This window comes from Eschrichtius robustus, chromosome 13, assembly GCF_028021215.1.
Source record: "Eschrichtius robustus isolate mEscRob2 chromosome 13, mEscRob2.pri, whole genome shotgun sequence".
NCBI lineage: Eukaryota > Metazoa > Chordata > Mammalia > Artiodactyla > Eschrichtiidae > Eschrichtius > Eschrichtius robustus.
In genome coordinates this window covers 85,485,091-85,557,179 of record NC_090836.1, presented here as the reverse complement: position 1 = coordinate 85,557,179, position 72,089 = coordinate 85,485,091, and the positions used below count along the sequence as shown (strand labels likewise).

Sequence of the window (72,089 nt, the reverse complement as noted above, 5' to 3'; positions counted from 1 at the left end):
TGGTGCATCCGTACAACAGAATACTATGCAGCCGTCAAAAAGAATGAGGAAGCAGGTTTATTTCATTATTATAAAAATAGAAAAAACACATAAAAAAAAGAATGAGGAAGATCTCTGTGAACTAATATGGAATAATTTGCAAACTATATTGTCAAGTGATAAAAAGCAAAGTGCAAAAGAATGCTCATGGTATGCTCTTTTGTATAAGAAAGAAGAGGAAATAAAAACATATATGTATATATTCCCTTATTTTTGCAAAAAGAAAGTCAAGAACAATAAATCTAAAACTAATGAATATAGCTGCCCGTAGGGGTGTAAGAGTGGGGTATAGGGAGTAAGGGTGCAAGCCCAATTTCCCTGATTAGAACTTTTTTACTAGTTTTTACTTTTAAGCTATGCATTTTTTACATATTCAAACATAAAATTAAATAAAAAGAAAGATAAGATAAAACCCTAACATTAAATACAGGAAGAAGTGAATGTTACTGTATACTACATAGATAACATAGCCACACAGAAAAATGAATTAATTCAAATAACTTTTAAATATAATACTAAGATTGTATACCATTAACAGAATATATCTTAAGGTCAAAAGAATTATAAAGACATCTTTATAATTTTAAAGAATTATAATGTATGAATTTTACTTAAGGTTCATAATTGATAGTGTTATTGATTGTGTTTCTGAAACTAAATTGTGTTTAATGTATAATAGTATAAACAAGTAAAAATATTGATGTCAGAAACCAAGGTTTTCACTGCGGGATAAGGAAAAGACATACGGAATGGGAGAATTAAGGTTTGGGGCCGTTTTTTGTTCGAATTAAGGAAGCATTATGAATTCATCATTTAATTTTTTTTTCTAGCTCTGTCTATAAAAAGGGCCAGAAGCAATGATACTCCAGTAGTAATGAGCATGCCTCACACTCAGTTCTTTGTTTCCAAATAACATTTCCCACTCAAAGAAACCAGGGCTTCTTATGAACACGGCTGGCTCCTGGTCTGGGGCAGGGAAAGTAAAGGTGATATGGAAACATCTTGTGCCAGACAGCAAGGAAGTGCTCAGAGATGGATGCGGCTATGTCAAAAGGACAAAGAAGCATTGAATTAAAAGAAATAATGAGTCCATATTTGTTGGGCTGTATCCTACAGGTCTGCAAAGCCTGTACTTGCCTAGCCTCAAGACCAAAGAAAGAGCCGGAGTCAGCAACAGAGACATCAGTGGTTTAAAGGATGGGGGACCTTACATGTCTGAAGCAAGGTCCTGGAGTGACATCCCGCTGTGTGCAGCAGAGGTGGGGCAGGACATGGCAGCAGGCTTTGCTCCCAGGGGCAGGGGGAGATTACCAGTTATAGGGGGAACTGACCTCAGGTCAGCTCATCGGTTACCAGGGAAACCAGCAGAGGGGCACGCCCCTCACTGCCCCTTTGATAAGCTATCATAGTGGAGATGCTCTAACCTAAAGTTAGAACAACCACTAGCTGGGGCCAGGAGCAAGTATGTAGGAAGGTCAGTCAGGTAAGTAGGGTATAGGTGAGGCAGGCACTGGTGGGGCAGGAGATGTACAGAGAACAAGAGAATAGCCACCTTGGGTGGTCTGACCATACAATAGTGATACTCAAGGAGGGGGAAGGACCCTCACTCTCCAGTACCTCCATGTGAAATGTCTACAGTTCTGTCCCTGGAGAAGCACAATGCTACCACCAGAAAAAGAGAATCCACACAGAGAGCTCAGGAGTAATAAAACAGATTCAAAACAAGTGAGCTGGATCACAAACATTAGGGCCTTGGAACAGATTCTCTCAGAGAGCAGAGAGATGCAAAGGAGAACAGAGCTAGGTCAAAATGTCCCCCTTACGTAATGATAGGGTTAGGGCTCGGTTGAGCAAGAACTCTGGGAGGGGGCTGATGGCCTAATTTTGCTCACGTGGAGAACTTTGACTCTCATTCTCACACAGGGCCCTCCAGGACGGGCGTCCTTATTCCATAAAGCCAAAGAGCTTCTTTAGCTCAGGAATTTGTGTAGTTAACAAAATGATTTATTGAGTGTAACTGAACCCACTCTGTCAGGAGAACTATTAATAGTTGTGGCATAAACTCACCGTCCACACACTACAAAGGATGTACAGTGGGTTCCAGTAAGTTTCCAGCCTTCCTCCTAAGGATGTGGTAAGAGAACTTTCTCGGGGCAGGTTTTGTCCAAATCCTCATCTGTGTGTCCTGCATTGCCCTTGTCACCACAGACACCCCATTAAAGCCTCTTAGTCTTCCCTCCAGCACTTGCTCAAATTATAGCCCTCACTGTATCCACTGATTGCAGGAGGAAACATCAGTGTCCCTCCAACTTGCCTTGCAAGATGCTGCTTGCAGATTTGTGACAATGGAGCTTTCTCTCTCTCAAACCCATGTGCTCTGGTCCTGCTTCTCTCTGCAGAACTACACTCCCTCTACTCCAGTGATGGTATTGTAAGCGTTCTGCCAGCTGGAGGAGAATTTGAAAATCTTTTGGGCCAGAAGATCCCTCTGAAAATGGATCGCCCACCAAAAAGAAACAGGGCAGCCACGACACTTCTGAGGAAGCTTCACTAACATCCCTCAGAGGCCATAGGTCAAGCGGTTACCCTTCAATCACTTCTTGCCCAAGGTCATCTTCTGGGCTCCCCAGGTGTTCTGCTTGCTCTGGAATGCTGTTATCCTAATTAGACCCAAAGCCCTACAACCTGGAAGTTAGGAAAGACAGTTGAAGACATCTTGCAGTTTGCCTGGAGTGTCTTCTCTCAGGCTCAGCTAAGTATGTTTCAGAAGCGTGCTGGAGCTGGCTCATATGGGCTCACAAGGACAGCCTGTTAAATTTTCAGGAATTTCGCAGGTCAATTGTTGAACAGTTGGTAGCTTGAGATTGGCCTGGTGGGAATATTTACACCAAGGAAATTGGAAAACACTAAAAATCAGTGTCCTTCCTCTCAGCCCCAGCTGGTTAAATCTTTACCAGCACACTACTATTAGTAATAGTAACCTATGCAGTCTATATAGTAGATAAGCACACCGGTTTTAGAATCAGGCTGATTTGAACTAGAGTCCTAGCCTCACACATATATTACTTAACTCTAGTTTCCCAAAGTAAAATTGAGATTAAAAAAAAAATACTACGTCATGTAACACAGATTTCCCATTCTTCATGTTTCCACTTGGAAAACTTCCATTAGAGTCACACTCCTGGTTCTTCTCTGATCCCCAAGGGAGGAGGAGTGACTTACACAATGGGTGAATTTAGTAGAAGAAGCTCAGCATGTGTGACTGCCATTCTAGCAAATGGCACCAAACGTCAAGGGCCAAGATAGTTGCTTGAGCATCTAAAGGTTCTGCACCAAATTCCAATGGCGGGGGGTGGGGAGGTGTCCCCACACCACAGAGCAGTTCTTGGGCACCAGCTGGGTGGCCTACGATTCAGCTCACTTCTGACACTATCTACCAGAGAGAGCATCAGATTCCACAGGTTAACGGCTCCACCCCACAGGACCGCCCTCCACATCCGATGCCAACAGCCAAGTCCAGATCCACACCAGTGCCTCTGACTGACTGGCTGTAAACCAGAAGTTCCCACAAACCTCCTCCTTGGGCTCAATTAATCTGTTCACAGAACTCAGAGAAACATTTTACTTACTAGATAACCAGTTCATTATAAAAGGATATAGGGGACTTCCCTGGTAGTCCAGTGGTTAAGACTTTACCTTCCAATGCAGGGGGTATGGGTTCGATACCTGGTCGGGGAGTTAAGATCCCACATGCCTCACGGCCAAAAAACCAAAACATAAAAAAAAAAAAAACCCAGAAGCAATATTGTAACAAATTCAATAAAGACTTTAAACATGGTCCACATGAAAAAATCTTAAAAAATAAAATAATATAAAATAAAAGGATATAACTTAGGAACAGCCTAATATAAGATATCAGGGCAAGGTATGGGGAAGGGGGATCGGAGTTTCCACGCTCTCTCCAAGCACGCTACTCTCCCAGCACCTCCACATATTCACCAACCTGGAAGCTCTCCGAGCCCTGTCCTTTTGGGTTTTTATGGAGCCTTCATTACATAGGCACGACTGATTAAATCATTGGACATTGGTGATTGATTCCAACCTCCAGCCCCTCTCCCCTCTCCTGAGGTCAGAGAAGTGGGACTGGAAGTTCCAACCCTTGCCCCCCATCCATAGGTGCCTCTAAAAGTCACCTCATTAATGTAACAAAGGACGTTTTTTATTGCTCTCCTCACTTTGGAAATTCCAAGGGCTTTAGGAGCTCTTTGCCAGAAGCAAGAACAAAGACCAAGTATATATTTCTTATTAAAAATCACAATATCACAGCATCCCTATCATGTACACAGTACAGCCAATGAGAGGGAGGCAGGCAGCGAGATGGGCATGCCTCCTTCCTTTCAGGATGCTTCCTAAACATTACACATGACACATGTTTACATCCCATTGGCCAGAACTTAACCATATGGCCATCCCAACTGCAAAGGAAGCTGGGAATTTTTTTTATTCCAGCCAGCCACAGGCACAGCTAAAAACCAGGATTTCTTGTAATATGTTAGAAATGAATAACAGATATTGGGAAGAAATTAATCATCTCTGCCACACGATATAAACATTAGACACGGAGCTCTGCTCACAGCAAGCAGTCACCATAAGGGCTCGACGTTGAAAGGGGAGGTGCTCATTACAAACTTTTTCTAATTCCTTATTTTGCAAAAAGCTGGCACTGAATTTTTAAGAATCTGGACCTTTGCATCGTTCTTCCTATAAAATGAAGCCTTCCCTCGTATTCCTCTCCTTCTTTTCCACTAAGACATTTTCTAGGTGCCTTTCTTGACTCACCCCCTACGAGCTTCTACTGGATCCTTTACTGCAGGGAGGGTCGGCCATGTGCTATTTGTGAGAACTGGGGTTGTAAACCTCTTTATACCTCTGTTTCCAAGATGTAAATGGAGGTAATAATTTTATCTAACTTATAAAGTTGTTGTGAGGATTAAATGAGTTAAAACATACAAAACACTTGAAACAGAGCCTGGTACATAGCAAGTACCATATACATTTTTTCATTATTATACTTAACTCTGGCCCATTATCACACAGTACTGTAATTTTCTAAAGCGGGATTTTTGTCTTTTATCGAAAGAATGGTAACAAAATGATAGGTGTGGCCATCTTAATACTTTCTCCCAGGAGATTTTGAGGGTTATTCTTGTATAAGTCATCACCAATATGACATAAATGCGCTAAGCATGACTCAGAAAGTTCCTGGGATTGCCTATGTCCATTTAAAATTCTGTAGCATTCTACTATGTCATTATATAAAGAAAATTCATTCCTTTGTTCATTCAACAAACACTATGCTAGTATTAAAGATATGCTGAGGAACAAGACATTCTCCTTCCTTAAGAACCTCACAGTTTACATTATCTATCTATCCATCTATCTATCGTTGTCTCTCTCTCTCTCTATCGTCTCTCTAACTAGCAATCATGTAACAGTGAGAAAGGGTCCATTTTATAGAATCCTTCCTGTTGCAAATGACTGCAACCCAACTCAGACTAGTTTAAAGGACAGGGAGAATTGATTGGCTCATTCATTCATTTATTCAACAATAAATTGCTGAACTATCTAGAGGTAAATTTTTCAGACATTTCAAAGCTGGGTCTGCATGTTTAGAACTCTCTCTCTCTCTCTCTCTCTCTCTCCCACCCTTAGCTCCACTTTCCTCTGACAGGCTCTTTTCACATGGGCCAAAGACAGCCCCCAGCTTTGTCTGCTAGCTTAGCAACCTCAGCTGAAATAGGGAGCCTCTTTCTCAACAGCTCTGGCAAAAGTGCTGAGGCTGGTCCTCAGCGGTCCGGGTGAGTCATGTGTCCATCCCTGAGCCACTCGTGTGCTTCCAAACTGGGACTTCAAGCTCAAGCACCCACTCCCTAGTGGAGTTGGAGGTGGGATCAGTCCCACCCAAGCCTTATGGATGAAGAGTGGAAGGAGTGAATTCCTTAATGAAAAGTGGGGTGCTAATACCAAAAGAAGGGAGGCTGGACACTGGGAAGGCAAAAGCAAAAGATACACACAACTATAGGTCAGCTCTTGAACCTAGAGATGAGGTAGGGGAGGTGGTTCAGAGAGAACCTCATGGAAGAGTTGATGTGTGAAATAGGTTTCAAAGGGCCTTTGGAATTCAGCTGACAGATCAGAGATTTCAAAGCAAAGGGAAGACTATGTATACAGACCTAAGCACGTGAGACCGTGTGGCTTATTTAGAGGCAATGAGTAGGGTTAGGATATGATTTGAGGAGAAAACAATGTGGCAGGGAAGATGGGCAAGCGTGAAGCCAGCGTGAAGGTCTTTGTGTGCCCAAACGAAGATAATTCCGGCACGTGTGTCTTCACACTTAAGGAGATTTTCCATGCTATTTCATTGACATTAAAGAAATGAATCTAGCACAAAAGAAAACTGAAGACCGAAATGATAATTTCTCTTTGTATATCCATTGCCTGGCACATATGGGCCCAATAAATGTTTATAGATCTGAAATGAAATGTCTTCTGAGCTAAATAAGATCATTTCTCTCCACCATACCCACATAGAATAGTGCTGGTACATTTTAAGTGCTCAATAAGCATTAGCTATTATGTCTTCATGGTCATTAAGTCAATTTTTGATGATATATACTTATCTTTCATCATTCCTCAGACTTTAGCTAATTTACTGTTACTTAATTCTCATAAGTCTGTCCTTTCATAGCTAAAATAATTTGTCATTATAACACTAAATTTTCAATCTGAAGAAAATGTTAGCATTTTCCAACTGATTTATCAGGATAGTTGTTTTTTTTAAGCAAAACCATTGTTTGCTATGATTTGACACATTAGGAAGAAAAAGTTACAACCACTACAAGGGATAGAATAAAAATAAATAAATTCTTAAAGAGAAGGAAGGGATTAGAACATCACAATGAAACACACAAACTCTGGAATCACACAGCTTGAGTCTGCAGCTCAGCTCTGCCATCTGGCAGCTATTCAATCTTAGGCAAAGATTTATCTTTGGTTCCCCTAGAAGCAAACCCTGAGATAAGGACTCTAGTGCAAATATATGTCTCGGAAGTGATCCCAGGAAACACCAGTAGGGGAAGAGAGAGGGAAGGGGAGGCAGCCAATAGAAGGTTCTTTATCAATACAGGTAACTATGGGCCACTGGGTACAATCCTACGAGGAGTCTCTGCGAGCCAGCATAGAAAAATGCCCCTCAGTTCTCTCCCACCCAAGGAGCAGGGGAGCTGGGGTATTTAGACACCAACTCCATCAGTCACTGGTTAAAGGGTGCTGGGGGGGCGGGGGTTTGTTGGGATCGGAATGGACGTATTCCCCAGCACTTCTGGCCTCCTCCAGCGGCCCGGGAAACAGATGCAGATCCTGGCAGTGGAAAGCCAGCCAGTGCCCACTGAAACGGTGACACGGGAGGGAGTACTGACCGCTCCCACTACACTACTTAGCTCTGTAAGCATCAGGTTCCCCATGTGTAAAATAGAATAATAATAATAGCACCTCACAGGGTGGGTATGAAGATGAAATGAGATTATGTGTGTGTAACTGTGTAGCACATGAGTACACTGAGAGTTTGTACATGTTGAACATCGTGAAGGAGACAAAGAGGGAAGCACATGGAAAGCCCAAGAGGAATGAGTAGGGAGAAATGGGAGGTGGTGAACGGGAAAACAAAAAAAAAAACTTTTATGAATTAAAACATACAAAACAGACTTTGTGAAGGAAGCAATATTCTCAGCACATTCCAGCAGCAAACAGGCTTTCTGCAAAGAATTTTCAAGAGATTTGCTTCTTGAGAGTCAGGAAGAAAGTTTGAACAGCAAAACCCGCCATTCCCTGAAGGTTGGTAAATACAGCGGCTGGAAAGAGGAAAAAAGGGAAAGGATCTGTTTTTCTGAAACTATGCTTCTACCTTACTCTCTTTATCCGTGAGGAGGGTAATTAGTTCTTTCAATATGACAAGCACACAAGTTTCTGCCTTTTCTAAGAAGGAAAGAAAATTAGTTCCTAAAGGCATTTCTTTCTTTCCAACAAGTCCTGTAGCTCCATGTCCATAGGTGGGGGGAGGGTTGGGTAGGGGGAGGAGAAGAGAAACAGTAAACAATTCACCATTTGTGCCTCGGGAGGTACGAAGTGCTGGAGAGAAAACAAAGGGCCTTCAGCTGTGTGGAGGTGGGTTTGTTATTTTCTTTGGGTGTGGGAGAGAAGGCTAAGGAGACTTTTGAGCTGAGACCTGAAGGAAATCAATCAGCCATGCAAATGCCTGGAGAAGAGTATTAAATGGCAAGTACAAAGGCCCTGAGGCAGGAAAGTGCCTAGTGTGTTTGAAGCACACAAAGGAAGCCTCTGTGGCTGGAACGGATAGAACCTGGACAGCCTTCCCAGAGGCTGAGGTGGGCCTGAGGGAAGGAAAGGGCAGGGAGGGAAGTGGAGGGGAGGGGAAGGGAGGGGAGTGGGGGAGGGGAGGGGAGTGGGGGAGGGGAGGGGAGGACAGTAAGCAGACGAGTGACATGATCACACTCACATTTTAGCAGGATTCCCCTGGCTGCTGATTTGATAACAGGCCGTCCAGAAGCAAGGGTGGACACAGGAAACCCAGGGAGGGAGGTGTCGTGGTCTGGAAGCAGGTTGGAAAAGAATTTCCAGACACAAGGCAGAATGTAAAGAAGATAGAATTTATTAGAGGGAAGTGTCGCTGCCAGAACAGCGGTCCGACTTCCTAGTAGTCTGGGAGAGTCCAGCCTGAACATGTGCTATTGATCAGTTTTTATAGCCAGAAAACAAAGGAATGGTCCGAGGTGAAAATTTTGTTTACTGATTGGTCGAGGCACAAACACCTTCCTTCTATAGGATGGGAGTGGGACTGGCCAGATGCCTTTCCCTATTTTGGGACAGGTCCCGTTGCCCAAGTGGGCATCGCCCAGGTGGGCTCAGGAATTTCGTAACCATTGCAACATGGTTGGGAGGGCGATTTAAGAGTCCGGTAGGTGGTTTTAATGCTGAAACTTTTTCAGGCAGGGTCATCCTTTGTCCTTGGAGCCCCACAGGAGGCTCTTGTAATAATCCAGGTGAGTGATGATGTGGCTTGGACCAGGGTGGTCATGGTGGTGGTAAGAGCTATTCATATTCTGGATCTACTGTGAACAGAGGGTCAACAGAATTTGCAGATGAATTGGATGTGGGGTATGAGAGAGTAGAGAGGAATCACGGAAGCCTCAACTTATTCAGTAAAGCAACCCGTACTACGTGCCAGACACTGTCCTGGACACTGCAAATACAACAAAAAAAATTTCTGCCTTCATGAAGGGTTTTCTCTAGTGGGGGAAACTGACCATAAAAAATACAAATATTCAGTATGTTAGGTATGCTGGATGGTGGTGAAGTGCTAACAAAACCAAAACAAGGATAGGGAATGTCAGGGGTAGGGATTGCAATTACAAAAGAGGGTTTCAGGAAGTCCTTGGTTGAGAAGATAAGATCGGAATAAAGACCTGAAGGAGTGAACCGTGTGGTTATCCTGGGGAACAGCAGAGGGAACAACAAGTGCAAAGGCCCTGAGGGTTTAAGCACACTGATTTTGTGATGCCAATTAAACATCAAAGTGGAGCTGTCAAGTAGGTAGCTGGATGCATATTATGGAGAAGACTTTCTCAGTGGTTCTCTTGGCTTTGGGCTCACCCTCTTCCAGGTAAGGTGACCAACTCTCCTGGTTTCCCTGGGACTGAAGGGTTTTCCAGGACACAGAACTTTCAGTGCTAAAAGCAGGACAGTCCTGGGTACAAATAGTTGTTCACCCTAATTCCAGGTCATTCTGCATCTTTCTGTCAGAGGGATGCTTCTAAAATATAATCCTAAAAAATAGATCCTAAAAATCCTTCAGTTTTTCCTTCTAGCATGAAGGATCAAAGTTAAAGTTCTGTAGAACTCAGCACAAAAGTCCCTCCCACACTGGCCCCAGCGTCTCTCCTGCCCCTCCTGCACCAGCAACCCATTATCTACCAGCTGCCCTCACAGCCAACACATCTTTCTCAACAACCATCCAGCACTATGGCATCATTGCTTCCTGAATAAGTTGAGATATTTTAAATTGCCCACCACTGGCTTTCATACATCTGTTCTCTTTGCCCATCCCATCCCCCCCCTCTACTTCTCTGTGTCACTAAAATACTTCTCTTGCTTAAGTCTCATTTCAAGGGCTACCTCCTGAAAGCCTTCCGGGTTGATATAGATATTGTATCTGCACGTCCATGGGGCTCGCTGTATCCTGCTAAGGGCTGAATCCAGGTGTGGTGGGTCCCAAATCTTATATAATTTGAGGATACTCTTTAAGAAAAATAATACAAAATTTCAAATACAGATTTAGGTATAAGAGTGAATATTTACTTAGAAGGGACACATACAAATGAGGAGTCCTGAGGCATTGCAGTAAATTGCCCTCTGATTCCACTCTTTCCACCCAGTGTGGAAATTGGAGGTTCCCTTGTCTATCTCCCTCCCTAGACTGTGAGACACCTGGGGGCAGATAACTTACCTGCTATGTCTTTGCATCTCAAGTGCCTGGTACGTGGAAGCAGCTCAATGGATGTTTGTTGACTGCCAAAATGAATGGTCAGGCTGGTGGTGACAAAGAACACTGGTCTGTGAGTCAGATCCTGGTTTTAGTGACACCTGCCAATGACCAGTTGTATCACCTGAAGATAAGGAACAAGGAACTTAACCTCCCAGATATTAAAAGCCATTAGGTGACCTACCTGTGTGAAATGGCTAGGTAGACTGTCTGGCCAGAAGAGGCGCTTAATAAATACTTGTTTCTCCTCTTTTCCTACCCTTGGGTTCTGTTTCCCTTCCATCAGTCACAGGCCCCAGGGCTGGGATACAAGCCAGGAAATGGGACCCCCTCTCTGTGAATACACGAACTTGTTTAGCTCCGCTGTCTTACATTTCAGAACGACAATCAGTGTTGCAGCTGAAATATTTTCCCTGCCGCTCATGAGTTAAGATTATTTAATTGATCTTTTAACCCTCCTATTTGTCTGCAGGTCAGCAGGAACATCCATAATGTGCCACTGTGCACTTGAACTCAGTCCAGGGTCTGTAAATAAGGATGGGAGAGTGCTGTTTCTGCTATTTAAGCCAATCAATGTTATTGTTTTAAAGGAACCAATTTCCTTCCTTGTAAACCCAAGTATATAATAAATAAATAATTCAGCATCCCTGAAATATTTATTATAGGCAGGTAGCATTCGTTCTCTGAGAAAAGCAACTTGTCTAAGAATTGGATGCCGTTGGGTACCAGTGGCTCCGGTAATCATAGACACTGTCTGTTGCTTTCCATCATTTGTCTACTGCTCAAAGCAACCTTGGGAGTTAGGAAGAGTGTCTCCATTTTAAAGATGAATAAACACAATAGTTATTACATAAGTGTACAGAGCCAGTAAGTCCAGGAGACAGTATTGTAACTGGTTTCTTTCGGGCACACCTCTACTCTCTGTGCTGGGGAAGAATCACAGTCCACTTTATAAGTGTCAGCTCTTATAAAGGACAACAATCCCTAGGATTTCTTTCCAGATGAGCCATTCTGCTTCTCTGTACCGCCTGGATAGAACCAAGAATTTATTATACCGTGCATCACATCTCATTCCCTGTCCCCGGGTCAACAGCCGGCATCCCAAACCAGTCTGTGGTCTCTAAGGCTGAGTCGTGTGTTTGGACTAATGAAGATCTTCAGATGACAGCCCTGTGCATTTCTTTTCAAAATCTCTGCTTTTGAGATGACCTAGCTCACCTGGGTGTTTGCTAAATGTTATTCAGGTGGCTGTTACAGTCAGTCAGTGCTTTTTCTTGGATGGAAATCACCTGTTGCTGATGATGATGATGGTGAGGATGGTTAAAGCTATGATTAACCCAGTACTTACTACATGCCAAGGACTGTGCTGACAAGTTTGCAAAATGTCATTTAATTCTTAGAAAAATCCTTTGAGGTGGATGTTAATGTCTTCATTTTTTAACTGAGATGCTTGAGGCCTAAGAAGTTGCAGAAAATAACTAGTTCTAAACCACACAGGTAATAAGTAACCAGCACAACCAGGATTCCAACTGGGGTCTCACCAATCATACAATGGATGCCCTGAGCCACTGTGACACCTCCAGTGGGAGAAGAGTCGGTATTCGCCATTAACTAACGTAAGCTCTAGTCATATGTAGGAGATATCTTTATTTCTAGGCAAAGGGTATCCATTCACCTATCCACCCATCCACTCATCCATCCATCCATCCATCCCTCCATACATTTCCTCACACAGACCATTCCCTTTGACTGGAATGTTGCTCTGATCTCCCCATAACTGTGGAGCTAACCCCCTTCTCCACCCTTAAGTCTCATTTTTAAGTTTCACCTCCTCCTGGAAGTTTTCCTAGCCTGACATTGTGTCCCATCTCTGTGCCCTCATGGTGCTCTATTTATCCTACTCAGGGGTGGATCCAGATTTTGCGGGGCCTGAACTACAAGGTACAGTCAAGGAGAATGACTTCCAGGGTAGAAACTCAAATGAAACAGGGCAACTAGACCTTGACTTCATTTCCTCTTTGAGTTTTGGGGTTTCCTGGATACTCAGTGTAGCATCATCATAGCCCTTTATAACTTAATGTTTAATCCAAGTGTTGGTGTTTTATTTTTCTAAAGTATCGAACCATTTCCGCTCTAGATACACCAAACTTCAAAGGATTGAACGCTATAATCGCTGTGATTCAGGTTTAAGTTGCTGAGCCTTAGATTCGGCATCCCCACAGTTGTAGCCAATAGAAAAGTGAGAGCAAACAGCGTTGACCTAACCTGAGGCCCTAAACGCCAACACCTGTCATGATCATTTCAGTGGTCAGCTTAATTTGCAACGTGTGTTTATCAGATCTATTTCCGCTTATACAGGCTTTGTTAAAATCAGATCACAATAAATATTATATTGTGTTAATAACCCATGCTGAAACTTAGAGATGTTTGTTTCTTACATACAATCAACAGGAACTCAGCGAATGTTATTATCCGTATTTTACCTGTATGGAAACTGAATCTGAGAGGTGTGATCTCCTTAAGGTCACACAAGCTAGTAAAAAGTAGAGCAAACCGAATTATGATTACAATGTAAATGTCCTTTGTCCATACTGAATCGCCCAAGAACCAAATCATAAAACTAGACTTCATGGCTTCAGCGATCCTATTATAGATTTACACTTCTGCATGCAAATTAGTCTCACTAGAGAATGATAGATTGACATGGGCGATCCAAAGTAGTCAATATTTCTGCAAGTGGTAATTCCAAAGAGCCTGTATTGGAGCTCTCTAAGTATTACTCCCTCTCATTTACTTTGCTTTATTGTAATTATGGAATTCCCCCTCTGCTGCGACTGGTGAGTAGACGATGCCCTGAAATCTTATGTTGATTTAGATGGGATCATCTCTTTTGTTAATACTTCAGCTCAAACCTTCTCCCGAGAATGTTTGCTTATAAATCCCTAGACGTTTCTAGAGCTAACGTGAGACTCTTGGTCCTCAGAGGAAGTTAAAGGAAAGCTATAAGTTGGTCATCAGAAGTCCCTTTGTGAGTTCCTGATGCTGTCTGGGGCACCAGGGCACCGGATCAGGCTTCCTCCTAGTTCTGCTTCTCTGCCAATCAAGTGAAACAACCCCATGTCATACTCGTTTCTACTCTTCTGTGGCACAAGCTGTTTATCATCAGAATAAGCAGACTTGAAATTATAGGGGGAGCCCATGGTCCCCTCTCTCCCTTCCACCCCAGGCCACACTTCTTGGGAGTAAAAGGGTAATAATGGGATTACCTTTACAGTAACAAATCATATTTCTCTACATCTCTCCCACTCCACTGTCCCACCTTGTTTCCCCCAATTAGTTCTGGAAAGCCTGGGGCGGGGCCTCATGGACTCACCAGTACAGGATCCTGGGCATCTTCCTACGAGCCACCATTTCAGCCCCATTGCTGAAGTCTCTGCCCAGGTCAAACCACAGGGAGCAGGCCCAGTGTGGTACTCCCTCTGGTGCCCAGTAGAGGGCACTGTTTCCCATCACACCACTGCCTGCCTTTGCGCCTGAGGCACTGGGGTCCAGGAGAGCTGTCCGCAGGCCCCTCCTTGTGGCGACCACAGCTGCTGCCATCCTTCACACTCTCTGCACTGGCCCTTCAAGTCTCACCATGACGCCACAGCTGCTTTGCTAGAAGGAGGAAGCGCTCTTTCCGTGCCTTTTGGACCCTCCCCAGGGCATGGCCCAAAGCAGGGCCAACTTGTGTTCCAGACACTCAGAGACGTGTGAGAGCAGCTCTTAGGTTTCTACGGTGGCTTCTCCTCTAGGACTCTGGGGGGAGCACTGGGAGGTGGGCTGCCCTGTACTCAGGCCGCTGGGACACTGTTCTTGGGCTGAATTTGTGTGCCTGCACCTCTGTCCTTAGCACCAGTTCTTCCCCAGGAGGATCCAATGGTCCTTCAAGCAAAGAGGATCCTGCTGGGCCCACCCACCAGTCTTTTCCCAGTACAGGTGAATCCAAGTAGCAAAAAGAGGTGTGCTCAAAACACCTGCTTCCAGCCCTGGGGTTACCAGCACTCAACTCCAAAACATACAAGAACTTGTTGGGGTACTGGGTTGGTTGAATTCCACAAAGCAAGTCCAGCAGATTCTTCCCACTTGACACTGAAATTTTCAGGCATGAGAGGTCACTGCTGCACCCGTATCCCCACCCTAAACACACCACCACGGACGGGGTGGAAAGTCCACGCCGGCCACAAACTCATGCCAGGGACAGCCGTTCTGTGTCACCTCCACTGATCTTTCAGGCCTGAAATCAGCCAGGACATCTGTTAGCTCCTGCTTGAGGTGCCCCCTTCTTAGCAGTTGTTAAGGTACTTTAGAGCAGGAGTCCAGAAAAATGCAGCAATTGTGAGAATCTTTGCAATTCTGGAATCCCTGCAATATGCCTGCGTTGTGATGGTACTTACATAAACCTCATGATTTCTTCTCTGGGAATTTTGCTTTTCTGAAAGACTGTTTGCAACTGGCCCCTTTGACAGCAACAAATACTGTGGGCTCTGATAGGACAAATTTCCTCCTGGAAACAGTTGCAGAAAGAGGATAAATGACGCCAAAACCAATACACATGGTAGCCCCCCAAAACATACCAACTCCAACGTTCGTATTTCCCTGACCCTCGAGTATCAACTCCGGCTCATGTGGGGATTGCCTGCTGACAAAAATGTCAGTGCAATTGCTATCTGTTAGCCTCACCCTTGGCTTCTCTCTCACCTGGAAAAATAATAACCTGACAAACACGGAATACCCTCAACACATATTCAATGCTCTGTTCATGTTGTTGCACTTATAGGACAAATGGGGAGAATATAAGCAAGATGTTGACAGTGAGCAATGATCACTACCTGAGCAAGCACTGTTCTCAGCGCAGTCTGGTTTAGTCTGGGTAGAGTGAGGGAAAATTCAAGGGCACAGAGCAAACGGCAGAAGCCTTGAGAGATGCCCTAGACTTTTGTACACAGTTCTAGCAACCATCGATTCCCTAACATGAGCCAGGTGCTGTGAAGTGCTTACCCAGGTCCCCTCTTAATGTGCACAGCAGGTACCCTGAAGTGTGAATTATCATCCCTATTTATAGCCCAGGAAACTGGGGCTCTTTGGTGACTTGCCATGGCTTTGCCAATGGCAAAGAAAAAGATCCTTGAGATTCTGACCAAGTCCTTAAATCATGACTGCATTACTCAAAACTCAGTTACAAGAGACAGAAACTCAACTCAAACTAGCTTACGGGGGTGGTGGGGGGAGGAATTTATAGATGATCCAACTTCAGGCATGGCTAGATCCAGGGACTAACATATGTCACATGGACTAACTCTGTCTCTTTTTATTGACCTTTTCTATCTCCACTTGCCACTGTTTCATTTTGTGTATGTGAACTTTCTTCTCCTGCAGAGTTTCCTCCATAAAATCAGGAAGATGACCATAAATGGTTCCAGCCAACATTACCATTTATCTCACAATTCCAGAGGAAGAGAGGGCCTTCTCTTTCAGAATCCATGTGTAATCTCTCAAAGAAGAGGCTGGCTCTGTTCAGGTCACGTCCTGCTTATCCTTAAACCAATCACCATGGTGGAGAGGTTAAGTCCCATGATTGACAGCCAACCAAGGCCACATGGAGAGGGAAGTTTGGTGGCCCATTGAAAGGAAGGTTACTGTACAAACAACCCATGTGTTAATAGAACTACTAGGGACTTTAGTTAGATGTAATCCCTTATGAACTTGGATCTGCTGGTTTTCATGGTGTAATTTCCTTTTGTTTTACATGCTCTTCATTATCTGTGGAATATTCATGGAAATGGGATCAGAATGACAAAGGAGGAAGCCCCAAGGTTTGCATATGTGTTTTAAAATTAAAGAGCCAGTGATTACTGGTTTTCTTTCTAGAACAAAAAGTATGTTGTTAAAATAGAGTTGCTGGAATCTTCTAAAAACTGTTTTAAGAGAATGCAGCATCACCTTGTGGTGTTCTTGCCAAAAATGTTTAACCCAAATTTAATCACGAAGGAAGAATCAGACAAGTGCAAAAAACTGGCTTGGACTCTCCAAAAAAGTCAATTTCATAAAAGACCACACACACACACACACACACACACACAAACACACACACTCTAAAAGGCTGAGGAACCACACCAGGTTAAGGTGACTCAAGAGTCATGAAAATTAAATAATTAAATACAGTGTGAGATCTTTGATTAGATTTACAAAAAAAATTATAAGTGGCATTATTAAGACAATTTAGAAAGTTCAGTACTAAGATCTATATATTAGGTAATGATATCGTTTTCAGTGTTGCATTTTCTGAGTGTGACTGTGGTTATGTAGAAGAATGTCCTTGGTTTTGGGAGAACATGCTGAAGTATTTAGGGATAAAGAGTCAGGATGATGCAGCTAATTTTCAAATGGTTCAGGGGGAAAAAATGTACACATAGATAGGGAGAGATAGAGGTGAGAGAGATGATAGAGTGCGAGAGGGTGAGCATGTGGCCAAATGTTACGAATTGGTGAATCTAGGTGAAAGGTATATGGGTGTCATTAAATATATTCTATTCTTATACTTTTTCTCTAGGTTTCAAATTTTTCCAAATCAAATATTGTTGAGAAGGGGAAAAAAAATTTAGGTACAGCCTCATAACAATCTAAAATCTAACTCCCTCATCCATAATACAGTAAGTGAAGCCCGAAAAACTCACCGTGTAAATGCGGGGTCATTATTGCCAGGTTAGTTAAATGACACGCCAGTCTTAACAGCCAGAGCTGCAAGATCCGTATCTGTTCACGTCCGGGCCGCTGAGGTTGGCGCCACCTGGTGGCAGTTGTCTGCTTCAGCTTAAATAAGGATGGGGACTGCTCTGGGTCCTGTATCAGTAGTGATTCCAGGAATCGCTAGGAAGTAGCACCCATTTCCTTGACCCGATTCGGGAGAGTGGCCAGGAGTATTCTGGAAACAAGGAGACCATTTCGTGGGCAGGGGTCGAGGTGAAGGCAGTCTGGGTCCAGTCTATGTGGGAAGCGCTGGCGTCCAGAGGCTGCCTGGCAGTGACAGTGAACGGCAGGCTTAGCTGCTCTCTGCCTGCAACAAAGTCCCTGGTTATGGGAACCTAATGTCCATCCGTGCAGTAGGGAAGTAGCTGGAAGAGTTTGACACAGCTCCGGGCTCAGAAGGGGGCATCATTTAGCCAGTGACAGCTAGGTTATATAGAATGTCACACCAGCAATTTCTAAAAATCAACAATTTAGAAATTATTTGATGCATCGTTTTCACTGCAACTTACATTGTTTAAAGCAGTTTTATTAGAGAACAAAAGGGAATGTATTTAAAATTTTTTATTTATATGCGAATTTAGTTGACTGTTGTTTTAAACTATTTTTAATATCACCTGTGTGCACATGTATGTTTTGAATAACCTATATATGTACATACACATGGGTATATATAAAAAATATATACACACATATAGACACACATAGACACCCAGGAAGTATTCTAGCTTGTTTTCTGAATGGAAAATTGGTTACATAGTAATACATGTGCCCTTTCCCCACTGCTTCATTCTTTTTTTTTTAAATGCTGTTAATCTGAATAGCATACATGGTGTAGGTTATTTAATAAATCATAAAATCTTAACCATAAAACCATAAATCTTAGCAAAATTTGCTAAGATTTATATCTTGCCTATTTTTAGAAAAGACTTGATGTGGTTTATTATGCTAAATCACATATAAAACAAGACAATGAAAAATATTTAGAAGATTGAAAAACCATCAAAAGAAGAGAAGAGCATGGGGTAAGCTAAATCATACAAGTTTAGCTTTGGATTTCTTGGGGAACAAAAAGGAAACAAGATGGGCTGTTGCTTCTGGCTCTGCACCAGGGTCTAGTCTGGCTGGAAGGACTCCCAAGTGAGCAGGACAAATGGAGACAAGGAGTCGCTCAGTGGTAGCAGCTGGTGACACCAAAACTAGAGGAGTAGCATTGTGAGGGCATGGTGAGAGGCCATACTCTAAAAGCCACCAGAGCGCTCTGAATGGGCTGCCCAAGCCAAGAGGCCCAGAGCAGGGATTGGAACACCAACGAGACTAGGAAAGAGCATTCCTGAAGAACAGCTGGGTTTTTTCCCATGGTTTGGGAGGGAAAGCAGTATTTTTAAGACCAGGGATGCAGAGGGCATAGATATATCTCTTCACCCCATGAAAGAAACCTATGTTCATCTTTCATATAAAGGGCGTTTGAGTCACATGGCGACTCTGGATTTTCTATAAATGGCACAGAAATGTTCTTCCATGAATGCTTCTCCTAATACTCCTCTACAAAAGATAGGACCCATGGTTTTGAAAAGGCTGGATAAGAGCTAAATGCATTTTGTGAAAATTAATAGCATTTCGGCAAACCACTGAGAAGTTATTAAGAAATATAATGAGAAAGAGATTCCAGTTGCAGTCGCAAGAAAAAAACATACTTGGGAGTAATTTCTATGAGAAATGTGTATGACCTCTTAAAGAAAATACAAAATTTTGCTTAAAGAGTTAAAATACTTGATTAATGGAAAGGTATACCATATTGGAAAACTAAATAGCATGTCAATTCTTTGCAGATTCATTCATAGATGAATTCCAACAGAATCATTTTCATGGGAAAAAAAGGAAAATATTTTAAAGTTTATGTGAAGCAGTAAACAAAGGTAAATATAGAATAACTTTCAAAAAGCAGTAGTAATGTCATTGGTGGTAAAAAGTCTTACATGGTAGAAGATTCTAAAGCAAAATTTGAAATAGTGTGGTAATCTTTCAACAATAGATCATTGGACTAGAATAAACATAGAAGATGGAGATCCTATTACATATAAGAATTTAAATGATTTTTCACAAAGCCATCACTAAATAACGTAGAGGAGAGAATAATTCAACAAATGGTACTAAGATACGTGACTATCAATTTGGCAGAAAAATAATTACTTAGATTTTTATCTTACACATGTACCCCAGTAAGTTTCAAAAGGATTAAGTCTTTATATACAAAACTCAGACCATTTTTTTTTAAAGTAAAATTAAATTAAATTAAAATTTATCAAACTTCTGGGGGTAGTGCAACTTTCCAAGCTTGGGGGTGATGGAAGAAATCATGAGTGGGAGAGATTTTACTGCACACAATTTTGAAACTTCTTCACATAAAAAATATAACCAAGGAAAAGACAGGTCGACTGGAAAAACTATCTATACAACAAGGACATAGGCAGCAGTTAATATTTTTTACCTTTATGTAATAACATTTATGCACATTAGCAAGAAGACCACTATGATTGCTGGGGATAAAAATGAGCAAAGGACATTAATAGGAGAAATTGTTCAGCCTCAGTAGTGTAGTCAAAGAAATAAGAAGGAAAAGAACCGCAAATTAGCATTTTTCATTAAGTGAGTAAAACTTTACGGAAAAAAGATTACTACCCAGAGTTGGGGAAGGGAGAGAAGTGATGTGGAAGGTGTGCTCTGATCCCTCTGGCGGCGTAGGAAACCGAGAAAAGTTGTTTGAAAAGCAGTTGGTGATATTTATCAATAAATATAAAAACATGTTAACACTGATTAGTAATCCTAATAAAATTAATTTTATTTCTGACAAATCAACATATTTTTAGATTAGTTGCACTAAAGGGTTTTTCTTTTGTTTGAAGCTACTAGCCCATAATTAAAGTTGATGCACAAACTTTTTAGATATCAAGAAAAAATTCCCGCTGCCAGAACCACTCTTCCCTACAGCCCGACATCTTTGTTCTCCATTATGAATGCATTTGCGGAGTATCCTGAGCCTGATGTTAAGTTAGAGTAACTAGTAAATCTCAAGGTGGCTTAGAATTCTTTCTTCCCTCAGTAATGTGACCAGTCTTTCATCTAACAAGTATTTATTGAGCACGATCTGTATGCACACACTGGGGAGGGGTACATAGATTAGTAAGACTCAATTCGTGCCCGCAGGAAGTTTGGAGCCTGGCAGAGGAGTGTATATGTCATTTCAGGAGCATCCAGGCAAAAATCCAAAGTAGAAAAGAAAAAAATCACTATGAAAAGTACCAAATGCTTTACAACACTTCTGTTTTGAGATATCTACTGTATGCACATCTCACCATCCTCAATGCAGGTTTCAAGAATGATATACAGTGCTGATCTCATATTACTTCATTAGTAAGTGAAAAAGCAACAGAAACTCAGTAGAGAAAAGCATCCTGAGGTGACCCGTCCTCGTCAGAGGCTCAGAGGTGGTGAGCAAAAGGTGACCACACATACATGGACCACACACACTGACACTTCCAGGAGAGAAGCAGGAGAGGTGGGAAGATGCAGAGAGATTCTGAACCTCTCCTTTCCCTCTGGGATTCGCTGTGTGATATCTATTCTGACCTGAGCAGGGATGTGTTTGGTGTTTTAACACATGAATCCACTATCCACAAGAACCAGGATCTGCAAATACACACTCACAGGCTTGCCAGCCCTGGTCCAAAGTGGAAGGGCTTCTCGTGGTAAATTCCTCTTCATTCCCCACTCAGAAGTTTGCTAAACTTCTTTCTGCAGTAAGGAGCCACATTCTGCTTTTACCCATGTATTTGTGTACGTTTTATGTATAAAAAGGTGTCTAGTATATAGTAAGCACTTAAACAAAAGGTTGTTTGGGTAAGGTTAATCCGGGCAGGCTGCACTGAAGAAGTGACTACCAAGGTGCTTCTTATGGAAAGAAGCTCATGTATAAGGCTATTTTATAAAGTTGATTTTTGCCATAAGCTCAATGCTTCACCTTAGCGTTCATTTCTGACGCTGTTTCTTTGAACCACTGCATACTTGGTATGCATTGATTTTATCTGCTCCTAGAGACTTTAAGCAGTGAATAGAGGTTAATTTGTTATCTGGTCCACTGATTTTTCTCCTAAGAGAATGGATTTCATTTTCAGCATTTCCATCTATCAATTGCTACTCATACTTAAATGGATTCTCCTAGCTAACTTCTGTTGATGTCTAATATATTTTCCTTTTTTTTATAATTTTTTTTTGGCCGTGCCACATGGCATGCGGGGTGATCTTAGTTCCCCGACCAGGGATCAAACCTATGGCCCCTGCAGTGGAAGTGCGGAGTCTTAACCAGTGGACTGCCAAGGAAGTCCCTAATATATTTTCTGAGTTGCGCACATTCTTATTTCCAGACTCCCCAGAGTGTTGCAGATCATATGGGAGGTCTCCAATAAATAGTAACCCTATTCTTTGTCCAGGCTCTGGGCAAGATGAGCACTAAAATAATGAGTAAGGATAGAAGCCAAAATACCAATGTGATTCAAAATAGAAGCTAGATGGGAGGGTAGAGTTTAGGGTATTAACCAAATGGGCCTGTTGACTGGATTAGGCAAATTTAAGTACCAAATTCTGGGCAGAAATGAACTAGAAAATCTTCCTGACTCCCACCCCCCCACCCATCTCCCCCATACTTCTTAGAATTGCAGAGTAGAGTAGATATTCTCTCTGGGCAGGCAAACTCCTTCACAAAAGGAATAAGGGGAGAATTCTTCCTATACTTACCTGTCAGGTAAATTACTACCTCCCCAGGGTGGAGTGAGGAAAGGGAGAGAGGTCAGGAGTTAAACTGACTGAGTGTCCTTCATGGGAAGGAAACATCAGGAGAAAAAGGGTTCCCCACTAACAAGATGCATATTGAGAGGCAATAACAAGAAATGGGAAGAGCAAGGAAATAAAAATCAAAATATTTGGCATTAATCCTGATTTTCATATTTTCTAGCCAGGAAAACTTAAACAAATAAGAGCATCTCCCTGAGCCTCAGCTTTCTCACCTGTAAAATGGAGATAATATCTGTTCTTCTTACCCTCCAAAGTTTTTACAAGATGACATAAAATAATGCAACATTAAAACTGTTAAGCATGATGATATGGTATTAGCAGATAAAAACTTACACAAAATCCTAACCAAAAATCGTAGGTCAAGAGTTTGACCTCTTTGTGGATGGTTTCTTTCCCTCAGCTCTCAAGCAGCGTGTGGCTACTGTTATACTTGTTTCTTAAAAGGCTTCTAAGTTCCTTCACCTTCGTTCTGTGCAGTTCTTACTGTCACTCTAAGGTGACAAGAAATCCCCCAGGGACCTCCTGGACATTTCTGCCTCAGGCCCCCATCCCACTCCCCGTACTGTGTGGGCCCTCTGCTTTCCCCCGGAGCCCCTGCAGATGAGAGCTCGGAACTGGTTCGTCTAATGAAGCACACGACTAGTTCCTAAGAGGCTTGTTATACCTGGTCCCTCACAATAGCTTGATTCTCCCTAATATACGGGCAGGAAATCTGAGGCGAACTTGTTCCTCCTCCAAGGCCCTTATCTTCATGAGTAGCAGCAGCAACTTCTTGGTTGCTAAGCTTAAAATCTGATCTGGGCTTCATTGCTGGTTCCTCCAGTGTCCTATTTAACCCTATAAACACGTTTGATATATTTTTCTGCTTTATCTTTTCTTTCAATATTTGATTTTTTTTTTTTTAAAGAATATTTAGCTCCTTTTTTTTTTTTTTTTCAAACTTTGGGTTTGTTTGTTTGTTTGTTTATTTATTTATTTATTTATGGCTGTTTTGGGTCTTCGTGTCTGTGCGAGGGCTTTTTCTAGTTGCGGCAAGCGGGGGCCACTCTTCATCGCGGTGCGCGGGCCTCTCATTATCGCGGCCTCTCTTGTTGCGGAGCACAGGCTCCAGACGCGCAGGCTCAGTAATTGTCAGTAATTGTGGCTCACGGGCTTAGTCGCTCCGCGGCATGTGGGATCTTCCCAGACCAGGGCTCGAACCCGTGTCCCCTGCATTGGCAGGCAGATTCTCAACCACTGCGCCTCCAGGGAAGCCCTCAATATTTGATTTTTAAAAGTCAAATAAATTGGTTTCCAGTCACAATAGAGAAGTAAGAGTACATGGAATCTTTTCATTCCAGCCCAGATACATTAAAATGATAGTTTATATAGTCTCAAATTTAAAAATCTATAGTCACAATTTTAAAAAAAAGTTATTGTGGAACAGGAAGAGTCATCCAGAGTAATGAGTGAGGGATGAGGCCACAAGCTTACAAACTCATGCAGTAATCCAAACCCAAGAAAGATACTAACAAACCAAACAAATAGAAAAGTTTATTAGCCAAAGAAATAGAAATATAGCAATCCCCAAATGATTTTTACTTACGTTAAAATCTTAAGAGATAAAGGATGGAGGCTGAAATCAAGAGCAAAGAATTATGAAAAACTACTAATAAAATAAAATAGCAGAGAGTAAAATAGCAGATAGTCCAAATTACATCAGTAATCACAATAAATGTAGCTAGATTAAATTCACATAATAGACTTCTAGATTGAATGAAACAAGCAAAATATTTGCATGTGACACACCAAAGTGGAATCATTCCATTTCTTTTGAGCTGAGTGTGTATATATGCGTGTGTATATTATATGTGTGTTTCACAAGGGAGAGGGGGTAGGTTAATTCAATCTATATGCTCTTTGCAGAAGATTCTGGTGGCACATAAAAGTTTTTGTTGGTCCCAGTAGCACAATTTTAACTTTTGCATACATTCTTTTACAAGGTGTAATTCAATTAATTGAAATTTGTTTCATTGAAAGTTCATCTGAAATGTGCAAAATACTAATATAAAGCAGATCATAGTGGATATTCAAAAGGGTGGTGTCTATAAGAATGATTAAGAGACACTGCAAAATATCAGCTGGTTTATTCACTGTATGAGAAATAGGTCAACATTACCATTTTATTCTAAATGCAGCCATTAAAATCTTAGAGAGAGAAAATTTCACATATCACTGATTATTCATTTGACAATTTTAGCTAGAAGCTCTTCATTCTTTCCTGGGGCCTGTATAAATCAATTGTAACAAACTGTGCAATTATCATTCTTGCAACTGACTGCTTGGGGCAGATTTAAATTCCATTTTGCAAGTGAGCCAAAAACTCTCCTTTGCTTCCTAAGCTCAAAAGCCAGAAAGCAGCTGAAAGATGGTCACTGCTTTGTTCTTGAAGGGGGCTAATTACAGAGTTGTCTGTCTGCCTAGGATGGGCTCTTGCAGCCAGTGTGTAAATAGGGACAATTAGAGCTCTTTTTTCAAGCAGACATTATTTCTAAATAAAGAAACAGAACTAAAGATTTTAATTACTCTCATAGGAATTGTAACATTGAACAGAACCTGACCATTTTTTTCCCCTGACAATTCAGTTCAATGAACATGACAATTCTGTCACAAGAATGTTCTAATTTTAACATTTCTACAGATGGTTTGGTAGGAACGTGAAGTTGAGTCCTCCCTTCTTTCCTCACTAGATTTATTTTAATCCTACATCACAGTCAGTTTAAAATAATTTGCATAGTATTGGAATATGTATGTGTTTTGTTCCTACACCTTCTTAGAATCATTATTTTTACATTTAAAAATATTTAACTAATCAATCATTTATTAAACCCTACACAGATTTTCCAAGCATTGCCCTTAACGCTTAGGAAACATTTTCTTGCTTAGTCCTCCTACCTACATTAGAGGGTTATTCTCAATTCATAGTTGAGGAAATTGAGGTGTGGTTACTTGACCAAGGTCACATAGCTAGTGAGTGGTGGAGCTGTGATTTAAATCTAGCCGACTTCCAGAGCCCTTTCCTGCCAGCAGAATTTAGAAAGCAGTACCAAACCGTGCCTGTTCCCATTAGGGAACTTGGCGAGGGAGACACGAGACATTATCAGGGGCCTTAGGAACCAAGGTAGGAATTTTGGCTCTGTCTGTGTGTGTGTGTGTGTGTGTGTGTGTGTGTGTGTGTGTGTGTGTGTGTGTGTGTGTGTGTGTGTGTGTGTTTTTCTAGGGGAGGGAGCCCTGCAGTCTTGGAGTTTGGAAGGTTATGGGGATCAGGACTGGGTGAGAGTGGTCTTGGCAGATTTTAGGTTGTGTCCAAGATCAAATGACTGACCTTTCTCCTAGATCTGTTAGGCTTGTGGAAAGATGACTGCTTTGAGATGCTCCTTCTTTTTCTCATTTATTTTTATTCTGTATCTGTGTTCTGAACCTGATCCCATTGCTTTATCTCACTGACTTTCCCCTCCTCTCTGTTCTGAGAGGATTTATTATCCACATGACACAAGTCAGTGGTTCGTTAGGTATTGTTTTAGACTCTGTTTATTTTTTTTCAGAGTCATACGCCTCTGCTCAGATGGAATCACCCGATCCCTCTGAATGACTCATTTGGTGGGAACAACAAAACCAGGTTGCTGGAATGTTCTCTAACCCACAAAACCCCTCTGTGGGTAAGAAAAATTATATCATTTTGTTATTGTTCATTAAAAAGTAATCAGTGTTTCTCTGTTTCTTTTTTACATCCAGACCTAGAATTCTGTGTAGTATATAGGCTTGAGATTTAAAAATTAACTGGGATGCAAGGCGGGGTAGGCAGGTGCTAAAGAAAAAAAAGAGGCAGGGGAGTCATTTTACAATTTAATTGTGATCTCAGTGTCTCTCCCTCTCTCTTTTGCTTTTTCTTGGAAGGACAGTGTCACAGGTCAAGTGCTCCTGGAAAAAAGACTCTGAGATGGAGATCTTGCATGCATCCTGTCTACCGGAGAGTGCTCTCAGGTCAACACCTGGAAGGGAAGGGAAGGAGGCAGGACTGGGCAGAAGAAGGTGGGCTGTGATGCTATCACAAGAGACACTTCAGCTGACCCTGCAGGGAGCTCTGAAGCCTGGGTGGCCCTTCAGAAGGGTCCCGAATTAAGGAACGAGGAATGAGCCTTTACACCCATGTATCAAGCAGTCATTGACTGCAGACTGCCCCCAGAAATGAAGTGTATCCATCCAAACAAAGCCAGTTAGGAATCGGGGAAGTTCAAAACTCAGGTGAGAGTAAGATGATGAACCTGCCAGCACTCCAGGCAGCTGGAGGAGTGAGTGCTTCAGTCCTGAAAGCTGGGGCTGCATCCATTAGAGGAGGTTCGGGAGGGGGGTTTGTTTCTTAATTATGAAATATTTAAGATGTACAAATGGAGAATAATATAACAAATACCCACATACCCATAATCCAGTTTATGAAACAGAACATTACAAATTCAGCTGAATTATACTTAGTGTAGCTTTACGCAATCCCATTTCCTTCCCTCCCTGAAGAAGTAACCCCCATTCTAAGCCTGATGTTTCTCTTCTTCAGGTGAGGCAACCAATTGTCTTGGTGTGCCTGAAAATGGAGGGTTTCCAGGATATGGAACTTCCAGTGGTAAAACAAATTTCTAGGCAAACTGAGATGGTTGGTCACCTTAATAACAGGCATATTTTATACTTTTACTACATTTATATCAATTCACAAATAATATATTGTATTATATTCTATGTTTAAACTTTATGTAAAGAGGATACTTATGCATTATTATTCTACACCTTGCTTTTTTTAAAAATTCAATATAACATTTGTGAGATTGAGTCATGTGGATAATTATAGCTCAAGTCACAGCTCATGTCACAGCTCCAGAAGATTCCACCACTGGGATACAACCACAATTTATTTATCCATTCTGCTGCTGGTGAGACATTTTGGTTGTTTCTAGCTGTTTGTTTCAAACTGTGCTACCATTTAGCACTATTGTTTCTGTCTCCAAGCACACGTCTGAGAATTTTCCTGTGTAGGAGTAGAATTACTGGACTGTCTTGTACACCCATCTTCACTTTTACTAGATAACTGGAAAACTGCCCTCCAACATGATTGGACTAATTTTCCTCCCCATTAGCTGTGTTTGAGGGTGGCTATTTCTCCACATCTTTACCAAAGTTTGGTATTACCAGACTTTGAAAATAAGTCTTTGAAAATAAGACTTTGAAATCTAAGGGATATGAAATTCTGTGGTTTTTTTAAACAAAAATATGTTTATACTGTTCCCTACTGATGTTTATGTGTGCTAAAATGTAAATATTCATCAGATTCTGATTCTGTAGGATAACGACTTTGTTCTCACTGTGGACTCCAGGTGTAATTACTTTTTGAATACACAGAAACCATCACAATGCTTGTCACAGAGCAATCACTCAGTATATGCTTGTTGACTTAATGATCAGATTCATCAAATGTTCTATTTCTTGAGAATGTTTTCTTTCTTAAATATTTATGGAGGACAGAATAATCATTCATTCATTCAGCAAATGTTTATCAAATACCTACCATGTTCCAGGCACTGTTCCAAGTGTGGGAATGTAGCAGTGAAATAAACAAAATCCCTGCCCTTGTGAGGCTCATATTCTAGTCTTACGTACTTAGCTCCAAACTGCAGTAGATGAAGATACAGCAGATCAGTGAGGCATGAAGTGGTCAGAGAAGGCCATATGAGGGAGATGAAGCTAGGCTAGCCTTGGAGGATGGTGCGCTTAAGGTATCCAGAGGGAAGATACAGGGGCACTGAGATGGAAGAGAAAGGAATGTCTTTGTAGCAATGAAAAGGGGAGTGTTCAGGTGAGTAGAAGGATTTAAAGTTGGAACCAGAGAGTAGACCCAACAAAGGGCCTTGGAAGGAAGCTCAGAAATTCGAATTTGTGGAGTGAGAAACCCTGACTAAATGTTTTGTAACGAGGAAGCAACATGACAAAAGATCTGTTCCAGGAAGATAGGTCTGGTTGTCACCTGCAGAATGTGTTTAGTGTGAAAAGTCTGGAGTCTGGGGGTCAAACAGAGACTGCTGCAAAAAGCCAGAAGCCTGGGAGTCTCCTAGACTCCCCCCCATACCCTGTCACCTCCACACAGACACCTGCATCCAGGGAGTGGCCAAGTTGCATTGATCCAGTCTCTCTAGTAGCTCCTGGAGTCACAATGTTGGTAGATGGTTTTCCTAAAAGGCAAACCTGATCATGTCACTTCTCTGTTTCACATCCATCAACTGCCTCCATACGCCTCACAATAAAATCTGAGTTCCAAGACATGGTTCACAAGGCCTCACATGGCCTAGCTTTGCCCACCTGTTCCCACGCCCTCAGAGCTCTGCATTCCAAACCGTGCATGATGTTTCACATTTCCGTACCTCAGGACCCTGCCACTCCCTCCATTCAAAACATGTTTCCCCAAATGTCTGAAATCTCTTGTTTTTCTTTCAAGGTGCAGCTGCTGCATTAGCTTCTTAGAGAAGCCTTCCTGTGACACATGGAGCGCTTACCACTCATTCCCAATGAACACCTCCATACACTCATCACATTGTGTCTGCAGGTTTGCTTACCAGTTTGTCTTCCTGCTAAAGAGTGAGTTTTTTGACAGCACGATCTCCGTCAAACCGTGGGCGTAAACAGTACTTCTATTAGGGTTGACTCATATCTATTTTATTCACCATTACCCAAAGTCGAGCACATATGTGCCAGTAATAAATCTTTGTTGAAATCATGGAAGATAGAAAGTACTTAATAAATGTTGAATGAATGCATGAGTGACGGGTTGCTAGTGTAAGGTCATGGCAGGGGAGCTGAACTAAATTTTACAACCATCTAGGGGTTCATATTTTTTGACCCATTGCCTATTGATTAAAATTTGTAAAGCTAGCCACCTGCAGGAACCCAGTTTATATAACATTTAGTGTCCCCTTTGTGACATGCCTAATGTTGTATGGCTCACAGCCAGACCTTTAGTTGGCGTATCTGTGCTGTTGAAGAAGATGATGATATACTTATTATTAAATAACAAGTATCCTCAGTTTGTGATTAAACAAATGGCAGTATCAAGGGGCTTAATCACTAACTCAGTCTCACCCCATAACTAAAGATTCTGCGTGCCACAACAAAGATCTCGCACGCGGCAAGGAAGATCCCACGTGCCACAACTAAGACCCGGCACAGCCAAATAAATAAATAAATATTAAAAAAAGAAAAAAAGATGTAAAATCTCCCAGTTTACTGCCCTCACCCAGAGACACTTTCCTTCTTAGCTGACATTTCTTTTTTGTGCACATTCCATTCATTTGCAAGCGAGGTTAAGCCATTTAACTTCAAATCAAGCCAGCCAGAGCATATGACCTTGAGATTTAAAACCACAAAATGAGAACAAAGTGAACAATCATTTTGTGTACTTTCTGGATACCACAGATCTCTTTTCAGATGAAAGGTCATTACATGGGGTGTTCTCCTGCAACTTCAAAAGGAAAGGGAAACATTAGAAGAGCCCAACAAATTATTCGTGTTGACATGCTCTAAAGCCTCGACTCAGTGCCCAGCTCACAGTAGGTCCTCACTTGACTGAATGAATGTTCATTCCTGTTTGTTGTTATTAAGCTCTCGTATATGGCTACTTTTGACAATCATTGTATCTGTAAGATTCATTATGTTGTTGTGTGTAGCAGTAGTTATTGCTGTTGTACTACTCAATTTTAAGAATATACCACAATTAATCCACTTGTTAAAAAGCTATCTCTCCTCCATTGGATTTCTTTTGCACTTTTGTCAAAAATTAATTGGGTGTATTTGTGTGGATCTATTTCTAAATTCTCTGCACTTGATCTACCATTACCACACTTTTTTAAATTCATATTTTCCACAAATATTTATTGAGCATCTGTTAGGTGCTAAGTACTTTGTTAGGCACTGCAAAGAGAGTGGAGACTTGTTTTCTTGTTGTTTTTGTTTGTTTTTTGCTTTGTTTTTTTAGCTTCCATATATAAGAGAGATCAGATGGTACTTGTCTTTCTGTCTGACTTATTTCACTTATCATAATGCCCTCAAGATCCATCCATGTTGTTGCAAATGGCAAAATTTCCATCTATTTTATGGCTGAATAATATTCCATAATATAAATCATATATTTATATGGCACTTCTTTATCCATTCGTCCATTGATGGGCACTTAGGTTGCTTCCATATATGGGCTATTATAAACAATGCTGCTATGAAAGTTGGGGTGCATATATCTTTTCAAGTTAGCACTTTCGTTTTTTTCAGTTATATACCCAGAAATAGAATCGCTGGATCATATGGTAACTCTATTTTTAATTTTTTGAGGAACCTCCATACTGTTTTCCATAGTGGCTACACAAATTTACATTCCTACCAACCATGTACAAGGGTTCCCTTTTCTCCACATCATGGCCAACACTTATTTCTTGTCTTTTTGATAAAAGCCATTCTAACAGGTGTGAGGTGATATCTCATCTTGATCTTGATTTGCATTTCCCTGATGATTAGTGATGTTGAGCATCTTTTCATGTGTCTGTTGGCCATCTACATGTCTTCTTTCGAGAAACATCTATTCAGGTCTTCTGCCCATTTTTTAATTGGATTGTTTTTTTGCTATTGAGTTGTATGAGCGCTTCATGTATTTTGGCTGTTAACCCCTTATCAAATACATGATTTGCAAATATTTTCTCCCATTCAGTAGGTTGCCTTTTCATTTCGTTAATGGTTTCCTTTGCTGTGCAGTTTTTACTTTGATGTAGTCCCACTTGTTTATTTTTGTTTTTGTTGCTTTTGATTTCCTAATTTCTATTACCAGTATCAAAGATGGCAACTATACAAAAATTAGGAAAAAAGCAACTCTTTATTACGTTTGTAATTTTTATTCTTGAGAATTATTTCACTTTGTATCTTGATTTTGTTTGAAGAGAGCCCAAGCATTTCCTTCCTCTCTCTGACATCCTTATAGCTATAAATAAATTACCTTAACTCTTTCTTTTCCTTTGATAACTTTCCTTTTGTTTCCTGAACCAAGGCCAAATTCTTGAGCCAGGCCTTTAGATTTTACATAGTATGGATCCTATTCCCTGCTGTTCCTCTGCAAGCACCTTACACTGTAGCCCAAAGGAACCCTCTGCTATTTCCATACATGGTCCAGAATTTGCTACCTTCGCTCACACAGATGCCTCCAGCTGGAATACTCTTTTGTGCTGGCTGCAGCAGGAGTGGCAGGATTCAGAGCTTCAGCTATGGCTCAAGACAGGCTCCACCACTTACTGCTGTGTGACTCTGAGTGAGGTACTTGTGCTGGTGACTCACCTGTTTGCTCTCAGGCCCACCTCTTCCCTTTCCCCTTCAGGCTGTGTTTCCTAGACTCCAGCGTCAGCCAATGGAAGGCAGCAGTGGGCCACTAGAGGGCGGGAGAAGGGGGAAGCCAGAGTGTTCCTCCTCTTCTCCGTGCAGTGGACAGCATCTCTGGCAGCAGCTCCCTCTCCTCCTTGGCTGTAGCTCCCGCCAGACTGGCCTGCTGTGGTTTCAGCTTCCTTAGGTGGAAAGAGAGGGACGGAGTCCCGAGGATCTCTGCTGAGCCCCGCACCCGGCTATTCCTGAAGCAGTAAGACACACCCGCTGCAATTCTCATTTATGCGAGCCAAGATATTCTCTTTTAAAACTTAAGCCATTTTGGCTTGAGTTTTTCTACCATTAGCAACAAATAATCTTTATTAATTTAATCCCTCAATTAATTTACCTTATAGAGTAAGTGAAGAAAACTATTCTTAAATCACTATAAAGCAGGGTAGAAAATGCCATTTGCTGCAGGAGACAGGAGAGAGGGTGACTCCCATTGGGACCTGTGGTGGGAATGGAGCCAAGGCATTTGGCCTTTATTCAGGTTGGAATGGAAGCCCAGGAAGGTTTTTGAGCAGTGGTGTGTCAGGATTCAAGTTGAGCTGTAGGCAGATTACTTTGGGCTTAGTGTGGGCCTGCAGGGCAACTGCACAACTCCAGGGGGAGCCATTGACCTAGAATACACCATGAATGATGCGCCTAGAGCTGTACAATGTGCAGCCCTGAGCCATGCAGAGAGGCTGAAAGTGTGGTCAAAGAGCTACTGGGAGGCTATTGTCTTCCAGGAGAGAGGTGAGAAGGCCGTGAACTTGGGAAGTACCACAGGGAGGGGGATGAATTTGAGACACATTCTAAAATTATTTGAAAGTTTCAATGTGAGGAGAGGAAGGGATGTCAACAGAAATAGGGGAGTTGGGAGGAAGAGCAGATTTGGTGGAGATGGAAATTTTCTTTTTAGGTAAGAGATTTTGAGGTAGTAATGGGAGAAGGCAGATGGCTACTGACAGTGGAAGTGGGACTCAGGGAAACTGGGCTGAAAATAAAGATCTGGAAATCATTCACATAGAACTGGAAGGAAGGGTGGGAGGGAGGAGGGAGGAAGGGAAGAAGAAAGGAAGAAAGGAGGAAAAAGAAAGAAAGAAAGAAAGAAAGAAGAAGAAAAGGAAGGAAGGAAGGGAGGAGAAAGCGAGAGAGAAAGAGAAAGAAAGAAAGAAAGAAAGAAAGAAAGAAAGAAAGAAAGAAAGAAAGAAAGAAAGAAAGGAAGGAAGGGAGGGAGGGAGGAGAAAGAGAGAGAGAAAGAGAAAGAAAGAAAGAAAGAAAGGAAGGAAGAAAGAGAGAGAGAAAGAGAAAGAAAAAGAGAGAAGGGAAGGGAAGGGAAGGGAGGGAGGGAGGGAGGAAGGAAGGAAGAAGGAGAAAGGAAGGAAGGAAAGAAGGAAGGAAGGAAGGAAGAGAAGGGAAATATTTTTTTGTTAGAAGAGGGCCAAGGAATAAATGGTCCTCAGGGAGTAGCTACATGAAAAGGGCAGAGAGGGAACACAAGTCAGAACACAGGAGTGAGGGATCAGAGAATCATGAGAAAAATCAGAATCGCGTCACGAGGACCAAGGGAGGAATTTCAAAAAGGAGGGGCTGGCCATTCCCATGACCCTCCTCCCTGCCACAGTAATCCCTGAAGTGTTCGTCAAGATGGAGCTTCCATCAACCTGGGTCCCCAAGCAACTAAGATGAGCAGAGCCCTAGATGTCCCTGATGGACATCTAGCATGACTGAGAAGTAACCTTTGTTGCTATAAGCCATGAAGAGTGTTTTCTTTTTTGTAGCAAAGCCTAGCCCATCCTGACCAACATGTGGTGGCCACTTGGGGATGTGGGAGAAAAAGGAGAGAGAAAGTGTGATTAGAGACTTGAGCATGTTTGTAGGATTAAGGGGGAAAGGCTGGGGAAAAGAGAGAAATTGGATGTAAGAGAAGGTATAGCTGGTTAGCCTTGGCTCTGGAGGAGGCCAAGGGCTGTGTTACTGCTGTGCACACCAGCATACCACAGATCAGACACACTGGATACATTGCCAACACACCTAACTAGGAGACACTTGTGACAGGCAATTTGTGACCAGCACACTTCTCTGCCCAGTGAATCACTTCTGGAGAAAGCTAAAGAGCTGATGATCAAGTATTTGCTGAGATGATTAAGTGTCAGGCCTGCTGCTCACAGGTTGGTGTGACTTCCAGAGGAATGGAAGAAACATCTCCTCAGTGCCTCAGTTTCCTCATCTATAAAATGGGGATAGTAATAGAGTCTACCTCACAGAGTTGTAAAAATTAAATAAGTTACTACACATAAAGCATTTAGAACAGCATCTGGCACAAAGTGAGTTCTATTTAAGTGTGATTTCAGAACCCCTTCAGGTTTTAGGATAAGCTGTAAATATGGTGGTGAAATCTACTAATAGTTTCTTTTTTCTTTTTCCTGCAGTCACTTAAACAGCAAGGAAGAATTGTAAGGAACAGCAAAGTTCTGGTTTCCAAGGAGGTAAACAGGCATTGATGAATATATTTAACATCTCTACCAGCTTCAAAACTAGTGTTATTAAATAAAAATCAATCTTAATTTATCTTATGCAGCTGTGCCATTTCAGCTAATAGGAATTCCTTAGGGAAAAAACAATCAAAGACTCAGCACAGGTAAAAGCCCTTGAATACTTTCAAGGAGTCATTGAAAATCATACTGGGACAGAATTTCAGGGTTAGAAATGATTCTGGCTGATAAAATACATTCTGGGCATCTCAGACGGTGTCTATAAAATACCAAAACCACCAAGAGAAAAACTCAAAAGATCTGTTCTTTTTTAACATGATTCCCAAGCACTGGTTTCACTGATAGTTTTAACAAATTGATAAATTGATTGTTTTGACACTGTAGTGTAAGGGTTGGAGAGGCTTCTTTAGAAGTTGGGAAGCGAGGGTCTAGAACATTCTCTCTCCCACTCAGAAAAAGGCTTTGAAATATCCCAGAGTGGGCCAATTCAGGGAAAGCTGGTGAGTCTCCAAGATCCAGGGATACAACAAACACTGCTGATTTGAACATTATTTATACCTGTCCTCAGTAACATCCACGTACTTGAGCATTTCCAGCCATCAAAAGTGCAGATTTGGATTTCGGAGGTCATATTGGCCTCAATGACCTTGAAAGAAAACATCAGTGCTGGAAATTGAAGGCTCCTTGATGCAAAGAGACCTCCCTATGTAGCTCAGGCCAAATTCAACCCAACTCTGGGCTTCTTTACCAAGAGAACTGGACAAACCAGTCATGCCTAGCCTTTTAAGGAAAACTGGCTGCAGCTTCTGCTAAGACAAGTGAACCAAGCTATTCCTTACATCAAGGTAGCCATGCTCTAGACCACGTGACCTATCTGTTCACCATGCTGGTTCATCAAGGGGGATGGGTATATGGAGGGCAGCCAACTCATTGGTTGACTAGTGACCTGTGCAGTGGCCTGGAGCAAAAAACTGCCCAAAATAGAACAATGGTAATTAACTAAACCAATCAGATTCTCTCTTGAGACTTTGAAGGGGTAAATGGTATCAGGTAGTTTTTGTTTGGTTGGTTGGTTGGCTGGGTTTTTTCAAAGGTGCAAGAAAACCCACAAAGAGGATCAGAAGCTTGGAGGCTGGCTAGAGTATGTTCCTGGCAGAGCACCAGAGTGAAGGGGGGAACTCGGGCTGCAGAAGGGAGATGAGATTACCTGTCTCTAGAGTTCCCTATGTTTCTCAACGACTCCAGTTCCAATTTCTGTGAGGCTCACTGAACAGATATTTCTGGGTTGCTGCCGGATTCCTATTGTCCTTTAGGTTCTATGTATCCATAAAACAATACAGTACTAAAGAAAACTGAAGTGAATCTGTTTCTTGCAACCAAAAGAGCTGCCCTAACACACCAGGTCTTCCCAGGACGCCTATGGGTCCCTTGGGGCTACAGGCCAGCCAGGAAGATGCTTCAAAGGCCCAGAAGGTGCTGTTCTGTGAGTCATAGCAATGCATTTTACAGGACAATTTTCCTGTCACCTGCTGAGGCAGTAGGAGGAGGCACTGAGATGTCAAATCACAGGGAGCATCTGCTCGAAGCTGTGTTCCTCCAACATAACTGAGGTGGCTGGAGGGAGACCAGCCTTCCCACAGGCAGCTGGTTTGAGATCCCACCTCAGTCTGTGGCACACTTGTTAAGACCAAGGTGGAGTTTGTGGAGGGGTCAGGGTGGGAATCAATCCCCACTGTCACAGGAAACATTCTAGAGTTAGAAGAGCATCCTTGTATTAGAGATGGGTGCTTCTTGATGGCTTATCCAGAGAAAGCTCAGATTTCTTTCTGTTTCCCATACCTTGTTTAGGACTTGATTCTTTCTGCTCTATTTTCTGAGAAACAGTTGGTGGTGAATGACTCTTGTTCTTAAGGCTCAGATACAAATAAATACAAGTTTTTCACTTTTTCCTATGGGCTCCTGATCCAAAGCAATATGAGAAAAGACAGGCGGTTTTCACCAAGGTATCTTATCCCAGAAAGAACTGAGTGGGCTACAGTCAAAAAGCACATCATACTTTTTTTTTTTTTAACCACTTGAATGAAGACTGTCCTCTCCTGGAGAGCAGTGACCGGTCTTACTACTGTATCCCTAGCATCTAGCTTAGTGTCTGCCACAGACACTCAGAAAAATTGTTTGCTAAATGAGCAAATGAGTGAGGTGGTGTTTCAGTGCCTTGTGGTTGAGTAGATTGTTTTGGAATAATCATCAATACAGGTAATACAAGGAATCTGCTGGGCTAGACCCAATGCATTTAGGACCCACTGAAGGGGCCAGCAATTGGGGTAACTCACATAGCTCCCAGGGACCACTGCCTTGACTTCACTCTGCTGTTCACAGGTTGGTGTGACTTCAGTAGCTAACATGCTCTATCAACAAACTCCCTGGGCTGAGTTTCCTCATCTGTTCAATGTGAGGATTGAATAAGGCAGTAGCAGGACCCTTGCTAATCTAAGTCTATACATGATGCTCTGAGTATCTTCTCAAACCCCGAAAATAAATATTTTAAAATAAAAACCTGGATAGTAAGTTGGGAAGTTCCTAACATTTTTCTTCTGTAAAAGTGCAGCATTCTCTGTTATTTAATGTAATGGAAGAAATCCATAACTTCAAGGCCTCTCTTATTACTGCCCTCTTCCCCTCTCCTGTCCATTCCCCTCCAGAAATTAGCAGGTCATATCTGCAGGCTTCTTCAAACACTACCACAACATTTCCTCAGGAAAAAATCCTTTCACACACCATGCAATAAGTATTGCGCCTGGCAGAACACAGACAATTCAGAAATATTATATATTGTTTTATCATTGCCATCTCTCAAAACAAATCACTTCATCACCATACATACATCTTTTAAGATAAATCCCAAGTGTTTGCCGAGCATTTTTTAAATTAGTCAATTATCCTCACCAGTGGCTGTGACTAATCAAAAGTAGTGTCATCATATTCAGATATGCAAACTGGCTATAGCCACAGCCAACTTCAAGAATATATCACTATACCGCATGAACTGATACAAAGGTCTTGCTCAACCCAGAAAGGATTCCTGTGATGTTTCTACACAATGTGAGAATTCAGGAATTTAGTTTTAAGTGACTACTGAAATAAACTTTGTTACATAAGCTACATAAAGATAAATAAACCAAAAGTTTAAAAGAAAAAAAGGAAAGGAAAAAAAAAAGGAATCAACACCTAAATCATTTTTTAATGTCTGTATGGTGTTCTATTTTATGGTCATAACAATATTAATGATGTGTTATGATTAACATCCTTATAGCTAAATCTTTGCATGTATTATTTTTTCAAGATCGAGTCATATTGTGTTTTTCTACAAGAACAAAACAGTATATTTATAGGAAAATAGCTAATTTAATAAAATATGTGTCTTTATATTTTCAGATTTACTGGCAAGTGTTTCATTAATATTTTCCTAATATTCCCCAAAATTTCATAACATGAACTTGTTTAAAATTTTTACATTCACAAATGATTAGGAAAATATAATAAGAATTTTGATTTTGTCTAAGTGGTGTTTTTGTTTTCATTTGGAAACATCACAGAAAATACATATTTAATTAACTGCTTTTTACAATTGCTCTGATCATGAATATAGGATAAAATGAATATTTCAAGAATATTCTCACTGTATCAAAGTGTGAAATTAAAACAGAATTGCAGGAATTGGAAATTCCTACTGTCAGTAGCCTTCTGTGAACACAATACTTGTGTGATCTATAGAATTCTGCTTTCATAACTAATAAATTATTTCTGTCATCAGAGATTATTAAATATGAGTCTAGCCTTACTGAGACAAACTTCTAGCAGATACAACAACTTGCGGAACAAATACCGTTACTTAATGGCAAAACCTTGATAATCTCCTAGGAGCAGTGAAATAAATTCCACAGGTATCAGAAGGGCATTTTAAATAGCAATAAAATTAAAACTATCCTCAAATTATTAATGCTTCATATATGCAATTTCTGACATGAACCAAGTGATCAGAATGTATTCAGAACACACAAAAATGTAAATTGAGGACTTGGTATATATGTTTAAACTTTAATACCTGAGAAAATATAAGTTAAAATCTGATACAAACACTGCTAGCACAAGAAAATATACACAAATTTGGATTCAGATGGAGTCAGTACGTAAACCTGGATATGACTGTATCATGACAACTTGTTAGTAAAGCCTTTTAAAGAAGTAACAGATTTTTGTATCAGATATATATTGCAGAAGGAACAGTAATTTTTTTTCTCAAAAAATTTCCCTTACCAATTAAGAACTGTTAACTCAGTGTGGAGAGGAAAGTTAGAGATCGTCTAATTTATCAAAGCATTTTAAAGATATAAGCCTTAAACACCTACTGTAAGCTCAAACAATGCAAAAATAATCAGCATTTCATTTTCCTCTGAAGATTAATTTGATATGTTAGTCACGTTAACAAATTATAGAAACGAAAAATAAAAATATTTCATTCTTTTTTGAAAGTACACATTATTTCTTCTTCCAGGTACTTCAGTAATTTAAGCTTAATATTCATTTTACTAAATATTAAACAAAAAGAAACTTTTAAAATCTTGCACTACTATTAAGAAGAAATGATCATTTCTTTCTAACTTCAACAATGTACTTTTAAAATTGTGAAAACAATCAGAAACACTAGGTCTTTAAGGGCATTTCAAAATATATTTGAAGAAAGGATCTTTCAGTCACTGCTTACTTTAAAAAAAAAATTTATTTTGGAAGAGTAAGCTATATATAAATAAAAATTCATCCAATGTGAATATAATTGGAGAAATTCCCTGATCATGAATACTGGATAAAATGTGTATTTCAAGAATATTCTCACTGTATCAAAGTGTGAAATTATAACAGAATTATAGGAGTTGGAAATTCCTACCATCAGTAGCCCGATGAAGATAGGGCTATTTATGAATTAACTTACAATTTTTCAAAAAAATAAAACCAGTTCTTGGAACTGCCAGATGATACTTTTATTCCTGAAGTTACTGATACAGAATTGTTTGGTCTTACAAAGGAATAAACTCCTTCTTAAAGGTAAAATTCTTCCTCTTTGAAAGATGCATTAAATATTTCTCATCACTAAAAATGTAAAGCTTCTAGTACTTCTTGAACACTGACTTCACTTTCCAAAGATGTAAATATTATCTCCCTCAATGCCCAGATCAACAGTGGAACTCAACTAAATATTTGGTGACTGTCTCTTTTAAGGAGAGAAGCATCAATTATTTCAAAAACTAGCCTGCATACAGCTTTGATTTTAACTGTATTTCTCAGACAAAAGATAGCTTAGTTTTATACAAAAGTTTCTTGCTTTATAATCTACAAACACCAGTAGTCAGCTTAAGATGCTTATTCTATGATTGCACATTTGTGTGAACCATTATTTTTCTTTAGAAAACACATTTTAGTTTAAAATAGGGAAACACAAACCTCAATACTGAATATAATAACCTGTGATAGCTGATAATACTGTAAAGTTATTAAACACACCCCTAAAACTTCTGAAAGTACATTAACAATTTTTTAAATAGCCACAATCTATTAAAAAACATATTATTTACAAATATCATCCTAGATCGATAGAGTCTATATAGTCACTACATGATTTGGGTAAGTTCCTTGGAGAATCTGCCTACAGAACAGAAAATGCTGCATACATACTGTCCATTTGCCACTGGAAAACTGAAGGCAGCATGACTTTATTGAAGAAAATTAACGTAACTGGAAAACTCTAATTAAAACTTGTATTATTGTGCTAAAGAAAAATAGTAATCACATGACAGAATTTTTATGTAGCACCACTTTAATATTCTTTACTATCACCTTAATTTTAAGATTGTTAAAACATAATTCTGATGTTAAACAACATTATTTTAATGTAAAAATTGATATCTGCACTCACAGAAAATTAATTATTAAAAAATATTTCTAATATGCTAAAAGCTACTAAATCATTTCCCCTTTCACATTGCACAATGTCCATCTAAAATATAAGGTATAAGTTCTTATAAATAATATGTGAAAAAATTTTTTCCAAGTTTCAATTTATATTTCAATACCTTAATTTTATTTTTTTACCAAAAATATTGGTAACAAAATATTACCAAGGTTAATAGAAGTCAGTTAAAAAAATCAGTTCCTTCTGATTTGGAAAGCTTAAAAAATTTTTAAATAATAACAATTCTACCAAACCCAGAGTAACAGTAAGCTAATCAGCAGCAGCCATTGGTACTTAATATTGTTCCATCAGGCAATCCTGATCAGGAAACGAAATAAGATGTCTTTTGTAAGACAAGTGCCAAACCGTTGCTTTTAAACTAAAATGCAATAACTTATATTAAGAGCACCTCTGTTTCTATTAGCAGGTAATAACCTCCATATTTAACACATATTCAAAATACAGCAACTATAGTTATAAACCTAGTAGTGTTATTTAACTTTACATTTCCATTAATGGGCAGACATTAACAAAGATGTCATGGACTGAAAATCATATAAATGTCTATAACTAATAAGAATCTCCTGGTGATTTTACCACTGTTCACGTTAAAAGGGTACCTTCTGGTGAATTCAGGTATGTGAATTCTGATGAGTCCCCTCCTCGCCCCAACCTCTACCCCCATCTTATTGTACTTAATGTCTGAACCTATTTGGATAAACACAAATAGAAGAAACTTTTAAGGTGTGCAGCTAACACATTCACTCTCTTTCTTTCCTCTGTTCTCTTAGAATGACACATTATGTTTATTTTCTAGGTTTCTTACTTCCAGTCATAACAAAATAATGATCATCGTCTTCCGTCTTCTTTGCAGAAGGTTTTTTATCTCCACTAACTGCCTCCTTGCCAGATAAGGGTGGTTTCCTGGTTGCAGCCGGGGCTTTGCCACTTTTGGAAGGCCCTTTGGCTAAGCACTGGCTCTTGGTGGCAGTCTGTGCTGACTTTGGTTCAGGTTGTGCTTTGGCAGAAGACTGGGGAAGACTCACAATGGACAGCGGGGTACGGCCCGGGGACCTAGAGGAGCTGGGTCCTGTCTTCTGGGACGTGCTTTTATTCTGAGGCTGCTTTTTGGCAACTGAAACCATATTCTTATCTTTCGACTTCTCTGCAGCTTTTGCAGGAGCAACTGAGGTTACAGAAAGTGGCTGGTTTAAATTCAAGGCTGACTTAAGTTTCTGTGCTGGCATTGCCCCCGCTTGCAGAGCTCCAACACGTGGCTGAGACTGTGTTCTCAGACCCGTGGTTATGGTTTTGGAACTGGATGTTGTCACTTTTGCAGGAGACTGGAAAGAAGGAGGAGGGTTAGGCCTTAGGTGCAGATTTGCCTTAGGTGGCTTTGGACACTTTGATGATGAATTTAAATGTGTAGCTGAGTGAGAGACTGCATAATCCCTGGAAGACGCATGATGGTGTTTCAAATGCTTTGGTTCAATTTTTCCAGAACACTTATTTGGCAAAAGTGTAGACTCAGGCACACCTCTTGACTTCTGGGCTGGAATAAGCTTGGCCTTTGGAGTACTGGGTGATGAGATACATTTTCTCAACGACTCAGATACACAAGGTGCAGTTCTTAATAAAGCTGGTGAAAAAGTGCTTTTACCTGCTGGATTTAAAGAAGCAGATGAAGATGATGCATCGTTTGAAGGAGACTGCGGTTTCTTTGCTACGCCCTTTGAAGATGTGAGGTTGAGATGAGAGGACGCTGCTGGAGAATTTGGAAATTTAGAACGGACTGACCCACAGGCCAGACTGCCTCCTTTCAGGGAAGATGCTGGTGGCAACACACCTGGCAGACGTACCTGCTTCTCTTTGCTCCTTGGAATACCAACTGGTGTGCCAGGTTTTGAATTTTGTTTCTGAAACATGCTAACTGCTGACAAAGGATTCATTTCAGGAGGCTGAGCTGCTCTGGCGGACGAATCAGGCACACTTTCATTAGAAACTCCTTTTTGAAATGCTAGAATTTTCTGTTCTAGTGTAGCAAACTGTAATATTCGACAGGGGTCATATTTAAGCAAAAATCCTTGAAGAGTATCCCAGCCTCCACCGACACGGACCATGACATGTTTTCCGTGAAGCATCTTTCCCCCAAAAGAAAGTAAAAAATAAAGCTGTAAAACTGTAAGGTGCAGTTACGGTTCATTAGCAGTCATAGTCTGTGATGTCTGTGACTATGAAATTCAGTGTATTTGCCAACAGCTTCACTATAAATTGCCAGTCTCTTTCTTGTATTACTAAAGTAATAAATTTAATTCATATTGAATCATGCAACTAACAACAGAGAATCCTCCAGTTTGTAAGGAAGATATTTACACATCCTAAAAATCCAAATTACTAACACGCAAAACTGCAAGGACTGAATATTGAAGGAAGAAAGGAAAAGGGAGAGTAAAGGAGGGGAGGAGAGAAAAAAAGTCTCATACTAAATAAAAACATAATTACAGAAGAAAGATAAAAACTACCGAAACTTGTATGTTAGAATTTAATAAATTACTTTCATATGTATCATATCAATTTAATCTTTCAAAAACTTTGATACAATTTATTACTAGTTTTTCTTTGCAGATGAGAAAATTATGGCTCTAAGAGATTAAGGAAACTGTCCCAAACCACACAGCTTGGCCTGGCCTCAAACGTACCAGGCTACCCAACCCAAAAGGTGCTTTTGTGTTGATAAGATACATCCTGGGTCTGCCAGTGCAGCCCAAGCTGGACGGACTCAGACCCCTATTCATTCAGCAGGCAAATCTGCACGGTTGTATGAGACTGCTCTGCAAATTTTAACTCTAAATCCCATGCTCTGTGCACTATCACTATATCATACTGCTTAAAAAAAGAAAGCTAATTAAAAGACAAAATGCATATACCTGTTTCTGTATGAGCTGAACAGGGTATGGGGAGCTAATGATAATATATGAAATAAAAGAAAATATAGGTGGTAAAATTATATTTTTTACATACTTTTATATTACATTCCTAAATTGGGAATAGAACAGCTCTTGTATCAATAAGTGGACAGAATGATGAACAGGTAAACTTCAATCTCCTTATCAGCAAAGGGGACAATTAATCGATTGCAGATTACAGATGGGACAAAGGAAGAAAATAAGCATGTATATTAGCATATTAGTATAGATGCTGATGCTGTGTCAGTGAAAAAAAGGCTTCATACTTAAGACCCAAAGTCTATATTATTATCAACTGCAATGTTTCTATTTTTTTCTTCTTACTGACATTTAATCTTATTAGATGTTCTGGTTTTGCTTTTTTCTTCTTCTTATGATAGAAAATTATTCCTCTTTAGGAAATCTAAAAAATGGAACAAGTTACCTGAGGTATTCAAAGATTTTTTCCCCCCAATTATATTCAATGTCCACATAGTCTTAGCTTAATTAGTTGTTTGCTATGTTAAGCGTGTTTACCTAAACACATTATATACTCTTGAAAATATTCCATATATTTCCTCCTATACAGTGAAATTCTTCCATTAATAACATCCTCTATTCCAATTTTTTAAAAAGTAAAAGGGGAACAAAAGAAGGTTGGTAAAGCAATAAATTCAATTTCAAAACAAGATCTAAACAGGATGTAAACGGTGGACTTACTCTTATAAAAAGTATTTTATCTCCTAGTCGATACCGTCCTTCAGATAAGTACTCAATAGAAAATCGATGAGAACAACTACAAGGAGGGTCTTCAGCAATGTGTTTAACCTAAGATTAAAAATAAACGACAAGATTTAGTGCTTGTGACAAAAACTATTTTGTTTAATGTTAAAATGCAAGGTTATTTGATAGTTGGGAAAATCAAACTCAAAGATAAAAATTTAAAGACAGTTCAACTATTTATTATCTCTTCTCTTTTACTTGTTGACAAATATTGAGATTAGACATTAGCTAATCTAATAAAACCTAACAGTGAGGAAGTCTGGAGTCTCTCTCTCTCTCTCTCTGCCCAAGTGCAATAAGGCTCGTCGTGTACTCACTGATCACCGGAGAAGGTCTGTGAATGTGTACACAGTGAAGTCAATTCAAAACACATTCATTCAGTCATAGGAAACAGTTCATTACTAAGCTTGAATTGTTTAAGACTTGGATTAATATATCTGTCAAATCAAAGATGGACCAGTCAGATAAAGTTTAACCAGGAATTTTCACTTGTCCCTTAACACCATGTGAAAGTAATACTGTATGTATGGGGGAATATCCAGATTTGTTCCAAAGTTACTGTTAAAATAGGCAGAGATGCATTTATAGCTATTGGGCTGGGCAAAAAGTTCATTCGGGTCTTTCCGTAACATCTTACGAAAAACCCAAGCGAACTTTTTGGCCTATCCAATATTCACCCAAGACTAGGTAAATTCGAAAAATTTCAACTCAAGAGGCATTTTTCTAAAAGCACTCACTTTGTTTCAATAGTCTGCTAAGGAGATGAGAACTGAGGAGAAAATCCTACCTCTACTCCTCAAGGGGCTTACAGAATTTTTAACTGCAGTACATATCTTAAAAATGGTAAAAACTGGAATAAAAATTAAAATTCAGAATTCCTTATTTAAAACATGGAAATTAATATAAATTGATTAAATGAAAATATTTGCTGAGATATGTTTGATTTGAAAAAAAAGTCACATATCAGCCACTATGGAAACCATTTTGTTTTCCTAAAATTATATTTTTGAAAAAGCAAGGCCATGTATATTTTTCTCAACTACTTGTCACACAGAGTATAACTAAACAAATTCACTTAATTGAATTTAGGCATGATGTCAAAGAAAGTCTCTTCAGATATACCCAACTTACCTGAGCACTAACAGAAATTTATGAGTGTCTTAATTATCTACACAAAATGGACACATGTGGATTCACCCGGGCCTGATCAGAAGGGTCCGGATTTATCTCCCTACATCATTCATTTAATAAAATAACATGATCATAAATAGAACTGATTTTCATAAGCCATTCAATGAAGTTTATCTTGTTCACAGTCTGGTTATATGAGCACATATGTACACACATGCATACACACACATACACACCACATGCATAAGATGGCTAAAAAATATTCTGAACTTGGGTAAAGAATTTACAATTACTTGAACCATTTACAAGTTAGATAACAAAGTAATTTGAAAGGAGGTAATTATTTCAGTCATTATTTTCTATCCATTAAGGTTTCTTAGGTATACAGAATTGCAGTTGTATATTTCTTAACACCACTCAAAATAATGAATCAGATAATAATTGTTCCTTAATTTTAAACACGACCATAAGATCTCAGCAGGTCACGTATGTATAGGTGGACTCTGAATATATTCATATAGCACATATATATTTAAAGAAATGTGTTCCTTTTAGTTTTCATAACAAGCTTGCAGGCATGAAGGGTCACTTATTTTCTTTGTTTAAAATACCCAAATACCACTTATATTCAGCAGTACAAATCAGCACTAACCCACAATCTAAATAAGTTGGTGAGCCTAAAAGGAGTAAGTGTTGTGAATAAAAAATGTTCTCTTCTGGTTTTAGCTATTGTGTAATTAACATTTTAACATTAAAGGAAATAGCTAAAGAAATTAAAATCATCTGTAAAGGTACTACCCTAATATCAATTATTTTCATTCTCCTTGTTCTGATACATACTTTTCACAAAATAAACATTTTTCTTGTTGCTATATAGTCTTTATAATGATTACAAAAAATGATTATTCTGCTAAAATAGTAAATCCTAATTTACCTAGCCATTGCCCAATTTGAGAGTATTTACATTGCTTCCAATTTTTCAGCCTTATAAATAATACTGCAATAAATACTTTCATTCATGCTTTTTTCCCCCTCTTCAAGTATAATAAAAATGAAAGAGGAACACTTTTGGCGAACTATGAGATTCTGACGCATCACAGTTGAAAGAAAGTGTGCAATTACTTACAGCTTCGTGAAGCTCTTCATGCTGACAGCATGATTTTGGAATGCTGATGGAATCTTCAGGCCCAGAGGTATTAAGTAAGGTCTCTTCTAGCTCAATTTCTTTCTCAAATTTTACTAATACTGGAGGCTCAACCCCATATCTGAAAACCAATCATGAGATCTCATCAAACAAGTGAAGTCTGAGCCAACTACTTCCATGTATATCACAATAGGTTATCTTCTGTATGACTCTCTTCTACCAGTTGTTTCACTGGGACATCTGGAAATGCTTTATAATGTCCCACAGATTGCCAAAAATTCAGATTATCATCTTTACATCATAGTATATATATATTTGGGTTACTGGATGCTCCCAATATTCAATCAGGGATCCTAAACGTACCTTTAAAAATCAGCTTGTTAAAAAAACCAGAAAACAAAAAACAAGTCATCTCGTGAGTGAAGATGGGGTCGAGCTAGGTATGGAGGATACCAGGCCTCAGCCTTCTTATCAGACCCTCTTTGTGTCCAAAGGACTCGCCTCGCCTTGAACTGCTTAAAGATTGCATGCTCTTACTCTACTTTTGATCTGAAAAATGTAAGTACCCACTTTTACAGTTTAATACTAAATGAAGGCAAGCTACATGAGCAAGCAGATGTTGACACATGACATGGCTCACGTGAACAGAACAAAGTTAATAAAGAAACAAAAAGAAAGAAAAAATAGTAAATTAAGTTACCTTTATTCCAATCAAAAATTATTTTCATTTATAGAAAAGTGTTCTAGATAAAATAAAGCAGCTTAAAAAATGTTTATGACATTGAAATTCTGAAATATTGTGGAATACATACCTTGACACAATTCGACCAATTTCAAGAAGACAAAGATAAACCTGTCTCGGATCTTTGTGCAAAACTGTGAAAAATAAGACCACATATTTTAGAGGGCAAATTAAATAGGCAAATATATTTATGGCAAGAAAGAAGTAAAGTAAAAGAAAAGTAAAGTAAAGTAAAAAAAAACAGTAGCGTTACTTATTTGGAGACTTAGAAAAGACTTTTATTTTTTCTACATAGTATCATCTTCCTTAAATTAAAAAGAAAATGGCTAACAAGAAGATTAAAATTTACCATGGATGCTTACCTGTGTAGTATTTTAAGTCTAAAAAACTAAGAGCTTAGTAACATTAAATTATTAATATTTCAGATCTCTTAACAGGAGATATTACCGAAGAAACGTATCACTTCAATTTTATTCTAAACTATCTTTAGCACAGGACTATGTGTTAACAGCCTTCTTCAACTCTTCCAAAAATAGAAGAGGAGAGAGCACTTCTCTACTCATTCTATGAGGCCTATATTACCCTGATATCAAAGTCAGAAAAAGACATCACAAGAAAACTAAAGACAAATATCCTTTATGAACACAGATATAAAAAATTCTCAATGAAATACTGGCAAATTGAATCCAGCAGCAAGTGAGATTTATCCCAGAAAGGCAAGGTTGGTTCAACGTATGAAAATCAATCAATATAATTCACCATATTGATAAAATAAAGGAAAAGAAACATACAATTATCTCAGTAGACACAGAAAACGCTTTTGACAAAATCAAACACCCTTTCATGACAAAAAAAGACTCAACAAATTAGAAACAGAAGAGAACTTTACAAATATGAAAATAGACATCTCTGGAAAACCCATAGCTAACATCATTATTAATGGTGAAAGACTGAATGTCTTCCTCGAGGCTAAGACCAGGGAAAAGAAGGATGTCCACTCTTCCCACTTCTATTCAACATTGTACTTGAGGTTCTAGCCAGGGCATTTGGGCAAGAAAAATAAATAAAAGCCATCTAGATTGGAAAGGAAGAAGGAAAACTATATTTACAGGTGATATGGTCCTTTGTTTAGAAAACCCTAAAGAATCTACAAAAAAACTAATAGAGCTAATAAGCAAGTTCAGCAAAGTTGCAGGATATGAGATCAATATACAAAAGTCATTGCACTTTATACATTAGCAATAAACAATCTGAAATGTAATTAAGGAAATGATTACATTCACAATAGCTTCAAGAAGAATAAAGTACTTAGGAATAAATTTAACCAAAGAATTGTAAGACTTGTACACTGAAAACTATAAAATATTGTTGAAAGAAATTAAATAAGATATAAATAAACTGAAAGACATCCTATGTTCATGGATTGGAAGACATATATCGTTATTGTAATACTCTCCAAACTGACCTAGATTCAGTGCAATCCCTATCAAAATTCCAAGAGCCTTTTTTTTTTCCAGAAATGGACAAGCTGATGATAAAATTCATAAAGAACTGTAAGAAATATAAAATAGCCAAAACAACTTTTAAAAAGCACCAAGTTGGAAGACTCATACTACCCCATTTCAAAACTTACTACAAAACTACAGTAATCAGGACAGTGTTTACTGGCTTAAGGATAGACATACAGACCAGTGGAACGAAACAGTGTCCAGAAATAAACCCATATGTTTATGTTCAATTGATTTTCAACAAGGGTGCCAAGACAACTCAAAGGGGAAAAAACAGTCTTTTCAACAAATGGTGCTAAGACAACTGGATATCTACATGCAAAAGAATGAATTTAGACTCCTTCTTCACACCGTATACAAAAAATAACTCAAAATGCATTAAAGACCTAAACATAAAAGCTAAACCTATAAAAATCCTAGAAGGAAATATAGGTGAAAATCTGTGTGACCTTGGATTAGGCAATGGTTTTTTAGATATGACACCAAAAGCACAAGCAATCAAAGAAAAGATAAACTGAACTTCATCAAAATTAAAAACTTTTATGCATCAAAGGACACTATCAAGAAAGTGAAAAGGCAACCCAAAGACCAGAAGAACATATTTGCAAATCATATATCTAATAAGGGCCTAATATCCAGAATAAAGAAAGAACTCTTACAAGTCTACAAAAAAAAGACAATTGACTCCCCCAAAAATGAGCAGAAGATTTGAACGGACATTTCTGTAAAGAAGATATACAAATGGCCAATAAGCCCATGTAAAGATGCTCAACATCATTAGTCGTTATGGAAATGCAAATCAAAACCACAATGAGATACCACTTCACACCCACTAGGATGGTTATACAGTTGGCCCTTGAACAACATGGTTTGAACTGTGTGGGTCCACTTACACATGGATTTTTTTCAATAAATACATACTACAGTACTATAAGATCTGTGGTTGGTTGAAACTGTGGATTCAGAACCGTGGACACAAAGAGCTGACTGTAAAGTTATATCCAGATTTTTGACTGCAGGGTTAGGGGACCGCTGCCCCTAGCTCCTGGATTGTTCAAGGGTCAGCTGTAATTTTAAAAAATAATAACAAGTGTTGACAACTATGTGAAGAAACTGGAACCTTTGTGCATTGCTAGTGGGAATGTAAAATGGTGTGGCCACTGTGAAAACAGTTTGGTAGTTCCTCAAACAGATAAACACAGAATTACCATATGACCCAATAATTCCACTCCTAGGTATATCCCTGAATTTAAAACATATGTTCACTCAAAAACTTGCACACAAATGTTCATAGTAGCATTATTAATAATAACCCCAAAATAGAAACAATCAAAATGTCCATCAGCTGATAGTAGATTAAAAAAAATGTGGCATATCCATACAACGAAATATCGTTCAGCCATAAAAAGGAATGAAGTACTGTTAGAGGCTACAACATAAATGACCCATAATGCTAACTGAAAATAGCCAGACACAAAAGCTACATATTGCATGATTTTATTTATATGAAAAGTCCAGAGTATGCAAATCTATAGAGAAAGAAAGTAAGACTGGTGGTTGCCAGAGGATGGAGATAGGGAGTAACTGGGTCCAACTGCTAATAGGTATGGGTTTTCTTTTTGGAGTGATGGAAATGTTCTGGAATTAATAAGTGGTGATATCTGCACAAATCGTGAGTATACTAAAAACCACTGAAGTCTACATTTTGAAATGATAAATTTTATGTTACGTGAACATACCTCAATTTTTTAAAATGCTATAAATAAAAGGAAACCTAATATGCTTAATGATCAGAACACCTGGATTAAAGCAGGGTGCAAACTGGGGGGTAAAACAGCAATCCATTAGTTTTAATTCTACACTGGATAAGAATATCCAGAGGCATACTAAACAGGTAACAGTGGGGAACAGCTACCTGTCTGCAGGCAACAGGGTGTGCATGGTCAATAGAAATATTTATAATATTAATAACCTAAAACAATAATGAAACCAACTAAAAAGTTGGTTTGCTTTTTATTATCACCATGAACCGGCAATTCTAAGCAATGTCAGTGACAAAATACTTCTCTCTACCAGGGCCGAATACTATTCCCATGACCCCCGCCGTTGGTATGCTACTGCTCTTATCAAAACATTATAAATTCTGTGTGTGTGTGTGTGTGTGTGTGCACACGCGCGTGCACACGCAGGCACACATAAATACTTTGAGGAAATATACAGATAGTCTAAAACTTAGATAGCTTTCACTTTGGTCACTGCACAGATGTTTCTGTTGACTTAAATGAAATGAGAAAATACATCAATAATTCTTCAATAGAGCATGACTTTTTAAAAGCATTAGTCCATTTAGATAACCAAATTGGCAGCTGCTGTTTACGAGGTAAATCTAAACACCATGAACATACATCATTTGGCCTTCTGTTATTTCTGTAATTATCTAGTTAAAGAGAAATTACTAGTTATTTAGACTTGATAGAGTAATTCTTGATGAAAACATTAATTAGTTAAGCATTAGTCCAGAACCTTCCCATAGCCAACTCATTTAGCAAGTAAAATATGTCCAGGCCATTCTAGATATATAGGATCTAAAACATAAATGAAAAGCTTTTATCATACATTTGATCTGGAATCTGATTCTCCAATTGTTTACATATATTTAGAGTATAAATGTTTCTAGTAAAATGAGATGTGGCATTTGAGTCCTTATTTGGAAAGAAAAATTAGAAGTGAGGCATACAAAAATATCCTAATAAACATTAAACACAACAACAACACTTACCTAAACCTTCCGATTCAAAGAGGTAAGTCTCATCAACCCCGATGTGCCTGCACCAGTGAAGGAAGTTCGCAGTATTGTCTCTAGCAAAGAACGAACCTGATGCAGCATCTTTCTTACAGGGCACTTTTCTCATTGGAAAATTCTGGAAAAGACAGAAGAATAATTTCAAACATGCATCAAGGGTATTTTCATTAAATATCCATTTTAATATTACTAAATAAATGTTCAGTGCATTGAATGTAACTAAAAAGTACATAGCACTAGAAGAAAAAGGCATCTTCAAAAATCATTTTATTTTGCTTTTCATTAAGCATATTCTAGAAAATGATTCCTAGGAGAACGGTCAGGTCAAAATTAGCAGTAGGATCACGCATCTCTAACATTTCTTTTTAAGATGACATGAGAGTCTTAGTTAAGATAAAAAATGACAGTCTAATAATTCCAAAGCACATCTTTATATCTCTCCAAACACAGTTCAATACAAACACAAAATTATTGCTATGTTAAAGGTTTACAGTCTCAATTTTGCTTACTTCCTTATTTGCAGATTCATAAATATGGTTCTGAGTTTCTTGAGGAGACTTTCAAACAAGGAAGTAGTAGCCCATTTGTAATTAAATTTCTTTGAAAATTGACAAGCTAAGTTTTACAGAATCCTAATTCTTTTTTATTTCCTGGACCAAGAGTATTCAGATAATCCTGCTGAGGCTGAGGGGTTTTGTTTTTTTTTTTTAAGAAATTATTCATCTTTTTTTTTTGGCTGCATTGGGTCTTCATTGCTGTGCATGGGCTTTCTCTAGCTGTGGCAAGTGGGGTCTCCTCTTCGTTGTGGTGCGCAGGCTTCTCATTGCAGTGGCTTCTCTTGTTGCGGAGCACGGGCCCTAGGCGTGCAGGCTTCAGTACTTGTGGCACGTGGGCTCAGTAGTTGTGGCTTGCGGGCTCTAGAGCGCAGGCTCAGTAGTTGTGGCACACAGGCTTAGTTGCTCTGCGGCATGTGGGATCTTCCCGTACCAGGGCTCGAACCTGCGTCCCCTGCACTGGCAGGCACATTCTTAACCACTGCACCACCAGGGAATCCCGGCTGAGGGGTTTTTAGTTTTGTTTTAAATTTTTACTTGAATAAGAAATTCAAGCTTGCTTGCTTGCTTGCTTATTTATTTATTTATTTATCTATTTATCTATCTATCTATCTATCTATTTATTTATGGCTGTGTTGGGTCCTAGTTTCTGTGCGAGGGCTTTCTCCAGCTGCGGCAAGCGGGGGCCACTCTTCATCGTGGCCTCTCCTGCTGCGGAGCACAGGCTCCAGACGCGCAGGCTCAGTAGTTGTAGCTCACGGGCCCAGCCGCTCCGCGGCACGCGGGATCCTCCCAGACCAGGGCCCGAACCCCTGTCCCCTGCATTGGCAGGCAGACTCTCAACCACTGCGCCACCAGGGAAGCCCCAAGCATATGATTTTTAAAAATGCAATGGGCACAGTAGAGTATAAGTCTTTCTCCTACCACCACCCCTCAGTTCCTTTCTCTCCCTGGAGGGAACCACACTATTACCAGTTACTTATGTTTCCTTCCTGTTGCTATTATTTTCTAGGATTACAATAGCCTTGTGAGTTTCTCTAGCTGTATATAGGAAAAAAAAAAAAATCAACACAGCCAAATACAAAGGTGGTTAGTACCAACTGAAATCTTCTCATCCACATTTCAGTAAGACATCTCCATACACAAGTATATCTGTACCTACAGAATGCTACATAAACAGGCTAGTCTGCAATCTGATTTGTGTGTGTGTGCATGCACACTTAATGACAGGTTGCAGGCATCTTTTGGGGTAAAAAAACCCAAAACAAAACATTAAAATAGTCATTTCTAATGAATAGATAATATTCTACTCTGTTTAGGTACCATAATTAATTTTAAACAACTTCTTAATTTTTTTTGCACAGTCGTTTTTGTGAATTTGTGGTTATTTTCTTAGAATAAATTCCTGGAATTAGAATTATGTTACGTATCAAAGGATGTGCTTTATTTTCAATGTGACACATGTTACCCATTGTCCCCCAAGAAAGATGGTACTACCTTATATTTCCACCAGCACTTTGTTAATGTCTAGAATACACACTCACAGACGCCAGATCCCATGAGTGAAAATACCCATATTTGATGAAAAGAGAGGAAACCTTACCTACTTCAAATCCCAACTTCAGGGTCAATGGTAGAAAAGTGTCTAAAAAAAGTATTATTCATTCAACCAATATTTATGAATTTACCATGAAGACAATATATAAAGAATAAAAAGATGATGATAATAGGTCTTAACTGTGTGCCAGGAACCATCACAACCTCTTTTTTCATTTAACTCTCACAGGAATCCTATAAGGAAGGTACTATTATTGTTCTCAAGAAGAACTAGCTATTTAGATATTTACTATGCACCAGGCATTATCTATATAAGCTAACCACTATCTATCTATTATCTCATTTAATGTTGCTGAATCCTCGAAAATATATCCTACTAGGTAAATGTTAATATCTCCATTTTACAAGTGAGAATATTTTTTCAGATGCTCAAAAAGATTAAGTAAATTATCCAAGATTTTACATATAGCTGCGTTGGAAGTTTACAACCTTGTAGAGATGATAAGAAATGTACATAAGCAAATCAGTATGTACCAAGGTATTAAATCATTACTGTCAAACATTTTCTTACCACTGGTTCTTCAGAGTTGCATGTTTTCACCATGTTTTGAAGAACATCAATCAGTTGGCATAACAGTACTCCATTATCAAGTTCTTCCAATAACCTTTCTGCCTTAACTTCAATACCTAAAAACATATTTCAAAGCTAAGAGTCTTCTAGAAACAGTAAATTCAAACAATATGGTTAAAGTTTAATTAAATGTAATCGGATTATAGCTGAAACACTAGACAAATATTAGATCAGACTCTGAGCATTCACTCTTAGAAGGTACAGTTAAAACAGCAGGTAATATCAAATTAAGAGAAAGTCAACTGAAACAAAAATATCTGTGGTGTAGAAGCACAGAAAAAATAAATGACATCTACTTTATTTCATTTAAAAACACCAAAGTGTTTTACAATTCAACATCCACTATTAAGGTTAAGTTCTGATTCACTGCACATTACAACTGCTTGCACAAGAAAGATTCTCTATAAGTAAGGTGGTCTTTGTTGCAATTTAAAAATTAAAGATAACAATGTAACAAGCACTCGGGAAATACCAACTTTTCACCTCTAAAACCCCTTATGTGGAAGCATTATTACATAATAAACTTTTAAGAAATTAACCAAATCTTCAAACTGATATAAGAGTGAGTGTTTAGTGCGTTTTTAATTCTCTTCAAAGACCATAGATGAACTTTATATATATATATTCCTTTTCACGAAAACCTTACAATGCTACATGAAATTCTGTTATTTAAAAGAATTTTTTTCTAGGGAGAAAGTTCAGAGCACTCATGTCCTCTGAGTAAAGAAATATGATGCCATGCATTCTCCAAGCCGACATTTCCTCCTAGGTTTCATATACCTCTGCCCCTCTAAGCCTCAGAAACAGGAATCATTTTAACTACAGCATATATTCCACCCAGAATCTCATGCCTTACACAAGTTTAAGGAGGAAAAAAAAAAAAAAATCAATAAAATACAGACCCTCAAGTTAGACCTATACACTTAAAAAATTTTTTTAACATTAACGATTAAAATGTTGATTATTCACAGCTCTTACTACTGACCTCTTCCATTAAGCCTCAAACCTGCTTACTGTTCAAGCCCCAAGGGTCAGGGTCAATCAGAGTATCTTCCCAACTAGAATGTAAGCTTGGTGAGAAAAAGGACATCAAATATTTCCTCTACTAGAGGATCCCCAGCCTCTGGAACTATCATTCCTTGACAAAGAGTAAGATTCTCAATAAACGTTTACTGAATAAGAGATTACAATTTTGAGCATCTTTGCAAGCCTTACCTAATAAACCAGATAACCAGATTGACAGATCTTCTTGCATGGGCAACAGGGTAGCTTCGTGCCTCACAGCTATCCACTCATCATACTGACAAACATCAGCCAAACCTGGCCCATGTCTGGGGGTCAGAGGACTCCGTGGACTTAGAGGCAGGTCTTCTCCAAACCACACCTAGAGAAAACACCAACCAACTGAATGGATGCAACCCTGTTAAAAGTCAGCATGCCTAACATTTATATTTAAATAATGAATTACAGACCATATTTAATATACACACATACAGAGCTGCAGCAGCTCACAGAAAGTTTATAAACTAGAAGCAAACTATTAGCCTAGATACTTGAGACGCTTTCCGTATTCAATTCTGTGATAAATGTAAGTGAATCCCTAATTAATGAATGGATTCTACCATCAAACCGAGGGGATGAAAGTCAACAAATAATTTTTTTCTTTCACTTGTTGGCTGCATAAGTTTAACAAGTTACTTGACCAGAGTATCAGCATCTTGGCTGTAAAATGAATTAATAATACCTGCCTTATAAGATATATCTTTGTAGAATCTAGCATTGGGCCTAATAATATTTGTTGAATAATGGATAATTGAATGAACGCATAGTTGGCATTTTATAAACTTTAAATCATAATAACAGTGTTATCTAAAAAAAAAAATTCTAAATAATCTGGTGTGTCACTTGATTTTGCATGGCCCACAAGCTAAGAACGGTTTTTACATTTTAAAATGGTAGTTATGTAAGTACCTACATAATAGCTTTGATTCTGCCTACTGACTCACTAAGCTGAAAATGTTTACTACCTGGTCAATCCCTGGTTTAGAATAAAAACTGACATAAACATGCTATCAAACCAACACTTGCAAAATTTTGAAATACAATTAGATATACTTTTAATATAAGATTAGTTAGAGAAAAGACTGTGTCAAATCTCAACTCAGGAAGGGGTATCAGAGCCCAAGTGAAGTGACAAAGGGGTTCTCACAGGAGGGCAGCTTGAAATGGAGGGTCAGAGCTTGAGTGAGGTGACAGGGCATCCACGCACGGCAACGGCCCTGTGCAGCATCAGACCCTGAGCAGGATAAAGAGGGTGTCCGCTGGGGACAACGGGGGAACGTCCCAGTGCAGGGTGTCAGAGCCCAACTGAGCTGAGACGGGCATCAACTCAGGGAGGGGTGGCAGCAACAAAGGGAGACGGGTTACATACACGGGGATTTATCAAATGGGAGCCAGGTTTCTCACTGCCAAAGAAAAGAGGTACAACTATGGACTGAGAGAAAACTAGAATGAACCCTATGGTGTTGGAATCGAGTAAGTTTTACCAGAAAGCAAAGAAGTGCTCAAAGAATGATGGGGACATGCAAAAGGACACAGAAGTCAGCTTGAAGGGACTTCTGCTGGCTAAATCAAGAAGAATTTGAGCATGAAAATAATGATATAAGTGGATTATAACACAATGAATAAAATGGACAACTCTGAGTCCACATAGATATAAACAAATGAATAAACTGGAATTTTGATGAGGAATGAGATTTCCATATACTTTCAAAGTACTTCCCCAGAAATACCTACTACAAAGAGAAAAAAAGAGTAATTTCACAGTAGAGAAACTCATCAGGCAGCAACTTAACCGAGTGACACAGGTGAACATGATCAACAACGGGATGAATCAAAATCATATGCACCTGACAGGATACAATGAGACAACACAACAGCCCTCTGTGATAGTCCTGCCAAGATGCATAACCTGAATCTAATCATGAGAAAACATCAGGCAAATCTAAATTGAGGGACATTCTACAAAATAACTGGTCTGTAATACTCAAAAGTGTCAAGGTCATTAAAGAAAGCAAATACTGATAAAGACTAAGTGGCACGACAACTAAACGCAACAGGTGATTCTGAACTGGACATTATTGGGACAACTGACAAATATTTGAATGTGGTCTGAGTATTAGATAGTAGTTCCGTACCAACGCTAATATCCTGATTCTGATGATTTCATTGTGGCTGTATAGGAGGGAGTCCTTGCACGCGATAAATGCACTAAAGTACCAGAGGTAACGGGACATTAGATTTGCAACCTACTCTCAAATGGTTCAGCAAACAAATATCTCTGCTCTACACTTAACAACCACCTGGCAAGTTTATGATTGCTTTAAAATAAAATTTTAAAAAGTTTTTTAAAAAAGAGGCATAAGTATAGGTAATACCAAGTGAATCTAGTTCTTTCTTGATTTTTCAATGTAGATAATTTCCCCCCCTGAAATATATTAAACTTATTGAGGTTTATTTGAGGCAAGTGTTACTATACCAAATCAAAAGCCATAACAACACCATTGTTAATCCAGACAAACATAGAGGGGGAAAAAAAAGAGCTGCTTCCAATCTCCTATGATGAGAAATAAACACGTTTTTTAAAAATCTCACAGGCAAAGAAAGACAATGAATATATACCACAAGAGGCAAGCAGGAGTAGCAAAACTTAAAAAAAATACCGAAAGACTAGGAGAAACATTGTTATTCGAGGGGCATTATTTCAGAAATTGAGGGTAGAGATTGGGGAATGAACTCCTAAATACATGAGGATCCCATAAAGTTTTTGGAAAAAAAACAAGATGTTATTTCCCCAAATTCTCTTAGAATTACTTCAAAGGGAGTATAGCAACGATATAATATCTAAATCTTCCCTTCATAAGCATGTCTTGCTTCTGTAATCCCAGGACTCAGTATAAGACCTACCTCATGACAGGCAGTCAAAAATATTAGTTGAATACTTGAGGAACAGATACTAGCAAATGACTCTTTGTACCATCAAAATCAAGATGCATCTTACAATAAATGGTATTTTACAGTCAATAGAATGTTATTTGTCCTTTAACCATTTGGCTGAGCTGACAAAAGGCGGAGAAGATGCAAATGTTTGTCAAGGAAAGATGTACATTAGCTAGGAAAGTGGTTTTGAAAATATCATGTATGAAAATGGAGAAGCTAAAATTAACAAAAGTCATTCTAAGTTCTTGCCACATTAGGGAGAAGAGTACTTGGATTTTCCTATTATTGCAAGCAGAAAACTATAAAAACCTGGGTTAGTCAGTGGCATATTAATGTTGTTAAAAGCTAGATGTTAATAACAAAACCTGCATGTATAAAGATTGTTCTCAATCATGCTGAAAGCTGTCATATTGCAGAGATTCCTAACCATAGGCAGTCTACAGAAGAACTTGAATCAGTATATAAACTTAACTTACATTTAGGCAAAAATTTAGGCCTACGTACTAATGGGCCTTTTCTCAGAGAGAGAGAGTTCATAGTTTCTGTTAGATTCTGGAAAGGGCTTGTGACCCAAAAGAGATTAGGAACTATCTAGTTCATTGATTTTTAGACTGTAAGTTTATTTACCAATCAGAATCAGGAACATAAAAAAGGGGCAAGGAAGACCTTCATGGATTAAATGAATAAGAAACCAGCTATCTACTGGGTGTCTCCTCTCTGCAAGGCACTTATGAAAAACGAAGCCTAATTAGCAAAGAGGTGAAAATCCGAGGAAGTTCTCACATTCACCAGGGAGAGAAGCAAAAACTTCCATGAGGGATGTCAAGGGTACTCTTGGAGAAGAATCAGTAGGGACAGATCTGTGGAATCTAGGTCAGAGACGGATTCGTGGAACTATAAGACAACACTATGAAAAAAAATCACCAATTTAAGAAAGTATTAATGGCCATTAGGAGAGAAATGAGAAAAACATGGTCAATGTGGCAATGATAAAAAGCACTTTATAAGGAATAGAGAAAATATAATCACCATGAAACTGATGACATTTCTGAGACTTGGATACAAAGAGATGAATAGAAGTAATCAGATAAAAAATGGTTTTGAGAAATAAGGAGTTCTGAGCATACTCAATGTGGATTAGAGAGGACCCAAAGGGGAAGAATAAGACCTTTTGGGAGACTGCCATGAACTCCCAAGTCCCCAAAGGAAAACAGTACAAAAGAACTCTTTATTAGTAGAGTAGGAGGATATAGCTGCACAGCATAGGAGGGAGAAAGCAGCATCCCATTCAGAATTGTTCTTAACCATTTTATAAACAAGTTATCTTCTCTAGGCTATCACACACTGCTATCTTGATAAGCCTTCTTTCTAAATTAAAAAAAAAAAAACTTTCACGACATAGTTATAATCTCCAGCTTTACAAATCCGGATAATTTTGTTGTACCAATGATACAACCAAAGTTCTGAAGTGCCTACTATGTAACAACACATTCCAGGAGGCACTTGGCTCATGTTATGTCTTTGATTCCTCACAACTACCCTGAAAAATATGCGCTATTATCCTCACCTCAGAGGCAAGGGAGCGGGGACTCAGAGAGGTAAAATAACTTGCCAGGATCTCACAAGCAGAGTGGCAGAACAAAAATCAGACACAAAATCTGACTGACTCTAAAATTCTCACTTTCAAAGGCAAATTTTATTATCAGCTGCTTACATCTTCCTAGGTAGACCTTCAAGGTGATTTTTATCTTTAAGTTAAAATTCAGTCATGTTCTATTTATGTCAAAAGAAAGAAAACTTTTAAAGGATCTAAGAATAAATACCAACTCTGGAAATCATTCAAATGTAAGATTATTCTGGTTTGTCTTATTACCTCCATTTTGCTTCCCCTCACCAAAAAACTAACAAAAAAAAAACACTCTTTAAATTTTAAGTTTTAATGCCACATTATTTACAGGCATTACAGGGCACGTGTACAATTATCTAAAATTAAGAATTTATATTTGTTTTCATTGAAAGCTCTTTTAACTACAAACATATACTAAATTGTAATGAGAAGAAAATCACAAACTATTCCAATTCTTTTCCCAGGGTAGTACAAATACGATGAACCCACCAATCCTAAGATATTTTTGATTCTTACAAATATGTAGTATAAATGAAAGCTTAATATTAAAGTCTTTTCAGAACTAGAAAGTGAAAATATAGTATTCCTGTTATTAAATTTGATGCTTAAAAAAACCAGTAAAATAGAAAATTTTTGTGATAATTTTAGTTTTTTTCTAACTATTGTAATATTATATTAATCTCATTAACTTAAATATATATTTTCCCAAGAAAACCACTTACTTGAATTGCAGGCAGCATGGTCATCTATGCTGAAATGATATTGCTGCTCTGAAAATAAAACAAAACATTAATATGCAGACAATGGTAGCTTTCCTACTCCCCCAAATTACAAGGAATCTGCTTTATTCTCTTATCTGACTGAAAACCTAATACTTTTCTATTTGGAATAATTTGACCATAGGAGAAGGCAATCATTCTCTTAGTTTCTTACTTCATAAAAGTACTCCTCATTTGAAAGAGGAAAATCTGAAACACACTTTAATATGTAGTTTCTGGCACTAATATCAAAGTAATTCTTGAAGCATCTGACTAGTAAAATAAAACTAACAATAAAACTTAGCTTACATTAAAAGTGCTCCAGAATTTTCCCCTGTAAACACACTGTAAATATAATGTAAATACAAATATCACAACTGATACTGAAAGTCAAGTATCTCTCATCTGATCTTTACAAAGAGATAAGTTCATCTGAACTTTGTATAAATTCTCAGGTTTAACCATAAGCTTCTTCCACCAGATGACAAGGTAATAAAGAAAAATGTCACTTTTAACTATGAAACAATACTCAATGCCTTTCCTTAATAATTTTCCATAAGTTATTTTCTCCATGAGGTGCTAAAGACCAAAAAAAAAAAAAAGCAATTTGAACTCTAAAGGACTATTCTTGAAACATACAAGAAAAAAACCCCACAACTTTAAGTTAGATTAATACAATTCTTTAATGTATATTCAGAAGAAAGAAAGTGAAGAGTTTGAAAACACTCAAAATAATAGAATATATAAAACCTAGGATTTTAGATTGCTTATAGCAGCATAATATACTAGTCTATTTTTTATTGTAAACCACCATTAAAACATTCTAAGAAAAAATAGAAAATGGCTTATAAGGCTATCAATTTCCAAGGAAAAGTTACTTTCTCCCCTAAGTTATACCAAACATACCTCAGGTACAGTGCCAACTACACATCCCACTTTCCTCTCAGGAACATTTCTTCTAGTACCAAAGCTGAACTGGAGCTAAACCTAACTGAAAAGTCTGATGTTACACATCACGTTGTCTTCGCAAGAAGGCAAAGTACAGCAGAATGTCCTTGATGTCATTTTTCCTTCTCTCTACCCTAGCAAAAGGCCAAAGTACAATTGAGCATTACTAATGAGTTTGTTATGCTTCCCACGAGCTAACTCAGTGGGGAATACGTTTTCCTTTAGCATAAATAATCCTTTGTCCCCAACAAAGATCCACAGTAAGAAGCTTCCGAGACCATTTTTAAAAAATACAGCAAAGAAGCTGCTCCCATTAAAATAAGGAGTCCCACATAATCAGACAAGAGCTTGAACAGCTGGAACTGCCAACCCCAAACAAAAGAAGGCCTGAATTATAAGGCGTGTGCAAATCAAGAACAGTGACACAGTCACAAAGAAGCTATCACAAGAATGTTTAGTAGTTGCACTTTTTATGGGAAATTCAACAAAATTAGTTTTATGAAAGAAATGAAGAATTTGTGCACAACCTTCAATCACTGAACTTTAGCAGAGTCTATTTTATATATATCTATATATATCTATATATATCTATATATCTATATATATATATATATATATATATATCTCTTCCCCCACATCATTCTTATGTAATAGAAAGAACTACTTTAAAGATGACAAAATGATAACCATCTGGATTACCTTCAAAAAGAAGTTATTTAATAAATGGTACTCAGATAAGTTACAATATATCTTCATATGTGAAAAACTATCAGGTACACAAATATATGCTTTTATTGGAAAACTTTCATAAACTGATGAGATTGTATCAGTGAATCATCATTAACTCCTGAGTATTTACTGTGTTCCAGATCCTAATAGCCAGTTATTCCTACTTTCTAGTCATTCACTATTCCCTTTCCAAATCATTTTTGTCTCAAGCGTTGAATACCAAAAGCAGCTTCTTGTCTACAGTTAGCCCAGTCCCCAATCTGCATCACAATCCCAATTCTTGCTTCTTATTCAGTTTATTACCTGCTTTCCTCTTATCTATCTTTCCCTAAACGTCTCAGTCTCTACATTTTTTTTTTCCGCATAAACCAATTATACTGAATCAGCAACTCTTCATTTCTGGATCTGCATCTTGATTAGCAATTTATTGGCTTTTTTTTGGTTCCTGTTTTTGTCTGTCTTTTTGGAGAAGACTACTTTAATTCTGTGCCATCTTGAGGAATTCTCTTCCCTTGGATTTGGGGAAAAAAAAAAAAGAGCTCTCAAATGACCAAGTCCAAACTATTCGCTAACCCTGCTTTATTTAACAAGACAAACAGCTTATGCAGAGATCACAAGTGAATACTATACTTAATTGTTTAAATCTGGAGAAAATGTTAGAAGCACAGAGTGCACTTATCCACCTGAATCTTAAACAGAATTTGGGCCTAGCCCACTTAGAAACAGTTTCAGCCCTGAGGCCCTCAAGATTATTTATGGTAAGGCTCTTCATACCAGTCTGACTTCAGATCATGATGGGGAAAAAAATGTCAGCCCGTGGAGCTGCTCCTTTGTTCCACAGCTGTAGGCTCTGAAACTGAGTATATTTTAATTCCTCACTCACATTATAAAATATGGTGGGGAGAGCACAAGGTGGTATGTCTCAGTCCTGGTACAAATTGGGGGCCGATTTGGAAAAGAATGGCAAAAAAGCAAAGAAATAAAGTAAGTTTCCTCAGAAAAATAATAACATTAACTGCCACTGCAACACATATACATTCAGCACCCAGCCGACAGATTACTGCCAAGACACATAAGCTGCAGGGATATGATAAATGCCCAAGCTGGCGCAGTGGTTACTGCTGAGGAGGGGAGGGAGATGAGATTAGGATGGAATGCACAGAGGCCTTTCAACTGTACCAGTAAGATTTTAGTTCAAGATAAGCAGTGAGAACACAGGTATTATTATACTGGTCTGTACGCCCTTCTGTGTGTCAAAAAAACATTTCATCATTTTTAATGTTTCATTTAGAAAAATAGTTAAAGAAGATATCCTGATTTGTTCAGGGGAATAAAAAACAACTTTCTCAGCTTTAAAATTTTGAGTTAAATATTTCCTAATTGCCTAGAAGAAAAAATAGAAATGCTGTATCCATACCAAACATATTTCATATTTTTAAATGTATAGTAAAATAAATCACCATAAAGGCACCACTGGGGTAGTAGAAAGTAGCAGACCCATCTGCTTTGAGTTCCAGATGATCTTGGGATAGTTCACTTCTCTGAGCCTCCTGTGTTCTCATTTGTAAAATGGGATACCACCATCTCCCTTGTCTGCTTGTTGTAAAGATTAAATGAGGTGATATAAATAAAGTACCTGACACATAGCTAGTACTTAACAAATGAGTTGTTATGATAATACTATGATAGGACATAATTACAGTTCATTTAACATAATTCATCAAATTAAAAAGAGGTAAGAAAACAAAGCTAATACTGAGAAATCATTAAATGTAATTTGGAAAGCTTCTTTTACTAACATAAAAATAACTACGGTTATAAGTGAACATAAAAACTTTAAAATACCAATATCCATACTCAAATATGAATTTGTGACATAGAAGTCTCTTGCTAGAATAAGTCTTAAGGATTGCGTCACACACAGGCCCTTTGCTCCATTCAGGCTGTCCCCTCACCGTCCATTCTTATTGGTTTCACTCATTTCTGTGGCTCTATCACTGTTCAAGCTATATGTTTGTCCAAGCGGTGTCCACTCCTTCATTTATTAAACAATCATTTATTCACACCCTTTATTAAACTGGGCACCACAGGCAACAGACGCAGTGATGAACATAACAGACTTGACGCTCTCATGGAGCTACTACGTTCATTTGTGTAGGTAGTGAATACACAAGGTTAAACCATGGTAATTGTTTTGAAAGAAAAAACAGAGAGAGAGACAGCAGGGGCCTACTTTAAGACTTTGATTGAGTGATTTAGAAATGGTTTTGCTGTAGGAAAAACATGAACTTGAAGAATGGTGGGAATTAGGGAGAGAGACGGGGAAGAGTTCTATGCATAGAGAATAATTTTTGCAAAGACTCTGTACAGAGAGCAAGAGAGTTTGGCGCATTCCGAGAACTGAAAGAAGCCAGTATGGCTGAAGCGTGGATAGGGTTGGAAAGTCAGGCAGTAGCCCCACCACGTGACGCCATACTGAGGAAAGTAGATTTTATTCTAATTGCAGTGGGAAGCCATGGAAGAGTTTTAACCAAGGGAGAGACATAATGTATTTCATATTTTAACAGAGCTCCCTGAGGGGGAGAGAGAAACATGGGAGTGAAATAGTGATGGGTTTAACAGAGAAAGGGGGAAAAAAACAGAAGGAGAGGTGGGTAGAGATGTGGGAAAAAGAATTAGCGGAAACACTGAGAGAAGCAGAAGCATAGAGAGGTAGAAACAGTGAGAGCAAAGGAAACTGAGCACACAGGAAATGAGATGGAGAGCAGCCTGGAAGGGGAAGGGGAGGGGATCCACTGCAGCAGTTCAGTGACCAATGACGGTGACTGGGCAGGGATGCTGACAAAGTATCCACCGGAGAAAAGTGGATGGCTTTGACATCTATTTTGGAGTTAGAATCAAGACTTGATAATGGTTAGGGATGGAGGGTGAAGGCAAGGGAGGTAAGGGCAGAGTGAAGTGTCAGGAACAACTCCTGGGTTTCTGGTTTAAGCAGTTGAGCGAATGGATAGTGGCAGCGTTTACTGCGATGAAGATGATGGGAGTCTGAACAGACTGAAGCGGGGAACCCAGCAGAGACAGGGCAAAAGTGCTATGTTTTGGTCATGTCTAATTTGAGAAGCCTTTAAAGACATTCAAGCGGAAATGTCAGGTTGGCAGTTGGAAATGCTAATCTAGAGCTAAGAAGAAAGTTCAGGAGGAGATAGAAATTGCCAGCAATCCTTGGGAGATAAAACCACTAGAAAGAATGAGATCATCCGAGAAAGAAATGGAGAAAGCAGTGACAAGGATCTAGGAACAAGTCCTGGAAAAAAACAACATGTAGTCACGAGAGAAAGAGTCAGCAAAGGAGACAGAGTCCTCACCTCGACTAATCCAGGTTTACAACTCTTCTGATTTACCTCCTCCCAGGAGCCCTTCCTGATTGGCCTGAATTAATTCTGCCTATATCCGTAGCTCTTGAATTCACAGAGTATTTCTCCCAACTACCTGTCCTAACAGTGCTTTATACTATTTTTTCGTTGTTTCTGTACATTGCTTGACCAAGTATATTATAAGTTCCTGGATTGCTGTTGGAAGTAGTGTTGAGAGAAGTACTCAAGCTGAAAGTTTAGGAAACACTTCTGGTGGGACATATGTGAACATCTCTAGGAAAAACCAGGTAGGTGAAATGTGACAGCAAAGCTTGGAAATAGCCATACAGCAGACACGTGTCTGACAGGAGACTTTTTTTGGGTATTATTTATTACTTTTCACTTTTATTTATTATGTGACCCGATAAATAATTTTGCCTCTCACCGAACATGTCCAAGGTGAAATATGTGGAGTGGTTACTAGTCAAGGTACCAGCAGGTTAAATGAGCTGCCTGATATACCAGAGGAATCACTAAGAAAAAAATGACTAAAACTGGTGTATTTGGCAGAGGGTCCAAATGAACGGGACAGAACAGCTGTGCCAGTGCGTGAGGACTCTGGGAGCAATGCGCTATTCAGGAATTCATACGGCTGCCCTACTGGACAGGTACATTTTTATTACAGCCTTTAAATAAATTCCATTGTGGTAGATCACATAATGGTCCCCAAAGATGTCTATGTACTAAACCCCAAAACCTGTGAATATACTGCCTTCGTGGGCAAAATGGATCTTGCTGATTGAGTAAATTAAGGGCCTAAGGAGATGGGAGGTTATCCTGGTGAGCCCAATGTAATTACCAGAGTCCTTATAAGAGGGAGGCAGGGCTTCCCTGGTGGCCCAGTGGTTGAGAATCTGCCTGCCAATGCAGGGGACACGGGTTCGAGCCCTGGTCTGGGAAGATCCCACATGCCGCGGAGCAACTGGGTCCCCCCCCATGAGCCACAATTACTGAGCCTGCGCGTCTGGAGCCTGTGCTCCGCAACAAGAGAGGTCGCGATAATGAGAGGCCCGCGCACCGCGATGAAGAGTGGCCCCCGCTCGCCACAACTAGAGAAAGCCCTCGCACAGAAACGAAGACCCAACACAGCCATTAATTAATTAATTAATTAATTAATTAATTAATTAAGAGGGAGGCAGAAAGGTCACAGCCAGAGAAGGGGATGTGAGAAGAGAAGCAGAGAGAGAGAAAGAGATGTCATGACACAAGAGGCAGAGAAAGAGAGAGACTGGAGCTGTTACACTGCTGGCTTTGAGAGGAAGGAGCCAGGAAACGCAGGTGCCTGCTAGAGGCTGGAAAAGGGAAAGAAAAGAACTCCCCCCACCCCCACCCCAAACCCTTAAAATGAACGCAGCCCTACTAAGTCTTTTTCTTTTTTTTAGCTCATTTCAGAATTTTGACCTCCCAACTGTAAAATACATTTATGTTGTTTTAAACGACTAAGTTTGTGGTTATTTGTTCTAGCAGTAATAGGAAACTAATACACATCTTAAGCAAAGAAAGGAAGATATTCCCAAAGGGTCAAGACATTTGACCTCGAGAAAGCGATATGTATCCAAACATGGTTAGAAGACGTAGCAAGGCCAATGCATTGAAGCAACGAGTAAAGGGCACCAGTTGTATATAGTACACTTAAAAAAAAAAAAAGATGCAAAGTTTACAGGTAAAAGCCATTGTGAGTGCTGTGTGTGTGCTATCATCATCAACAATGACCCTGCCTTTGTACATCTGACATCATTCATTCACTCATTCATTTAAATATTTACAAAGGCTCCTAGCGTTTACTGTCTCAGGGAACAGCACGCACACTCACCAAGTTCCAGGTCATGCGGACTCCTTCCTCTCTCACAGCTCTGCCCCAGGCTCCTACCCTACCTCAGCCAAAACAATCAATGGCCATATCTCGTTGTTTCTACCTTTACATTTTCTCTTCAATACCTATGGCCACTCCTTTAGTTCAAGCCACCACCATCCTTTTCCAGGTTTACTGAAACAGCCTCCAACCAGTCGCCCTCTCTCTACCCTCTCATGCCTCCAACCTGTTCTTCATGTACTGCAGCCAGAGTGAGCCTTCACAAACTCCCATCTAAGGATGTTACTACTTCCCTGCTTAAAACCCTTAATGGCTCTCCACTGCCTTCAGGATAAAGCCTAAACTCCTTAAGGAAGCCATCAAAGCCTTATAGGATCCCCTCGGCCTCACCTCTGACCCTTACACTCCAGCCATGTTGAACTTCTTTTGGCCCGTGGAGCACACTGCTTCCTCACCTCTGTGATCCGTCTCCATGGAACGCTCCCCTTCCTCCTCTCTTTCAGACTCACTCCTGCCTGCCCTTCAGATTCAACTGCTCTAAAAAGCCTCCCTGAACCTCCTCCTCTGTTTAGGTTGTGTAGCAATATAGGCTTCTATTTTGCTGTACTCTACACTTAAAAAAAAATAAGATTCGTAAGGGGGTAACCTTCTCCATCTCTTCCACTTGTATGCAGAACTCAGTGTTAAATTTAGCTCTGGAATTACTCCTAAACAATAAGTGTTGTATTTATTACTAAAGGAAATATGAAACAATAATGAAATAAATCTGTGGTATATTCCTTAAAGGTAAAGGTAGCTTCCAAAGCAGATGAAGATTTTTAAGAGAAAGAAATAAAATTCTTACTATGTAATAAAACATCACACGTTATCTGCAAAATATAAAGGCTCTTCATTTGTTGGGAGTCTTTACTTTTTTATTTGAAAATTTCCTTTTGCACTGTTTGGCAGAGATCCAACCTGAATAATTTAATTTTGTATTAGACAGAATTATTAGTTTGTCATAAAATTTTGTGGGATACAAAAATTTTTTTAAAAACTTAAAATCTGTTTGCCTTTATATATGATAGACTAAAAGACTCTGGAAAACATACATATACAGTAACATAAAGAAATGTAAAAACAACATTAAGTGTCTATTAACAGGAAACCTCTAAAATAACTTACAGGACATTCATTCAGTGGATTCATTCAGCTTCTTAAAAGAATAAGAGCTATATGTACTGATATGAAAAGATGTCTATTATATCTCATGCAACCAAAAGCAATCTGCAGTGCAGTATTTAAGTATGTTACTGGGATCACAGTGTTTTCTAAACTCTCTGTGTGTGTGTGTGTGTGTGTGTGTGTGTGTGTGTGAAAAAGAAAAACTCCTGAACAAAGTTAAATAATTTTTTTCAAGAGCCAATTTTATTTTTGGGATCAAAAATATTAACAAGTCATCCATCAAGGGAAAACAAAAGTCATAATGTTTAAAATTCCATATAAAGTGAGTCCTTCACCATAGCTTATACTTTCTTACAAAAAAGTTTGTTTTGTGAGAGCAGGCAGAAGTCTCTATCAGCACTTCAGCAATGGTTTTAATACTGTAAATCCCCATGACACTTTCAGCAGCAAAAACAAAACTGCATTTAATGTCTCTGCTACATTTCATACATTCTAGGTCTTTGTACATTAGTAATTCACTTATGAAATACATGGCAACATTCTGTTAAAACCACCTACTCTGTAACAACGTAATAACATGAGAAAACTTTATGAGTTTTTAGAAGGAGAAACACTAAAGAGATACAATTATAATTATTGCCTGCATCAAATAAACATTACTTCTTAGGCACTTCTCTATGGCAGTTACATTTCAACTAAAATAGGGAAATTCAAAGTGAGACAACAGACTGACAGCCTCAAGTTTCCTAGTCTCTCAAATTCTATGTACACTGCATGGTTCATTAAGGATGTAAAGGTATATCTGATATCAAAGTATAGGAAGCAACAAATAATAGGAAGAAAGTAAAACACACATACATAGACATACATAGACATACATACACAGCCATGTTACTGTAAGAAAGCAAAACATAACAATACACATTAACCTTAATCTCCTACTTTCCTCATCAACAGCCAGATTGAAAAAACTTTTTGAAATAACTGAACTTTCATTCTTATCTCCAAACTTAAATTGAGATTGACAGGAAAGAAAAAAAAAGTGCTGCTTAGTAAAAAGTACAGTAAATGAGCAAAAGTTAAATGGGAAAATATAAATTAGGAAACATTACTTCTGAACTGACCAATCATCCAAACATCACTGGACTCATTTAGTTTTTTAATATAATAGCAGGTATACTGTTGACATTATTCCCTTATCACACACTTTGATTTACCATCACAAGTTACTTCTCACTATTTTTTAATGAAGTATTCAAAATAAACTGATACCCACAGCAGAAATGAACCTGGGCCATACAAACAACTCTGCAGAGAAGTTGCTTATAGCTGGGAATATAAATGCAAGAGTAGTGTGATTAAAAAAAAAAAAAGAGAGGCTGGACACTGGAGACAGTCTAGACTGAATTCTGGGTGGACCTTAATAGCTTAATTCCTTTCTCTGAGCTTCAGTTTAATCTATAACATGGAGAAAACACCAAGGACACTGCAGGATTATTAAGAGGTTTAACAATAATATAAGTAAAGCACCTAGAACAGTACCTGACACATTCTAGGTAATAATGCGTTTGATAAACAGTAGTGAGTGCTTAGTATGTGCCAGAAATAACTTTAAGTGCTTTACATGGACTAACTTAATCAATGAATGATAACTACCATGACCTCTGGCACTGCCTTCACCTTCTGCTCCTCTCTGCCCTTTGGGGATAGCTTGAAACTTTTAATCCAAATTAAACAGCATAGAAATAATACAAGCTATGTGTCAGGCACTGTACTATGGATTATTTATTTCACTTGATCTTCACAACGACCTTCACATCAATAAGGCAGGAACTATTTATTATTAACCTTCGTTTGCACAGTATGAAATTTAGACTTAGAAAGATTAAGTAACTTGCCTAAGGTCACACACATAGTAAAGTGTGACTTCAGAGCCCCCGTGTTTAGAAACTCTGCTACATTAAAAAGAAATATTACCTATAATTCATTAATATCAAAATAGCAGAGACACCCACTATTCAAAATCTGTTGGTTTTTAATGAGTTTTTGAAACAGATGAGCCAGACAGGCAACATGTATCAGGATTCTACACCAGACGGCTATCACAAGTTTCCACTTTTTCATTCAAATCCATTCCAATCTCCTCCCAAAGGGAATCTGAGGTGGTGAGAACTCCAATTCCTAATTATTTAAGTCCCAAGTGAGGTAATCAGACAGCAGTTCACAAACTGCTTATCTTCTGAGAGAGTAGGTATTAGCACTCTCCACACAAACGAAGCAAAACCCAAACTCTGACCTAGACTGGGCCTGGAAAAAAAAAATCTCTTCACTTAATAACGACTCAACTTCACCAGACGTACCACAAAGCGCTCTAAATCCGTAAGACTCAATCCCGTGGTTCGAAAAGATTAGTTAGGAACCAGGAGTGACTGCATGGTCAAGCACTCCCTCCAAAACTTTCCTCCGACTTCCAAGGCAACCTACAAACCTCCCCGCAACGCAGCCTTTCAAACCGAGACGTGTGGGTGGGGAAAGCATAGAGCACAGCCTCCAGTTATTCGGCGACACGGGCCTTGCAACGACTGGAGGGAACAAATAGGGAAGAAACTGTAAACTCTGCCAGAGTGCAAAATGACTATGCGTCATTCTCCTTCCAAGGTCAGTGACTTCACCACTTCTTCCTGAGGGAGACACTAAGGAATCAAGTGACCCTATATGTGCTAGGTGCTTGGAAATGAAGGTGCCCCTGGAGAGCCTAAACTAGCTTCAGGCTCTGATCCCTCCTTGGATTCTAAAGCAGAGCGGCAGCGGGTCGCTACCTCTCCCCTAACCTAGCACACCCACACCTGCCGTCCCCCGCCCCAGCACACCTGTGGCCCCTCGCACCGCACCCGGGTGGGCATGGGAAGGCAGGCATAACTTCACCTTGACGGCCCCGGGGACCAATCAGAGCACGAGACTCCCGCAGCGGGCCAATCGCACAGCGTCTTGGATCCCGCAGCTCGGGGCCCAACCGAACCACCGCTTCCCCTCCGCGGAGCGCTGGGGGCTCTTCGAGCGCACGCTGAGGCGCGGCAGCCCCGAGAAGGCAAGTAAGAGTTCGCGAGGAAAGAGAAGGCAAACAGAGAAGTACTCACCCGCCCAGGCATAGGAGGGTCACTGCTCCCTGTGGGGCGACATCGCGCTCAATCTTTGCCTGGCCGGCACGCCCCTGCCCAACCGCCGCCGCCGCCGCCGCCGCCGCCGCCTCTGCCTCGAGCTTCGCAGCAGTTCGCCGCCGCCTGTTTCGAAGGAACCAATCAGAAGGCGGAGAGGGGGCGTGGCTGGAGGCCCCGCCCCCAGGCCGCCGTTGGGCAGGAGACCCGTTCGCCTCTCGGTCGAGGGTCGCTTCGCCTTCCTTCGCCTGGCGTCTCACAACTCGGGGGGGCCAAGCTCCTCTTCTCACAGAAAATGGCTTGGTCACAGAGTACGTCGTCTCATCTGGCCCCTGAGCGACAGCAACAAACCCTTTTCGTCCCGATTAGCAGGAGAGGTGAATCAACTTCTCCAAGCATCCCGGAATAGTGCGCGGTAGAGTTGCTCTGA

The 72,089-nt window shown here is 39.3% G+C and overlaps 1 protein-coding gene across 4 annotated transcripts; it reads right to left on the bottom strand.

The window, feature by feature from the left end:
- Positions 1–40,440: 40,440 nt before the first annotated feature.
- On the bottom strand, positions 40,441–71,724 carry GAS2L3 (growth arrest specific 2 like 3). Of its 4 annotated transcripts, XM_068560477.1 has the most exons (10): positions 71,642–71,724; positions 61,344–61,519; positions 60,402–60,449; positions 55,269–55,437; positions 53,994–54,109; positions 51,288–51,429; positions 47,071–47,134; positions 46,241–46,379; positions 43,921–44,028; positions 40,441–42,396 (listed from the first exon to the last, which is right to left on the bottom strand). In XM_068560477.1, exons 3-10 carry the CDS (start codon positions 60,423–60,425, stop codon positions 41,062–41,064), a joined length of 2,097 nt encoding a protein of 698 aa, XP_068416578.1. In that variant the 5' UTR covers positions 60,426–60,449; positions 61,344–61,519; positions 71,642–71,724; the 3' UTR covers positions 40,441–41,061. The 4 variants fall into 4 exon arrangements, with proteins under 4 accessions (XP_068416578.1, XP_068416577.1, XP_068416580.1 ...); XM_068560476.1 differs by lacking the exon at positions 61,344–61,519; XM_068560479.1 differs by lacking the exon at positions 61,344–61,519 and having other exon boundaries at positions 60,402–60,444.
- Positions 71,725–72,089: the final 365 nt, after the last annotated feature.

Excerpts from the sequence above, each read along its gene's own strand:
- GAS2L3 (XM_068560477.1), bottom strand. The coding sequence starts at position 60,425 with ATGACCATGCTGCCTGCAATTCAA. Across the intron at positions 54,110-55,268 it reads CTGGTTATCTGGTTTATTAG|GTATTGAAGTTAAGGCAGAA; the intron begins GTAAGGCTTGCA and ends ATATGTTTTTAG. Across the intron at positions 42,397-43,920 it reads ATAAAATACTTTTTATAAGA|ATGCTTCACGGAAAACATGT; the intron begins GTAAGTCCACCG and ends TTTGGGGGAAAG.